Source organism: Trifolium pratense, linkage group LG6 (assembly GCF_020283565.1).
Source record: "Trifolium pratense cultivar HEN17-A07 linkage group LG6, ARS_RC_1.1, whole genome shotgun sequence".
Classification (NCBI taxonomy): Eukaryota; Viridiplantae; Streptophyta; class Magnoliopsida; order Fabales; family Fabaceae; genus Trifolium; species Trifolium pratense.
The window spans coordinates 42,121,395-42,193,483 of NC_060064.1; the positions used below are offsets into that span (position 1 = coordinate 42,121,395).

Genomic DNA, 72,089 nt, shown 5'->3' on the forward strand with positions numbered 1-72,089 from the left:
AACCTGAGGCTTGATGCTGCTTATAATGTTATTGTTTCAAAACACACTACACTGCAGAAAACAGCGTGTCATATTTCAATTCACATGTATGGCGGTCTAAGCCAGAACCAAAATCAAAAGACCAGAAAAGAATAAGAATACAAAACATGAAGATCAAACAAAAGAAAGATAGAACCAGAAGGAATCAGTGTTCACAAATTACCATGCTGATTCATAGATATCAAGAAAATATGCATTCGCAAGCGATGGAGTTATTGAAACCTGAAATATTTTAAAAGAGAGAAGCAAATCAAAACTTGAGGTCAACATTTTTTTGATTTTGACAAACCATGATGCAGAAAAACAGGTTCATAATTCAATTTGAGTGTATGTTGAAAGCCCAAAAATAAAAATAATAAAGAAAGAATGATTGAGGAAATTTGATTTACATCTATAGTAAATTTGATTATGCATCTGTAGTAGCTATTATCGTTCTTATTCATTATAATCCCAAATTGTTCGAGATATCCAGAAATCAGCTCGCTGCAATGGATAAACAAAAAGAATTTACTAGAGATCACCAAATTAAAACTTTATGCTCCATGTTCTTGTCTATTTTATCAAGGCATTCCATCGAAACTTCATAGCCCACTGCAAAACGGATAAACACATCTCTCGATTATCAAACAACGGATTATATCAAAAAATTATACAAAACAAAATCTTGTTGAGTAAAAGAAGAGTCAAGAGAAGTTTGATTGTGTGAAATTCTAAGAGCATATCCAGACGTAAATCAAAATCAAATCCTCTCCAGCAACACCTAAGAATAAATAATAAATCATGAAATTTATGCTCTCAGAATCGATAAAGATTGAAACAAAAAGAATTTACTAGAGATCACCAAATTAAAACTATTGGCTGTGTGCTCTTGTCCATTTTATGAATGCATTCTAGACATCGAAAGCTCTTGCCCGCTGCAAAATGGATAAACATATCTTTCGATTACCAAACAAAGAATTATATCAAAAAATTATACAAAACAAAATCTTGATGAGTAAAAGAAGAGTCAAGAGAAGTTTGATTTTGAGAAAAACATATCAAGACTTAAATAAAAATCATATCCTCTCCGGCAACACCTAAGAATAAATAACAAATCACGAACTATATGCTCTCAGAAATGCTAAAGATGGAAACAACAAGAATTTACTATCGATCAACATCATATCCTCACTATCAATTTAATATCATGGTGTGGTCAATATGAAACGTCACAATTTAAGCTTACTAAGCCTACTTCAATACCAGAGGAGTTTGTGGGCCAATGAAACAGGTCATGATAACAAACACCACCTAACCAAGTTGTTGAAAATCCTTACCTTGGGAAGGGAAGAGTTACACCAGAATTTTGTATGTTAACCACTGAGTTTAAACGTTACAGAAACTCGCAAAAACTTCAACACTGGAAGAATATGATAACCTCACCTTAAGCTTTCACAAAGGAATCAAGTGTGGATGCTGAAACAACTATAATGAAATGTGAAGAATTCAAATATGAGTACAGATCACCAAATTAAAGCCTAGAAAAAATATGCAACACAACCAACTGAACATTATAGTTCACGTGTAAGGTTGATTCCTCCACATAAGACACTTAAGACGGTGATTCAAAAGGTTCGGTGTTTGAAAAAGCAGAAAACTTTTGTGGTATACCAAACCCGTGTAAATCTTACTCTGTTAACACCACAAGAAAATTAATATTAGGCTGTAACAAACAGATTGTAGAAAAAGAACCAAGAAGAAAGAACAATACCATAGTTCTTCAAACCAAGTCAGAAATCAGCATAAGAAAGATAGGCCCACCAAGCTCTCCCAAAACACGAAAACAAAAACAAAATAAAAAATCTTAAATCATGCATAGTTTTCAACATTAATAAGAAAGAATAAGTCGTAATGGTAAATCACAGAGGAGCAAATCCAGAAGACTAGACAACAAGAATCGTCCAGATAAAAAAAGAAACGAAAATAATTCCCATTCAAAGGAGAGGTACCAAAATAAACTCGTGGCTTGATACTAATCAAATGTTATTGTTTCAAAACATAATGCACTACAGAAAACGTCGTTTTTCGATTAACATGTATCAAAGTCAGAACCAAATCAAACCTCAATCAAAAGACCTAAAAAAAAAAAAAAGAATCAGAATACAAAACGGGAAGATCAAACATGAGAAAGAAAAGTATTATCGTCCGTGCAACACCGGAGGAAATAAAATATCATTAAAATATATGCTTTAAAAATAAATATGCAAACCAAAACTTGAGGCTCCATGATATGATGAAAGAAGATCATTATTTTGACGAACCACACTGCAAAAAACAGGTTCACAATTCAATTTGTGTCTTACGATCAAAACTAAAAAACAAAAAGAATAATGAACGACTCATTGAAGAAATGTTATCTATGAATCTGTAGCCATTATCATTCATATCCATTATGATCAAGAATTGCAAATTGTTCCAGATATCCAGAAATCAGAAATCAACTGACTACAAAATGAATAAACGAATATCTTAATATTCTTTTTAATTTTAAAAGCAATAAGAACATTTATCAAATGACAAATTATATCAAAAAGTTCACATGATCAAACGAGAATTGGAAGAGCAATCAATTAAAACTCAAACGATTCATTCGTAGCTGCAGATCATTAAAATATGAACAGAAAGTTCCAAGATCGAAACCAACAAGAAGAACCAAATCTAACCTCAACATCAGGAGCCAAGGTTGCTTTTAGGACCGGATATGTTTTTATGTTAGTTCTGGTGCAGTATCGTGGTCTTCTAACCTCAACCGGTTCTAAAAATAGAATGTTAAACATTAAGATCAAAACACCATGACAAACAAAAAAATCATGTCAAAGGATGCATGCAGAAACTAATTACCTGTTGAAGAGTTGAACATTAATATATGAAAATGTTTGAGAGAAGATCTTTTGGACTAGGACAGGAGGAACCTTAAACCCAAAACAATATATTATGTATACGCAATTTTTATAAATAGCATAAACGGCTAGTGTAAAAAAAGTAATTACACGATACTCAAATTGTTAAAAAGCCATAATATTAGTTTCTTAAAAAGATCTCTTTCATAGTACAGAGAATAGTGTTGAGAGATTCAATAATACTCTGCCAAAAAATAATATTAGCTTCTTCAAAAAATAATACTCTGCCAAATGACCCATGGGAGAATCTTTACTAAAAGATCGGCCAGATCTTAAGACTCCCTTAGATGTCCTTGGTGCCTATATATCAGTAATACGAAATAAATAGTATTTTGAAAAAAAATATATGCTAAAAACTTTATTTGAAACACAATTTTAGAACAAGTGCCAAAACTTAGAAGACAATTACAAGAAGAGAATGTAAACCAGCCGGATACAATGAAAAACTGGAATAGCACACCTACCGAAACACACATATAGCAGTATTAGGGACCTAACAACTATATACAACATAATTCTACCTGTAATTGCTATACAAATAAATAAAAAAACCAAGCATCCTATGGGATTAGTAAACCACAAAGAAATCGGAAATCTGAAACCAGTCTACTTAGCACTTAACCAACTCCAGGATTTCAACTTTACGACCTCTAGAATCTTATGACCATCCGGAGAAAAGACATCGGAAGACCGGAGTCCTCTTAGAAATTTCTAGAAACAATAAAGTATCTCGAAAAGGCAGATATTATATATGGACAAGATATGAACTTAAAAAAATATATATGGAGAAGATATGAGAACTGAGGATTATAATAAGACATTCAACTTTATTTATCCCATTCAGATTCAGTTAAACAATTGTATTCAAAATACCTGGATACATAACGAAATAAATGATGCCAACTCTTTCTTCAAGTTGTCCCACAAGATACCATATATTTTCTCCGCGTAGGTTGTGAGCTGTTGCTTGAAAAGCAAAGCAGGATACTTAGCCTCTACTTTGCGTACAACCTCCGATGGGGTAGGAAGGTTGGCAGACGAAGGAGATGACCGAAAACCCTGCAATTCAGGTAAGGTAACAAATAAATATGAAATCTTTTAATTGTCAAAGGGAGAGTAGATTACACTGTAAGATTATTATTACCATAGTCGTTCTGCCAAATAGGGATGTTGGATTTGGTGGTTTTCTAACTGGGGTTGCGTCATTTGAACCACCGGATTTTACAATACAAAAAAAATTATATTGGATAAGGGATCCATTACGTAATTTTACAATACAAAAAAAAATATATTATAGACTTTCACTGAAAATTAGAATCATATAACAAGGATTAATTCTCCTAAAACCTCAAGTTATTAGGGGAAGGTTCAAAGTACTATACTTGTATATTTCTAAATAAAAAAAATTACCTCAATTGCAGAACCAATCATCTGGATAAAGCGATCAAATACACTTGTCCTTTCAGCTTCAAATGATTTCCAGTGGAGAAGGCATTTGTAAATGGTGAATGCAGCAATAGGCTTTCCATGATGGAATCCAATATTTTTCATAACACAATTGATAAGGGAATCAACATTTTCCTTCATTTGAAATAAGAGTTAAAAAGACGAACATAGTAGCATAAAGAACTGGAATATTAGATGTAAAATTTTAAGCACACACATGTTGACTTTTTCACAGGTGTGTCGGTCTGTGTTTCCTGCAAAGAGAACTCATTTGAGATGCCATTCAACATAACAGCTGGAATGCTATAGAAAGAGAATGTAGACAAAAGTAGATATATACAATAGCTTTCTGATCTTCTACCAAATGATGACCATTTTCCAACTTCTTCTGCAGATAAAAATCAATAGCCCAAAAGATTCACACTTAGATACAGAGAATGCATAAATACATACTTAAGAAAGCACAATTTACCTCATATACATGGGTAGAAAGGTGCTCTGACATCGTTTTCACAGAGACTGTTGCCGAAGAACTTGATTTTCAGATTCCATATCTCAGAATATATAACAGGAAGATCAAACATGAGATACTCCCTCCGGTCCTATATATAAGAAATATTTCATTTTTTAGATTCATTGTAGAATGGATGTTTTTAGACTATATTATTGTCTAGATACATGAATTCTACAATGAATCTAAAAAGACAACTTTTTCTTATATATAGAACCGGAGGGAGTAGAAAAGTATTATCAAACCAGAAGAAATAAAATATCATGAAAATATATGCTTTAAAAATAAATATGCAAACCAAAACTTGAGGCTCCATGCTATGATGAAAGAAGATCATTATTTTGACGAACCACACTGCAAAAAACAGGTTCACAATTCAATTTGTGTCTTACGATCAAAACTAAAACAAAAATAATAAAGAACGACTCAATGAAGAAATTTTATCTATGAATTTGTAGCCATTATCATTCTAATCCATTATGATTAAGAAATTTTATCTATGAATTTGTTCCAGATATCCAAAAATCAGAAATCAGCTGACTACAAAATGAATAAACGAATATCTTAATAATCTTTTTTTTTTATTTTAAAAGCAATAAGCACATTTATCAAATGACAAATTATATCAAAAAGTGCACATGAACAAACAAGAATTGGAAGAGCAGGTCATTAAAATATGAACAGAAAATTCCAGCAAAGAACCAAATCCAACCTCAACATCAGGAGCCAAGGTAATCTAACAAGAGGAAGATAGAACCAAAAGGAATTCTGTTTATCGATTACCTCACTTTTAGAACTAAAGAGAAAATAACTAATCAAGAACTATATGCTCTCAGAATCGATAAAGAAATAACAAAACAAAAATAATTTACAAGAGATAACCAAATCAAAACTCATAAAAACATTATTTTGGAAACCACGCCGCAGAGAAGTAGATTTACTATTAAATGCAATTATGAACAAAGCCCAAAACTAAAAAATAGTAAAGAACAACTCATTGAAGAAATTTGACTTATATCTTTATTATCCAAGAAATAAATGCAATGCTAATATTAGATAGATTCATAATTCTAAACAAAAATAAATACCAAACACTGCCACATTATACTATGACACCCTATTCCAGAACAAACAACACTCAAGCAAAGAAATAACCCGTAGAATCCAAAGGCTCAAAGCTTCCAAATCCCACAGTACAATCATAGCTCTCTCCCCTGTAACACCAAAGCAAAAACAGGTCCTTGTAATAAAAAAACATATCCTCAAAAAATACAAAGAAACGTGAAGAATTCATAATCAGAGTAGAGATAACCAAAATGAAAGTGCAGATTCTTGTGCCAAACTAAGTTGTAGGGAATTCCTCATCCTTGCTTCACTCGTACTTACATTCCTGATACATATACATTTATAGGCTCTAGCCCCTGTAAACTCTGACACTATCCAAAATCCCAAGCTAAGTATTTGAACCTCTGGCTGCCATGGGTTCCATAGTAAACCATACATTTATAGGCCCTCTCCCCTGTAACACACTAACACCCACAAAGAAAACTCAGTATATATTGAGTATAAAAAAAAAAGACCAATCATCATCACTAACTTACCAATGGATAACATAAACTAAATTAAATCAATTAATCAATGAAAGAGATTCAACAAATAATATAAGAGAACCTTGTTATTCTCATTAACTGCTGCTGCTTGAGCATTGGCAAGTAGTTGTGCACAAAAACTCCTAAAAGAATCATCAAAATCAATAGGGAATCAGAGAGGGAATCTCAAAATCAGAGAGAAAATCACAAAATTAGATAGAATGTGAGAGAGAGATAGGGAAAGAACCTTGTGACAAGGCGATTTGGCTTGACTTCAACACCTTTTAGAGTGACAACATTTCCAATATCAAGAAGTGCTCTTCGGTTCCTTTCTTAAGCTGCTGCACCGTTCTCTTTCACCGGTTTCCCTCCCCCAATTGCAAAATAATTAAACCCAAAATCTCAGATCCAAACAGAAAATCCAGAAAAAAAATCAAGACCCTTTTGTTGGATTTGGGACAAAACCCTTAAAACATGAAACTAAAGTTCCAATCTTGGAACGAAACATTGAACCACAGAAAAATTAATGAAACATCAAATAAAGTTCCAATCTTGGAACAAAACATTAAACCCCAGAAAAATGAATGAAACATCAAATAAAGTTCCAATCTTGGAACAAAACATTGAACCACAGAAAAATTAATGAAACATCAAAATTAGTATGATTGAAGAAAACACACACCTCTGGGTTGTTGTTGAGGAACAATTCTTGAAGCCATTGCAAAACTCTTGTTGTTGTTGTTGTTGTTGATTTTTTGTATGATTGATTCTTGGTGGTAGAATCAAAGACTGTTGTTCTCTTCTGTGATTGTAGAATGAATGAATAGGAATGAGAGAATAAGAATGAAAAACCCTATTTTTGAAGAACGGTACACAACATTCAATTTGTATCTTACATTCAAAGCTCAAAAATAAAATAACAAAGAACGACTCATCAAAGAAATGTTATCCATGTATCTGTAGCCATTATCATTCTTGTTCATTATCATCAAGAATTGCAAATTGTTCTAGATATCCAAAAATCAGAAATAAGCTCATTGCAAAAATGGATCAACGAATATCTCAATATTCTTTTTATTTTTAACAACGATAGCAAATTTATTGGACGACAAATTACATCAACAAATCAAAAAGATTACACATATAATCAAACGAGAATTGGAAGAGCAATCAATTAAAACCCAAACAATTCATAGTAGGCGCTGATCATTAAAATAGAAGACTAGACAACAAGAATGGGCCAGATAAAAAAGAAACAAATAAATCACATTCAAAGTAGAGGTACCAAAATAAACCTGAGGTACTAATCAAATGTTATTGTTTCAAAACATACTGCACTGCAGAAAACAACGTCGTTTTTCAATTAACATGTATCACATCAGAACCAAATCAAACCTCACAATCAAAAGACCAGGAAAAAAAAAAAAAAGAATCAGAATACAAAACCGGAAGATCAAACAAGAGATAGAAAATTATTATCGTCCCTGCAACACCAAAGGAAATAAAATATCAAGAAAATATATATATGCTTAAAAAGAAATATGCAAACCAAACACTAGTATAAAAAATGCTTTTTAAGTCAGTTCCGAACTTGACTTAATAAAAGGTGACATAACAAGTTTTGGTCTGTTAAGTCGGATTTTGAACTGACTTAAGAAAACAAGTTCTTAAGACGGGTAATGAAATAACCGAGTTAATAAGTTCTAATTTTTTTTTAAGAAAATAAGCAGCTCTATCATTGTTAGATCTGGTTGAAACCTACAAAAGAATGGTAGCAAGAATATTGGAATCTTTAAAACATAAAATTACAATTACTATCTTTAATAAAGCAACAACTAATGATTCATTAAACAATTATTTATAATGACAATCGACAACTCTAGACTAATATAAAAATAATTCTAATTATTCATAAGAATAAAAATAAAAATCAATGGTCTGCAATATTATATTATGACTAATAAGGGAATAATAAATAACAATAGTATATACTTACTTAGCCGGAGCAGAGCAGGGTACCATGAAGAAGGCACTGCAAACATGCTGCACTGCGACAAGAGGTAAAAAACCCAAAAAATCATCAGAAGCATGACCCTTAACATATTTGGTGCACAATCAAGAGACTTGTTGCAAGGCCCTTATGATGGTAACCTAAATATTTAAGTGAATAGATTCAAAGGATCTAGGAAGAGAAAAGAGCAGCACATCTTCCTCATATTTGATTTTATCTATTTCTCATTCCTAGTGATATAGTCAAAATAGAAACCCAAACAATCAACCACCATTTATATGTCAATAACTTTAATTACAAAACCAACATTTACAAAGAGACACTACAAACACAATCTTAGAGCTAGTTAAGCCTATGTCCATATAACTTAAACACAATATACACAAAAAATATGTAACATTATACAAGGACCACCAGCCCCAGTTTAGTAGAAGCAGACCATTTTTTTTTTAAACATCAAATTGAATTAAAAATCACTATCCTATATGCACAAGAAATACAAAAGGATAGCATATAATAAAACCACAAACTCTAGAGGCAAGGTAGCATATAATCATGTTATAAAACCAAACAAGAATAAAATAAAATAGTACCAACATTTGAAGCTTTTACATGTTCACCATTTGCAGCTTCCATAAGCTAATTACCTTACCCTTTGTTCGTCATGCACAACCAAGCCGCATTTTTGTGTTTCCAAACTAACAAAGAAATGAACAAGTTAACCCTTTGATTGAAAAGAAATTAGAACAAGTTAACCCTTTGATTGAAAAGAAATTAGAAGGAGAACAATTTGTTTTTCAAAAGGCAAAGGCAAGATAATATTATTAATGAAAAGAAAGTAGGCATAAACTATGCCTAATACAGAAAACAAGTCCTGCAAGGTAGCAGCAAACTGAAAAAATAAGACCCAGCCAAAGAGACTAGCAAATAGAACCCAAACCTGATACAGAGACATCACCCAACACACCAAAGACTCCACAAAACCAGCAACTCCTCACGCTAAATGATAAAAGGACTAGGTAGAAAATTCCAGCTCTGCTGCCCCCATGATGCCAAAGATCAAGACAAAAAATGCAGAGAGAGTGACAGTAAATCCTGCACAGCCCAGGCACTGATGCTTCTAGCTCAAAGTTCCAAGACAATCAGTTCATGATGCCTCTAAAACGACACAAAGATGACAACAACATATCTCAATCTGCAACCACAGGAAAATATTGATGCAGCACACGAACCCAGCGACACCTTACTCGCCAACACACCAACACATACGCCTTGACCAGAACTATGGACTGGTGCACAAAAAAGGATTTGAAAACCATTGAGATAAAAAAGTTTAATCCTTTCTTTAACACCCCAATGAAATTAAAGAAATGATGCTTCACTTCACTGTGAAACACCACAGCTAATCCTAACCATCTCACAATTCCATACCAAGTTTTCGAAAAGATTGAACATTTGAAGATATGTTGAGACGATTCCACAATTCTGCAACCGCCGATGCAAGTGTGCATCAAGAGAAATAATCCCTCATTTGTAAAGATGAAATCTAGAAGAGATACAAAAGTAACTGCCAAACAAAAACAGCAACCCTTGACGGAATTAATTCGTGCCAAATTCAATTCGCTATCCTGAAGTGGTTGTAAATAACACATCAATTAAGTTGTTTATCCATATATCCATACATAGCTAATATATTGGAATCAATTTTTGTTTGGTTAATTTGATATCAAGGACACCAGTTCGATACTCTCACACGACACATTAAAATTTAATTTGTTAAAAAGGAAATATAACTTCTTAGGCAGGTGGTCAACGTCTGACTTAACAAAAGGTTTCTTAAGTATGCTGGTCAACAAAATGACTTAAGAAATTACATTAGAACTTTTTGTAGGCCATGTTACGTCGGTGTAACGGGAACTCGCCTAACAAAGTTAGAAATAATTACAGATCTGCCACCGCATCACTTTTTAAGTCAGGTGGCAGGCGAACTGAAGCACCTCAGCAGAACAAGTAAAATGCGCCAAAACAGCTTAAATTCTCACGTTCGTCTTGCAGAACACAAAATCACCAAGACGCAGCAAATATTACGTAAAAACATGAAAGATCCCAACGCTAAATTGAATGGAAAGTATGTTAACCTTAACCTCAACCTGCCACATGCTCCTCAGCACACCACCCATTCATAAGCCAAGTACCAAACAAACCTTGAAATGGCACAATTTAGTCTTAGTAGAACTGACCAAATTTAAGCCTTTTAACAGTTGGAAGTATTCGGACACACCCGATGGATCATTGCAACAATCTCCATCCATTTGCGTCATCTTGTAATCCAATATGAAATGACACAATTTAGGCATCCTTGTAATGGGAATCCTTGGCCACTGCACAAAACTAAAACATCTTTTAATCCATATATTCTCAAAAATGATACAAACTGATTATAATATAGTATTAAGGGAAATATAGGACAAGCATCTGTAAGAAAATATAGTATTAAGGGATGTAAACCGCCAACTGATTATAATATTTGCCATAGCCACACATTCTATAATATTTATGCATCTGTAGCTATTATCGTTTTTATTATAATCTCAAATTGTTCCAGATATCCAGAAATCAATTCGCTGCAAAATGGATAAACGGATATCTTAAAATTAACATGTTGCAGTGCAATTGAAAAAGGACACTTATGAAATGCAATAAATCCATGTAACCCTGTGAACATCAGATATGTACAACAAAATTACACTATTACAAGTAGTTGTAAAAAAACCAAGAATAAAGAAATAATAGTAGCATAATTCTCCAAACCAAGTCGCTGATCAGAATATCATAGTTACAAAGAGAGAATAGAGGAATTGAGTCCCAATATAAGAAAACAGACCAAGGCTTGAGTCCAAAGAGAATAGAGGAATTGAAAAGTTTACCAAAATATATCTAATGATGTCAAAACACAATACCCTGCAGTAAGCTTCACAAAAACTTCAACCAGAGGGTGATAATCATGCATCAAGCTTCGTAAAAAGGAAAAATTCAAATCAGAACTCCAGCGTGTTGCCAACAGATTAAAAGCAAAACACCCATTTGTACTCGAAGAATAATATCTGAAAAATAAGAGGAATTGGAAGAACAAGTCTATTAAAACCAAAATGAACTTGATAATAATATTAATTAAATCAAACAATAAAACCAGCAACTCCAAGAATGAAACCAAGCACAACCAAAATACCAAATTATCAAGCAGAAAAGAATAAGAATACAGAACATGAAGAAATTTGATTTATCTATATTGAATCTTTCTTCATTGTTGTCCATTTTATCAAGTCATTCTAGACATCGAAACTTCTTAGCCCGCTGCAAAACAGATACACGCGTCTCTCGATTACCAAACAAAGAGTTATATAAAAAAATTATACAAAATCTTGATGAGTAAAAGAAGAGTCAAGAGAAGTTTGATTCTATGAAATTCATAAAAAAGCAAATCAAGACGTAAATCAAAATCATACACAGTACTCTCAAAATCAGGAAATATATGCTCTCAAAATCGATAAAGATTGAAACAAAAAGAATTTACCAGAGATCACCAAATTAAAACTCTTGGCTACATGTTCTTGTCCATTTTATCAACACATTCTAGATATCGAAACTTCTTAGCCCGCTGCAAAACGGATAAACGCTTCTCTGAATTACCAAACAAAGAAATAGAAATTATAAAGAATGACTCACTGAAGAAATTTTATTATAAAGACTGACTCATTGAAGAAATTGAAGAAATTTGATTTATCTGGATGTGTTCTCCGTTCTCAACCATTTAATTTAATCAAGAATCGTAATTTGTTCTACATATCCAAAGACTTCAACTCGCTGAAAAATAAATAAACACATCTCTCAATCATCCAATTTAGAATTATATCCAAAATTTAGGCAAACAATTCTTCATAAAACAAGAGTAAATAGAGCAAAAAAATGTACGCAAACAGCCATTTCCTAAATAATAGCAAGAAAATGGAAATAATAAATTATAACAAAAGAAGTGGCAAACCAAGCTTGTCAAGAATTCCTCATCCTTGGGGATGGCAAAGAGCATTACTCTGGAATCTTAAATGCTTCACACTCATGCCCCAACACTATCCCTAAAAAAAAGACCAATTATATGCCAATGATGAGTAATGATAATCTTGCCAAGCTTTCAGAGAAGAATTGAGAAGCATGAATGTAGAAATGTTCAAATCTAAGTTCAGATTGTCAAATAAGAAATAGTTGAAAGTATATAACACAGACCGAAAAATGTATCGCAGAGGTACTCATCTCCAATTTCTTCACTTCGGACATAAAAATTAACATTTTGCAGATTTGAGAAAGGACACTTGTGAAATAAACCAAATCAATGTAACCCTACACCAGACATGTACAGCAAAATTACGACGTGACAAATAACTGTAGAAAAAACCAAGAATAAAGAAATAATAGTAGCATAATTCTCCAAACCAATTCGGTGATCAGAATTGCAAGGAACTTGCATTCCTCTCAAGTTAAGCAATTGCCCATTCACCTAGCACATTTTGTTGCATTCATTAAAAGATAAATGAGATGTCTCTGAATAAATAAAAAAATAAAAAATGAGATGTCTCATCATATTTCAAATGTGTGGTGGAAAACTTCTTTAATTAACCTATTATCTCATCAAGGCAAACATCGGAATATAAAAGCGAAAATTGGAAAACATGATGATTTAGTGTATTAATATATCAATTTTACAATCAATCACTTTCTCTGTTTACCTTTCTACCAAATCCTTTGTAGTAGGATGTAAAATCATATTGGACAATAATGCACTGTTTGGAGTAAACAAGCAGATCATTGAGGGGCTTGCAAGGATTGCTAACTTTTTTAGTTTTATTTCTCTGTTTTGAAAATAACCTGGATATATAGATCATATGTAACCATCATTAACTTATTAAATTAAAAAAAACAATATGGAAACAACATTAAGCATGGTTGTTGAAAGTTGATATGCACTGATTTGAAACTATCAAATGTCTAGCAGTCAAAAAATTTTACTCACATAATATACCTTCTACATGTTACAAAGATCCGAAAATATTATCAAAAGAAAGAGATTTCTTTTGTAAATTACCCCCCAGTTTCTCCTTTAGCTTTCATGTTCCTATCACTTAAATTTCATCTGTCTACCAAGGTTATGAAGACATGATAAAAGAAGATTTAAGTAGACACGATGTTGAAAGATTTCAGTGTGAATCATGTGTAGGGGATGAGGTAAAATTTCTTTGATGTTGAAGAATTCATCACCTACACATGATTTCAGTGTGATGGGGTAACACCCATCTGTACACGAAGAATAATATCTGAAGCCTAAGTGGAATTAGAAGAACAATTCAATTAAAACCATACCGAACTCGATAATAATATCAAATCATTACAATAAAACCAGCAAACTCCAAGAACGAAACCAACCACAACCAAAATACCAAATTATCAACCAGAAAAGAATAAGAATACAAAACGCGAAGATCAAACAAGAGGAATATAATATAGATCACAAAATTCAATAGAGATCACAAAATCAAACTAGAGAAACATGTTCAAAATTCAATTTGCACGTCTTAAAATCAAAGCCAAAAAATAAATAAAAATAGTAAAGAACGAATCATATTAAAGAAATTTAATTTATCTATATTGAATCGTTATCCATCCTTGTCCATTTTATCAAGTCATTATGGACATCGAAACTTTTTAGCCCGCTGCATAACAGATAAATGCATCTCTCGATTACCAAACAAAGAGTTATATCAAAAAATTATACAAAACAAAATCTTGATGAGTAAAAGAAGAGAATTGTTCCAGATATCCAAAAATCAGAAATAAGCTCACTTTAAAAATGGATCAACGAATATCTCAATATTCTTTTTATTTTTAACAGCGATAACAAATTTATTGAATGACAAATTATATCATAAAGAGTACACATATAATCAAACGAGAATTGGAAGAGCTATTAATTAAAACCCAAACAATTCATAGTAGGCGCAAAACATTAAAAATGAACCAAATCAAACCTCAACATCAGGAGACCAAAGTAACAAGTAAAAAAAAGAAACAGTGAACCTCCGTCTGCCACGGGTTCCATAGTGAAGCACATATTTATAGGCTCTCTCCCCTGCAACACCCACAAAGAAAACTCAGGAACCGACAAAAGTATATGCTGAGTATCAAAAAAATATTGAAATGTAAAGATTCTTAGAAGAGTTGACCAAATTTCCATCCAATTTGCAAGATCATGTAGCCCTATTAAATAATACAATTTTGGCTTCCACCTAATACTGAGGAGTCCTATGGCCACTCTAATGAAGAGGGTATCTTATTAGGTGTCTTCGAAGAGATAACCAAATTAAAGCCTGCAGATTATGTGTGACTTTGGCTTCCTCCTAACACAGGAGTCCCGGACCACTGTAATGAAAAGGATATCTTTTTAGGAGTATCACCGTCAACATCATCCAAATCACAAATAACAAAAGAAACCAGTAAAGTAAAAGAAGATTATAGAAAACCTCTCCTAACGAGTAAACAACACCTCCGATGTAACCAAGTCGTCCAAAATTCTTCATCTTGGGAAGAGCAGGTTCCGAATTCTGAAACACACAAACTCCAACACCAGAAGAAACACAAACTTCAACACACCAACCTGTCCACAAGCTAAGAACAATTCTTCGAAAACAAATACATAAACATATCAAAAAAAGACCAATTATATCCCAATGGCAATGATGAATAATGATAATCATGCCCAATTAGGCTAAGCAACAGTTAAAAATATATAACATACTGCAGAAGCACTCATCTCCAATTTCTCCACTTCGGTCAGCGAAATTAACATGTTGCAGTACATTTGAGAAAGGACATACACCAAATCCATGTAACCCTGTTACCACCAAATCCATGTACCCCTGTTAACACCAGCATTTACAACAAAATTACGCTGTGAAAAATAGGTGTATGAAAAACCATGAAAAAAAATAATAGTTGCATAATTCTCCAAACCAAGTTGCTGATCAGAATTGCAGGGAACAAGAATTCCTCTCAAATTATGCAATTGCCCATATACCTAATGCTTTAAGGTTTTGATAGAGATGCGGCTCATTGTTGCTTTCGACGCTGTCCCGTTGTTACTCTCGTTGCTTTTGATGGAGATGTATCAGAGTCTGCTGCTCCCGACACTCCTCTGGTCTCACCAACAATAACAACAGTAAACATTCACTTAGTACATTTCGTTGCATTCATTAAAAAATAAATGAGATGTCTCATCATATGTCAAAAGTGTCGTTGAAAACTTCCTCAAGGAAAAAATCTGAAAATAAAAGCGAAAAATGGAAAACATAAAGATTTAGTGTTGTCTTGAGTATTTCAAAATGAAAAATGGAACACTATAACCCTTTTGTATAATATATCAATTTTACAATCAATCACTCTCTCTCTCTGTTTACCTATCTACCAAATCCTTTTGTATATAGTACGATATAAAATCATATTGGAAAATAATGCACTGGTTGGAGTAAACCAGCGGATCATTGAGGAGCTTGCAAGGATTGCTAACTTGATTGACTCCAATGAGGTAATTACAATACAAATTGAAAAAAGGAAGCAACATTATTCCAACCAGATAAAAAGGAAGCAACATTAAAAAAGGAAGCAACAGATAAAAAATAACTTATTTAACACTGGTTGATTCTTATTAATGTGCAATTGGTATTGTAATTACCTTGAGGTAATTACAATGAGGTAATTACAATACCAATTGCACTGGTTGGAACCATCATTAACTTATTTAACAAAAAAAGGAAGCAACATTAAGCATGGCAGTTGAAAGTTGATATGAACAATAAATTATAACAAAGGAAGTAGCAAATCAACAGGAAAGAAAAGTGCCAAACCAAGCTTGTCAAGAATTCCTCATCCTTGGGAATGGCAAAGAGATTTACTCTGGAATCTTAAATGCTTCACACTCATGCTCCAACACTATCCCAAGGCTGAGCAGAAAGTATGTGAACCTCTTCCTGCCACTGGATCCCAGAAGCCACACATTATTATAGGCTGAACAGGAAGTATGTGAACATTCAAAACAAAAAATAAGTATTAATGGTTAAATCATCAAGGAGAAAATCCAGAAGACTAGACAATAAGAATCAACAGATAAAAAATAAAATGAAAATATTTCACATTACAAGTAGAGGTTCCAACATAAACCTGAGGCTTGACACTACTCAAATATTATTGTTCCAAAACACGTTGCACTGCAGAAAACAATGTCATTTTTCAATTAACATGTATCAAACCCAGAACCAAATCAAACCTCAAAATCAAATGACCAGAAAAAAGAACCAGAATACAAAATCGGAAGATCAAACAAGAGAAAGAAAATGATAACACCAGATGAAATAAAATATCAACAAAATATGCTTTTGAATGAGATGTGCAAACAAAAACTTGAGGCTCCATTGCTATGATGAAAGAACATCATTATTTTGACAAAACCACACTGCATAAGAACAGGTACACAACATTCAATTTTTGTCTTACATTCAAAGCTCAAAAGTAAAAATAATAAAGAATTACTCATCGAAGAAATTTGATAATCGCCATTACATCCCAATGATGAATCGCCATTATCTGATAATCTCGCCCAAACTTGCAAAGAATAATCCCAGCAGAAATGTTCAAAACTAAATTTGCATTGCCAAATTAATCCCAGCAGAGAGGAAAAGTTAACAAAGTGTAAAGGCTAGGCTTAGCAGACTAAATATGAGTTAGTATTGGGTCTTGACAAATATACACAGATTCTCAAGAATGAAATAAACTTGAAAAAAAATAGTATTAAAGCAATTGTAAGAAAATATACACCATGAAAGATGCTTAATAAGTAGTATTAAACCAAACCCCCAACCAATTATAATCACCGCCATAGTTGCACATTCATTAATTTCTCACCTGTAGATCGAGAGAGTAAACAACAAGAATCAACAGAGAAACAATGAAGTAAAATTAACATAACCTAACCAAGTTGTCCAAAATTCCTAAATCCTTGGGAAGGGAAGAGTTATTCCAGAAGTTGTGTGCAAAACCACGGAGTAAATCTGAAGTTACAGAGAGAGGTACCAAAATCGCGAATCAACATTACAAAGAGAGGACCGCCAAGTTGTCCCAACTCCTAAAGAATCATGTAAACTTTTGCACTGTCAGAAATCAGATAAAAAAGCCAAACATAGACCAAGAAGTAAATCGACTAGACAATAAGAATAGAAATGAAAATAAAAATAGTTCACAACCCAAGTACATGGTAGCAAAATAAACCTGAGGCTTGATGCTGCTTATAATGTTATTGTTTCAAAACACACTACACTGCAGAAAACAGCGTGTCATATTTCAATTCACATGTATGGCGGTCTAAGCCAGAACCAAAATCAAAAGACCAGAAAAGAATAAGAATACAAAACATGAAGATCAAACAAAAGAAAGATAGAACCAGAAGGAATCAGTGTTCACAAATTACCATGCTGATTCATAGATATCAAGAAAATATGCATTCGCAAGCGATGGAGTTATTGAAACCTGAAATACTTTAAAAGAGAGAAGCAAATCAAAACTTGAGGTCAACATTTTTTTGATTTTGACAAACCATGATGCAGAAAAACAGGTTCATAATTCAATTTGAGTGTATGTTGAAAGCCCAAAAATAAAAATAATAAAGAAAGAATGATTGAGGAAATTTGATTTACATCTGTAGTAAATTTGATTATGCATCTGTAGTAGCTATTATCGTTCTTATTCATTATAATCCCAAATTGTTCGAGATATCCAGAAATCAGCTCGCTGCAATGGATAAACAAAAAGAATTTACTAGAGATCACCAAATTAAAACTTTATGCTCCATGTTCTTGTCTATTTTATCAAGGCATTCCATCGAAACTTCATAGCCCACTGCAAAACGGATAAACACATCTCTCGATTATCAAACAACGGATTATATCAAAAAATTATACAAAACAAAATCTTGATGAGTAAAAGAAGAGTCAAGAGAAGTTTGATTGTGTGAAATTCTAAGAGCATATCCAGACGTAAATCAAAATCAAATCCTCTCCAGCAACACCTAAGAATAAATAATAAATCATGAAATTTATGCTCTCAGAATCGATAAAGATTGAAACAAAAAGAATTTACTAGAGATCACCAAATTAAAACTATTGGCTGTGTGCTCTTGTCCATTTTATGAATGCATTCTAGACATCGAAAGCTCTTGCCCGCTGCAAAACGGATAAACATATCTTTCGATTACCAAACAAAGAATTATATCAAAAAATTATACAAAACAAAATCTTGATGAGTAAAAGAAGAGTCAAGAGAAGTTTGATTTTGAGAAAAACATATCAAGACTTAAATAAAAATCATATCCTCTCCGGCAACACCTAAGAATAAATAACAAATCATGAACTATATGCTCTCAGAAATGCTAAAGATGGAAACAACAAGAATTTACTATCGATCAACATCATATCCTCACTATCAATTTAATATCATGGTGTGGTCAATATGAAACGTCACAATTTAAGCTTACTAAGCCTACTTCAATACCAGAGGAGTTTGTGGGCCAATGAAACAGGTCATGATAACAAACACCACCTAACCAAGTTGTTGAAAATCCTTACCTTGGGAAGGGAAGAGTTACACCAGAATTTTGTATGTTAACCACTGAGTTTAAACGTTACAGAAACTCGCAAAAACTTCAACACTGGAAGAATATGATAACCTCACCTTAAGCTTTCACAAAGGAATCAAGTGTGGATGCTGAAACAACTATAATGAAATGTGAAGAATTCAAATATGAGTACAGATCACCAAATTAAAGCCTAGAAAAAATATGCAACACAACCAACTGAACATTATAGTTCACGTGTAAGGTTGATTCCTCCACATAAGACACTTAAGACGGTGATTCAAAAGGTTCGGTGTTTGAAAAAGCAGAAAACTTTTGTGGTATACAAAACCCGTGTAAATCTTACTCTGTTAACACCACAAGAAAATTAATATTAGGCTGTAACAAACAGATTGTAGAAAAAGAACCAAGAAGAAAGAACAGTACCATAGTTCTTCAAACCAAGTCAGAAATCAGTATAACAAAGATAGGCCCACCAAGCTCTCCCAAAACACGAAAACAAAAACAAAATAAAAAATCTTAAATCATGCATAGTTTTCAACATTAATAAGAAAGAATAAGTCGTAATGGTAAATCATAGAGGAGCAAATCCAGAAGACTAGACAACAAGAATCGTCCAGATAAAAAAAGTAACGAAAATAATTCCCATTCAAAGGAGAGGTACCAAAATAAACTCGTGGCTTGATACTAATCAAATGTTATTGTTTCAAAACATAATGCACTACAGAAAACGTCGTTTTTCGATTAACATGTATCAAAGTCAGAACCAAATCAAACCTCAATCAAAAGACCTAAAAAAAAAAAAAGAATCAGAATACAAAATGGGAAGATCAAACATGAGAAAGAAAAGTATTATCATCCGTGCAACACCGGAGGAAATAAAATATCATTAAAATATATGCTTTAAAAATAAATATGCAAACCAAAACTTGAGGCTCCATGATATGATGAAAGAAGATCATTATTTTGACGAACCACACTGCAAAAAACAGGTTCACAATTCAATTTGTGTCTTACGATCAAAACTAAAAAACAAAAGGAATAATGAACGACTCATTGATGTAGCCATTATCATTCATATCCATTATGATCAAGAATTGCAAATTGTTCCAGATATCCAGAAATCAGAAATCAACTGACTACAAAATGAATAAACGAATATCTTAATATTCTTTTTAATTTTAAAAGCAATAAGAACATTTATCAAATGACAAATTATATCAAAAAGTTCACATGATCAAACGAGAATTGGAAGAGCAATCAATTAAAACTCAAACGATTCATTCGTAGCTGCAGATCATTAAAATATGAACAGAAAGTTCCAAGATCGAAACCAACAAGAAGAACCAAATCTAACCTCAACATCAGGAGCCAAGGTTGCTTTTAGGACCGGATATGTTTTTATGTTAGTTCTGGTGCAGTATCGTGGTCTTCTAACCTCAACCGGTTCTAAAAATAGAATGTTAAACATTAAGATCAAAACACCATGACAAACAAAAAAATCATGTCAAAGGATGCATGCAGAAACTAATTACCTGTTGAAGAGTTGAACATTAATATATGAAAATGTTTGAGAGAAGATCTTTTGGACTAGGACAGGAGGAACCTTAAACCCAAAACAATATATTATGTATACGCAATTTTTATAAATAGCATAAACGGCTAGTGTAAAAAAAGTAATTACACGATACTCAAATTGTTAAAAAGCCATAATATTAGTTTCTTAAAAAGATCTCTTTCATAGTACAGAGAATAGTGTTGAGAGATTCAATAATACTCTGCCAAAAAATAATATTAGCTTCTTCAAAAAATAATACTCTGCCAAATGACCCATGGGAAAATCTTTACTAAAAGATCGGCCAGATCTTAAGACTCCCTTAGATGTCCTTGGTGCCTATATATCAGTAATACGAAATAAATAGTATTTTGAAAAAAAATATATGCTAAAAACTTTATTTGAAACACAATTTTAGAACAAGTGCCAAAACTTAGAAGACAATTACAAGAAGAGAATGTAAACCAGCCGGATACAATGAAAAACTGGAATAGCACACCTACCGAAACACACATATAGCAGTATTAGGGACCTAACAACTATATACAACATAATTCTACCTGTAATTGCTATACAAATAAAAAAAAAAGCCAAGCATCCTATGGGATTAGTAAACCACAAAGAAATCGGAAATCTGAAACCAGTCTACTTAGCACTTAACCAACTCCAGGATTTCAAATTTACGACCTCTAGAATCTTATGACCATCCGGAGAAAAGACATCGGAAGACCGGAGTCCTCTTAGAAATTTCTAGAAACAATAAAGTATCTCGAAAAGGCAGATATTATATATGGACAAGATATGAACTTAAAAAAATATATATGGAGAAGATATGAGAACTGAGGATTATAATAAGACATTCAACTTTATTTATCCCATTCAGATTCAGTTAAACAATTGTATTCAAAATACCTGGATACATAACGAAATAAATGATGCCAACTCTTTCTTCAAGTTGTCCCACAAGATACCATATATTTTCTCCGCGTAGGTTGTGAGCTGTTGCTTGAAAAGCAAAGCAGGATACTTAGCCTCTACTTTGCGTACAACCTCCGATGGGGTAGGAAGGTTGGCAGACGAAGGAGATGACCGAAAACCCTGCAATTCAGGTAAGGTAACAAATAAATATGAAATCTTTTAATTGTCAAAGGGAGAGTAGATTACACTGTAAGATTATTATTACCATAGTCGTTCTGCCAAATAGGGATGTTGGATTTGGTGGTTTTCTAACTGGGGTTGCGTCATTTGAACCACCGGATTTTACAATACAAAAAAAGTTATATTGGATAAGGGATCCATTACGTAATTTTACAATACAAAAAAAAATATATTATAGACTTTCACTGAAAATTAGAATCATATAACAAGGATTAATTCTCCTAAAACCTCAAGTTATTAGGGGAAGGTTCAAAGTACTATACTTGTATATTTCTAAATAAAAAAAAATTACCTCAATTGCAGAACCAATCATCTGGATAAAGCGATCAAATACACTTGTCCTTTCAGCTTCAAATGATTTCCAGTGGAGAAGGCATTTGTAAATGGTGAATGCAGCAATAGGCTTTCCATGATGGAATCCAATATTTTTCATAACACAATTGATAAGGGAATCAACATTTTCCTTCATTTGAAATAAGAGTTAAAAAGACGAACATAGTAGCATAAAGAACTGGAATATTAGATGTAAAATTTTAAGCACACACATGTTGACTTTTTCACAGGTGTGTCGGTCTGTGTTTCCTGCAAAGAGAACTCATTTGAGATGCCATTCAACATAACAGCTGGAATGCTATAGAAAGAGAATGTAGACAAAAGTAGATATATACAATAGCTTTCTGATCTTCTACCAAATGATGACCATTTTCCAACTTCTTCTGCAGATAAAAATCAATAGCCCAAAAGATTCACACTTAGATACAGAGAATGCATAAATACATACTTAAGAAAGCACAATTTACCTCATATACATGGGTAGAAAGGTGCTCTGACATCGTTTTCACAGAGACTGTTGCCGAAGAACTTGATTTTCAGATTCCATATCTCAGAATATATAACAGGAAGATCAAACATGAGATACTCCCTCCGGTCCTATATATAAGAAATATTTCATTTTTTAGATTCATTGTAGAATGGATGTATTTAGACTATATTATTGTCTAGATACATGAATTCTACAATGAATCTAAAAAGACAACTTTTTCTTATATATAGAACCGGAGGGAGTAGAAAAGTATTATCAAACCAGAAGAAATAAAATATCATGAAAATATATGCTTTAAAAATAAATATGCAAACCAAAACTTGAGGCTCCATGCTATGATGAAAGAAGATCATTATTTTGACGAACCACACTGCAAAAAACAGGTTCACAATTCAATTTGTGTCTTACGATCAAAACTAAAACAAAAATAATAAAGAACGACTCAATGAAGAAATTTTATCTATGAATTTGTAGCCATTATCATTCTAATCCATTATGATTAAGAAATTTTATCTATGAATTTGTTCCAGATATCCAAAAATCAAAAATCAGCTAACTACAAAATGAATAAACGAATATCTTAATAATCTTTTTTTTTATTTTAAAAGCAATAAGCACATTTATCAAATGACAAATTATATCAAAAAGTGCACATGAACAAACAAGAATTGGAAGAGCAGATCATTAAAATATGAACAGAAAATTCCAGCAAAGAACCAAATCCAACCTCAACATCAGGAGCCAAGGTAATCTAACAAGAGGAAGATAGAACCAAAAGGAATTCTGTTTATCGATTACCTCACTTTTAGAACTAAAGAGAAAATAACTAATCAAGAACTATATGCTCTCAGAATCGATAAAGAAATAACAAAACGAAAATAATTTACAAGAGATAACCAAATCAAAACTCATAAAAACATTATTTTGGAAACCACGCCGCAGAGAAGTAGATTTACTATTAAATTCAATTATGAACAAAGCCCAAAACTAAAAAATAGTAAAGAACAACTCATTGAAGAAATTTGACTTATATCTTTATTATCCAAGAAATAAATGCAATGCTAATATTAGATAGATTCATAATTCTAAACAAAAATAAATACCAACACTGCCACATTATACTATGACACCCTATTCCAGAACAAACAACACTCAAGCAAAGAAATAACCCGTAGAATCCAAAGGCTCAAAGCTTCCAAATCCCACAGTACAATCATAGCTCTCTCCCCTGTAACACCAAAGCAAAAACAGGTCCTTGTAATAAAAAAACAGATCCTCAAAAAATACAAACAAACGTGAAGAATTCATAATCAGAGTAGAGATAACCAAAATGAAAGTGCAGATTCTTGTGCCAAACTAAGTTGTAGGGAATTCCTCATCCTTGCTTCACTCGTACTTACATTCCCGATACATATACATTTATAGGCTCTCGCCCCTGTAAACTCTGACACTATCCAAAATCCCAAGCTAAGTATTTGAACCTCTGGCTGCCATGGGTTCCATAGTAAACCATACATTTATAGGCCCTCTCCCCTGTAACACACTAACACCCACAAAGAAAACTCAGTATATATTGAGTATAAAAAAAAAGACCAATCATCATCACTAACTTACCAATGGATAACATAAACTAAATTAAATCAATTAATCAATTAATCAATGAAAGAGATTCAACAAATAATATAAGAGAACCTTGTTATTCTCATTAACTGCTGCTGCTTGAGCATTGGCAAGTAGTTGTGCACAAAAACTCCTAAAAGAATCATCAAAATCAATAGGGAATCAGAGAGGGAATCTCAAAATCAGAGAGAAAATCACAAAATTAGATAGAATGTGAGAGAGAGAGAGATAGGGAAAGAACCTTGTGACAAGGCGATTTGGCTTGACTTCAACACCTTTTAGAGTGACAACATTTCCAATATCAAGAAGTGCTCTTCGGTTCCTTTCTTAAGCTGCTGCACCGTTCTCTTTCACCGGTTTCCCTCCCCCAATGGCAAAATAATTAAACCCAAAATCTCAGATCCAAACAAAAAATCCAGAAAAAAAATCAAGACCCTTTTGTTGGATTTTGGACAAAACCCTTAAAACATGAAACTAAAGTTCCAATCTTGGAACGAAACATTGAACCACAGAAAAATTAATGAAACATCAAATAAAGTTCCAATCTTGGAACAAAACATTAAACCCCAGAAAAATGAATGAAACATCAAATAAAGTTCCAATCTTGGAACAAAACATTGAACCACAGAAAAATTAATGAAACATCAAAATTAGTATGATTGAAGAAAACACACACCTCTGGGTTGTTGTTGAGGAACAATTCTTGAAGCCATTGCAAAACTCTTGTTGTTGTTGTTGTTGATTTTTTGTATGATTGATTCTTGGTGGTAGAATCAAAGACTGTTGTTCTCTTCTGTGATTGTAGAATGAATGAATAGGAATGAGAGAATAAGAATGAAAAACCCTATTTTTGAAGCAACGGTCGAATCAAAAAGTTGTTGTTGTTGATTTTTTGTATGATTGATTCTTGGTGGTAGAATCTAAGAGTGTTGTTATCTTCTATGATTGTAGAATGAATGAATGAATAGGAATGAGAGAATGAGAGTGAAAAAAAACCCAATTTTTGAAGCAACGGTCGAAGTTTCGGATGATTTATAGCGATTTGGATCCACAGCTGCAAAATTGTCTACCGCTATGTCTGCTGCATAAACCTTTACCGTTGGATTAATCCAGTTGCCTAGATTAAAGATGATAATGTGTACTAAACCGCTCCTAAAAACAAAAGAGATGATCCGTCAATCGGTGCACACGAAGACGCCAATCAGTGCACGACGGCAAAGACGAAGACGCCAATTGAATACCATCACACTGGGCAATTATCTCCACTATATTTCTTGTGAGAGAACCCAATTGCATAAATCCCTAAATTGTGTCTTGGTGTTGTTATGTGATTGAATTGTAAATTCTAATTTTAGTTTCAACTGAATGCTTTATTCACTGGTTTTGATTTGTGTGAATGGGGAAATTGGATTTTTTAATACTTTTTTATTTTGACGCAAAGTGATTAATACATGATGATATATATAGAGAGAGGAAATTATTTCTACCCTACGTTTATACCATTACCCTCTACTAACAAAACTAATTTCCAATTTTATCCTTTTTAATCATTTAACTTCACCCTAAAAAAAATTGTATAAAAAAATAGACAAATTCTAATATAGACCCTTGTATCAAGTGGTCTATGATGGACAATGATGCACAACAAAACATATACCTTTAGATTATTTTTAACCCATAGTATTATTTTGTACGTTCCATACAAGATTTTTTTCTCTCTCCTCCCTATATGTGATTGGCGCTGACATGAACAAGACCATTTCTTTTTCTTTTCTTTTTTTTTTATATAATAATAGGACCATTTTTTTTCTTTTAGGTACAGTAAACTAAAATATATTAATTAATTAATTTTATAAAAAAAATAGGTTTGGTGTGATAAATAATTTAATTGTCTTCGATCACCCAAACTGACTGACTTGTGGCAACCTTCCGGCCGCCCAACAACCTATAACGCTAGTCACTACTCCCACTGGGCTAGGAAGTAAGCCCCACAACCCGGGGATCGAACCCAACCCAGGACCAAATGGTTAAAGGACCCGACAATCTATCACTTGTGTCACACTATGTTGGTAATATTGGAGTATTTTTTTATTTAATTAAAATTTATTTTTCTAACCCTAGTATAATATATATATATATATATATATATATATATATATATATATATATATATATATATATATATATATATATATATATATATAGTGCATATATACCAATCATTTAAGCACTGCAATGTATCAAAACTATACCCAAACTTATTAAATGGCTCATGTTTAGTTCATACTACCTTTTAAGAAAACATTCCATCTCAATATGAACACTACGTCACTACTCTAACACTTATTTGACATTGCCAAATTAATATCCAATACAATTCTGTAGCAAATGAAAAGGTACACCAACGAATATGAACGAAGTCAACGAACTAGTTTAATGTACAAATACCCGGTTAGCCATATGAACAAATGAGTAAATAATTTAAGCCAAAGAATCACATTGAGTTTAAATTGCTAGAAGCCTATTAAACAATGTTTGAAGATTGCGAGTGTGAGGTCGAGCATCAACCAAACTCGGAAGTGGTAAATAGCCTTGAGAATCGAGCAACTACTCAAATCCATATCGTAGTCTGGCATTTATAGGAATTGCCAATCATCCTCATTGGTTCCTGCATCATTGACAAGGTTCATACCAAGCGAATCATCCTCTTCGAATCTAGTGTTGTCACTTGACACAGAATTACTTGTGACTTGCATTGGGAGACTCCTAGATTGAGCTACAGTGAATAATGGTGCACCATTTGATTCTTCTGCAAGCTTAGAAGCCCGAGAGCAGAAATCATCAAAATCATCTGGCAGACAACATTGACAAAGTGATGTCAGTTATCAGAAAGCTTAGATATTAGCAAAACTACAATTCAACTTGCGAAATTATGCCAAAGTAAACAGCAAACCTTTGTCTCGGCAGTAAAATCCAATAGCCAAAGATGGGTCAATTGAATCTAGGGGCATGTGCCTGCTAATGCTGTTAGGAGTTTTTAAAAGTTAGATATAAAGACGAATTAACAAATTGCAGTTGACAATATAAGAAAATCAATGTTCCTAGAAAGCTTACTTGCAGTGATATGATGCCGTATTAGGCTCTTGAGTATCCCCAGTAATATTAACAACCTGAAAACCATTTAAGACGTATTAGGCTCTTGTAAACCAACAATCATCAACTTAAATCACTTACTTTCTAAATTTACATATATAAAGATGATTCTACAACAAAAATCATAAACAAAAAAAATTAAAAACACTGCCGAAGAAAAGGATTATAGTGCATACCGGCTTAACATCGTGTGGATCAAGGTAAAATGCCTTATCATTCTGAACACCGATAATGTATGTTGAAGCACCTGGTTTTCCACCCAAGATTCCAAGGCTCTGGGGAAATTTAAAAGTTGACTGTAATAATGGAATATACCTGATAACATTGTATACATGCAAGTGATTAGTGATTGAAGTATCATGAAAGTTGAACAACTTTCAAATTATATCTTAAAAACTACATAAGCCAATATTCAAAATAAACAACTACAAGAATATAATATTAAGTGCATCTATCACACATGATTATTATCTTTACTATGTATTAACTCATCAGACAAAGATAGAGAAATCAATCATGTTGCACCACAAAGGTATAATAGATTATGTAAGGAAGATGGTGTATAATTACAACATATGGTTCTCAAACTCTTAAGTTTACTCTTAAACTCTTAGGAGATTACATTCTAGGTCATAAAAACGAGTTAACTCAATATTTATGCTTTATTACGGAGATGAAATATTGAATTGTTGTTGTTTTAGTGGTATTATATTATCAATTATCTATATATGTTATATATAGGTTATTTTAATATTAGATAAAATATTAGAAGTTCAAGAGTTGAGTCTACGTGTCGGGCTTACATAGACCCTATGTGTCGGGCTTACATAGACTCTCGAGTTTGATACCCATTTGTAAGTCTCTATCAGTGTGATTCAATGTCCATATCAGGTATAATTGAGAATATAAGTGGAAGGAAATATTGTATCTTTGGATATTATTTTTATGGGCTACCACTTCTATTATGTAAAAGAATTCAAATAGGCAGGGAACGCATATTAAAACAAACATAATAATAGCAATATAAAAAGGTTCAAATGTTAATCAATTATTTGCTACCACGGAACGTTCAAAAAGTCACACACCTTAGATTTACTTTATCAAGTCCAAGAACCAAAGGAACCAATAAAAGTAGAGGTGTCCAAGAAACTAGGCCCCTCGAAAACTCAGAACAGCGTTTGGAGGCATCTTCAATGCAGACAACTGGAGCTCCACCTCGCTCCCCATCTTCATCTCCAGAAACAACGTAAATAGCCATTGGAAGCGGCGGTTCTCCTTGATCGTTCTTCTCTCTTGGGTTTCGAGCTAGAACTTCCCATGTGCGACACATGGCATATGGTCCCACCCATGATCCAACCGCTAGACCATAACCTTTACCAGCTTGAAGAAGATTGTGGATAGAAAAAGCAGCAGTCTCTGAATCACCAAATAGTTGCAAGATCTCAATATAATCTTTATCCACTGGCTGTAAATTATAAATACAATAATGAGTGAACCTAATGGCATTATACCTCAACTCAAAGCAGAACATACAAAGATTCTAAAACAAAAAGAAAGGTATAAAAAGAACAATCTAATTACTGACGCATTGCATATCAATCACCTGACCTTGTCAATAGTTTTTCTCCACGATCTACCTAATTTATGAAAAAGTAATGCCTGTATATGATGAAGCAGTATTAGTAGCGTTGTTTTGAAAGGGAGAATTTAAGAAAGTACAATGTGACAAAAATTTAGTCAGCATATACCTGGGCAACGAGCATCTGACTGCTTCGAAGCATACAACCCCAATTAACGTCGCTTGTATACTTTGAATCTTCAATTGCGTCAAAGCCTATAAGGTATGTATATTAAGATTTGTTAGTCTACTATCTATCATTTGAACATCGCATATGAAGTAGTATACATTTAACAGACCTTTCCGGTAAGTTATTAATATTTTAGAGGAAAAATCTTGCTCAAATGCTGCAAACACATTACGAGTATCTACATCTCCAGTTGCTTCATGAGGTGAAATTTTATGACACACACCTAGAAGCCATATATCGCCATCAGAGCTCGAAACGTCGGTCCTGACTGACCCTAGTACACGCTCCTGAAATCTTCTCATTGAGCCGCCACTAACGACTTTCCTCACAGCAGCTGCCCACCCACTATTTCGAGAATGAACTGTTTTCTTTTCAGAAGATGATGATTCACTATATGTTTCACCAACTGAAAAACCAGATGTAAAGAAGGTTGACCATAAGGAAGCCTTGGGAAACTTACTATCACTAGATCCTGCCTTTGCAGAGGCAGCTGGCACCTGAGTATTATCAGCAATCTCGGTTGAGCTTTTAGAAGTACACTTTGCAGCAACAATCCTATCACATAAATCCTTCAATACCATTATGAAAGCACGTAAAACATAAGATTTGGCTCATAGAAGCAAACCAAGTTTGTGCCACTATCTGCAAGTAAAGAGGCGAATAATAAACAAAGACCCAAAGATATAAGGTCATCCGTATTCATTGACAATCCAATAGTGTAAATATAACATCTAAAAAAAGAAAAAAGCTTTTCTTAAGCTAAGCTAACATATACTTCAGCTACCCTAAAATGCCATCATAATAGTCCAACTTGGTGGTCATCCCTCCCCCTACAAGATTCCCTAAAAGCCCAAGACAAGTTAAAGCCAAGGAACTTTTCTCACACCCAAAACACTTCAAATGAGAAAAAACATGTTTTTGTGTCGCCCGGATGTACTTCCAGACAAAAACACAATTCGGATGTGTATTTCTGAAATCATGTGTGTTTTTAGAAATGTGGGATTGGCAAAGTTGCTCCCTAAAAGCATCCTAAAATCTAACCATGTAGGTTGACTTTTACCAGCCCCTTTTGCATCCCATGTATGCCAATAGTACTCTAACTGGAGCAAAGTCTCCTTAATATCATTGTTTTTTTTGCAAAAGAAACAAAATTTGGGGAACCTATAGAAAATCAAAACTCTCTTCATATCATGAAAATAATAACTTCTATTCTTATCAATGAATGATCAATCAATTAATTAAGTATTAACATTTAACATATAGCATCCTTAATCAAAAACCCAAATCAATTTTTTTTTTTTAAGTACTCCAAATCTACACAATTATCTTAATCAATTCTAAAATAACATAGAAACGCATTACACATAAACAAAATCGATGCCCAGAATAAATAAAATCATTACACATGTTGAAATTTGATAAGAGCTTCAAAGAGAACAAATAATCATGAAACTATGCATCATCCACGAAAAAATTGAAAAATAAACAAAACCAAAAAAAAGGAATTTTTCAGAAAGACCCAAATTGAATTTGTTTTGAAGGCGAATAAACCAACGTTGATGGAAAAAGCTAAATATCTTTACGAGGAAAACGACGAAAATTGGGAGAAAAAAGAAAAAATTTTAAATAAATAAAAAAAGAGAGAGAGATAGAGAAGAAAATTAACATTGAAATTGGAAGAGAAAAAGGGGAAGTGGTAGCGTACGAAGATAAGGTTTTGTAGCTGAAGGGAGAATCGTGAAAAGTTGAAGAATTTAGGGATCGTGAATTCTGAGCTATGAGACTTTGTTGGGACTCAATTTCAATTTTTCAATTTCTTCTATCAATCAACTTTCTAGGTATGTCTGTTCTGTGAATCTGTAAAACTCAGAGTAAAGGAGTAAAACAAGGAATATTTTAAAAGGAAATTAATTTAAAGTTAGTTGTTTTTCTTCCCAAAAGAATAAAAACAAATAAACAGAGCACAAAAAATAGGGTTTTTTGTTTTCTTAAACGGATCAAATCAAATAACCAATTCTTTTTTTCTTAAAAACTTCTTTTTCTTTACTAACAAATCTTAAATTTTTTTTGTTTTTTTCACCATCTGGATCGTCTAATCTATTTTGGAAGTCAGTTTGACATCATGTGATTTCAGTTTATCGCAGTGACGGGGATCAAACATTGGTCCTTCTTACCAAGTACAACGTCAATCATCGCTAGACCAACTAACGATTGGTAACATTATTTCATATTTTGTAACAAAAAAACATTATTTCTTATTTATACAAAAATTTAGCAATACTGCGGTTGGGATATTAATATTAAGATTTTATCCGTTGGACACCTCATTTTACAAATAAAATAAAATAAAAAATCAACACTTATTATTGATGAAAGAGGTAAACTCAAGCGCTTTGGCTAAAATGAAAGAGTTACACAAGTGATGTACGGTGCACCAGTTGTCGATAAATCTATAACGAATATGAATTTTATAAAATTCACCGTTGGTTATAAAGTTTATATCGTATAGATCATCCATATATATTTTTAACAAAATTAAAAATTATTTAATATGTTATTAAGACTCGTCAAAATTAACGGTTTATGAATTTTTATTTAATACCGTTAATTTTGTTATGTCTCAATAACACATCAAATGATTTTCAATTTTTTAATATGGATGACCTATATGATATAAACTTTCTATCCAACTGTGGATTTTGTAAAATTCGTATTCGTTATAGGGTTATTGATAAGTGGTGCATCGTGCACCACTTGATCAACTTGTCTATACTATAATAATTAGAGATTAATTTACTAAAAAAAAATTGGTTGATAGACGAAAATAACAAAATCATTGAAAAGTCACATACAAAGTGGAGTGAACGGAGTTCGAACCTCGGAATTTTACTTTTTATATTTACCAAAAATGAAATTAGAATTTAGAAAAATAAATAGACTTAAATGAAGTTTTAACCCCTCAAATTTCATAGTTGAGCAATTTTGACCTTATAAATTTAACAATTGTTCAACTTTAGCCCTTTCAATTGTGCTTCGTCAAAAAAAGAGTTTCAATTGTGCGATTTTAACCTCCAAATTTACTCGATTTTGCATTTGCCAACTCTTTATTGACTAAAAATTGCTTATGTGTCATTTTAATTTTTTTTAAAAAAAATAAATGATTCTTTTTTTAGAAAAAAATTAACTAAATAAGTTTTTTTTTCTTCTTATATGTAGTTTATAAAATAAATTTGCATTAGTCCACATGAGTTTAGCTCAATTTGTAAATGACATCGAATATTAGCTCAATTTGTAAAGGACATCGAATATTATATGCAGGGTCGGGGTTCGAACCCCGGACACCCCACTCATCCATTTTAAGAGTGAAATTTCTAGCCATTAAGCTACTTGACAAAATAAAATAAATAAATTTGCATTATAAAATAAGTTGTTTTCTTATATGAACTATTTTTTAAAATTTTATAAACTATTTTTCTAAAACAATAATTATTGTTTGTAAAAAAAACAATAATTATTAAAAAAAATAATACATTTACAAAATTTTGTATTATATATATATTTTATAAATTTTAAAATAGCACGTAATTAAGTTTTAGTCAAAAAATTCAACGGAGAGATTAAAAAATCCAAAATGAGGAAAACTTGAGTGGCCAAAATTACAAAGTCGTGGAGGCTAAAATCATAAAAATAAAAAAACTTAAAGGTTAAAATTGCAAAATTTAAATTTGAGGCCAAAATTGACGATTATAAAATTCAAGAGATGTGAATTAAATTGAATATTGTACCAAAAGAAAAAAATTGAATATTTAGTCAAAAATTATCAAATTAAATCTTTACTGCTATAAAAACTTGACCAAAAAAAAATCTTTATTGTAAAAAAATAAGTAGAACGAGTGGATCTTCTTCGTGACAGCGTCGGCGGCTACCAAATCTCTCTCTCTCTCTCTCTCTCTCTCTCTCTTTCTCTCTCTCTCTCTCTATCTATATCTATAATTCATAAATAGTTCTCCTAACCCTAATCCACTTAGACCAATCAAATTGTTTCATTTAGCCACATCATCCGTTTAAATCCAAATAAACCACTCTACAATGCCACATCATTTCTACTTATATTATTATTATTATTATTATTATTATTATTATTATTATTATTATTATTGTCATCTCTATACTTTTCATATTCTACATTTATATACTTATGGCTTTTAAATCTATATATATAATTCCTAAATAGTTCTCCTAACCCTAATCCACTTAGACCAATCAAATTGTTTCATTTAGCCACATCATCCATTTAAATCCAAATAAACCACTCTACAATGCCACATCATTTCTACTTATATTATTATTATTATTATTATTATTATTTTATTATTTCATCTCTATACTTTTCATATTCTACTCTATATTATTTATTATTATTTTATTATTTTGGGTTATTATTCATTTACATTTTTTTGTTCATTTTATTATTTTTTGTATTTTTATTGTTTTTTTTCAAAAAGGTTAATGTTTTTGCTAATAATCTTTTGTCCAATCTTTGTAAATATAAGGAGTTGGTCGATTGTCAGGACTACTTTCTAATGTTAGTAAAAAAAAAATAGATAAAATAAAGTTTACTAATGGTTGTTATGTCCTGTATGATTTTTATCATATTCGATATTTGAGTATGAGTTAAGTTGATTTATTTTTGCTCCAATAAGTTTCAAATTAATATAAATGTCAAATTCGATAATACAGTAGTTTTTTTGTAAGAGATAATAAATTAGTTTATCCAACTCAGAATCCTCCAATGAGATTTATAATATAAATAAAAACTTATGTTTCAACATCGATTGTTTTCCATGGTCAATTATATGTTGTCATTTCCATAGTTATTTTGAAGAATGAGTTAAAGATATTGCTAATCAATGTTAATGAAGAAGATACCAAAGTAACTTCAAATCTGATGTATAAATAAGTTTTTTAAATGTATAAGCATCGATATATATAATTCCTAGATAGTTGTGCAACCACTAATCTAACCATAGTGTATGAGTATGACCATAAACCGTTTTCATAGTGACATGACAATTTATGGATTACCAACTTATTTTGGTAGATGCAATAGGATCCATTGTAATCTTTTCGAAATGTATAAACACATCTTGAATATCTATCTTATATTTACATCACTTTATTATATTTTTTTTTAAGGAACATCACTTTATTATTATTATTATTATTTTTTTTTATTGATGTTATTATTATAATTTTCATAATACTTATTGTTTCAATTTATACGAATAATTTTTCAACATTATAATATAAAATACCGCATAACACCCGTGCATCGCACGGGTGTGGGACTAGTATATATATATATATCTAAAATACGGTTTTTTCTTTCGAGAATCAATTGGTGGCTCCTGAAAGAGACACACCCTTTGGGAAGAACAAGGAGAAAGAAAAACCCAAAATATTTTCTTCTTCTCTTCCTCAATCTTCATACACCAAATTTATGGATAACAGATGCAAATCTGGTTCACAGCAACTTCGTTTCGTCGCAAAACAACTTCCATCGCTTTTTCAACCCTTCGATAGATCAATTCCTGGCCTTCTGTTTCTACGTTTTGGTCTTCCCAAGTAGCATTCAATCTACCTTCTTTCTCTCACCTGTTATATTTTCTTAACAAAAAGGTTAGTTTTTTTCATCTGGGTTATCTTCATTCAGCTCAATTTTTCAATTTTGTTTCTGGGTTTTGCTTAGAATCATATGTATGTTCTTGTACCTTTGTGTTGTGCTTGCTTTGAATTCTCTATTTATCTTCAATTGCTTATCTTTTACAGGGTTTAATTTTAAAATTATCATTATTATCATTTATCACCCTGTTTGGATAAATTGGTTAATTAAGAGAATAATCACTTATGTACAAACCATGGGCTTGTTTGTATTGACTTATTTTTGAGCTTTTTTTTGAAAAAGCGACTTATTTTTGAGCTTATGGGAAACAACTTATACAAATAAGTAAACTTTTATGTATTATTTATAAGTTTGTTAAGGTATTTTATGAAATAATAGCTTATGAAGATACAATTTTTGCTAGTGAGAATTTATGAATTAACATAAAAGCTTATTTATTTTCATAAACTATTTTTCATAAGCTCAAAAATAAGCTAATGGGCCCTATTTCAATAACAAAAAATAAAATAAAGTCAAAATATTTTCATATAAGCTAAGCTATAATCTGTAAGTTGTCCTGGTGAGCTTATGGAAATAAAATATGCTAAAAACAACTTATGGACACGTCATAAGTTGTTTTCATAAGTTCTCCTCAACAGTCTTGCAACAAGCATAACTCAAATTAGTCAATCCAAACAGCCCCTATGTCTTCAAGTGATTGTCTAATTTACCGATATGTGGCATGATGCTAAGTGCTTATTACAATTGTTGACTTGGACTTTTTGTTGTCTTGGTCTCCAGATTGTGGCTTCCTTAATTCTTGTTCTGTATATGCTGCACAAGTCTTCAGACAGAGATATAAAGTGATTTCTGCTTAAATTATGGTGTGTGGACCACGATGACCGTTTCAGCTGGATCATCCCTTAAGAAGATGTCGTGGTCCAAGGGCAACCAACCTTCTGGTTGGACAGCTTTTGATCTCAAGCAGAAAAATAAGAACAGTTTTGAATCTGTAGTTGACAAGGACCCTTTTCCACCTATAGGCTCATCTGGTTCTATGCGACAAGGTGATAAGTTTATCAAGAAGAAACATGTTCCTTCGAAGCCTTTCTCTTCAGTTCTTCTACCTAATAAAAATTTCCCTCCTTTGAAAGAGGTTGGGAATGGTCAAAAGGCAGCCTCAGGTTATGATTCTGATGGAAAATCTTTTGGGACTACAGCTCAGGAAGATGCTAATTTAGATACCAAAAAGCTCAAAGAGAAACATCCCTGGGCTGAAAATAGCTTGATTGAGGATATCTTGGCTGCCGTTAATAATAATGTTGATAAGGCCGTGGCTTTATTGGAAACAATGGCATCTGCAGTCAATTTCGAAGAACACAAAATATCAAGCGATCCAAGATCAACTATTTCAGAGACTGGTGAAAGTCTTACGTCAGAAGAAATGGTCAAAGATGACATTCTCTTCCATTCTAATTTTGTTGGTCACCTCCAAGATAACGATAAAGACTTGGAGAATAGAAATGCTTCATTAGGTCCGAAGTTTTCTAATGTCAGTAACCTGAAATACAAAAGAGACCTCTTGAATTCTATTCCGGATGAGCCTGAATGGGAGGAAGATGATATTTACATCAGCCATCGAAAGGATGCATTGAAGACAATGAGGTGTGAATGCTAACTCATGTAATCTTTCTTGAGATGGTTTTGGTTAGTTCTGTCTTGCTTGTATGTGTTTGTCTTAGTATGATTATTTATTTATCAGATTTTTTTTTCCTCATGTTACATATATATCTTTTTAAGTCTCTGCTATCAACTTTTTTATACAAGATATATGAGGAAATACGAGCACATCTTAATCCTTGCTACCGTTTATGACTTCTCTTGCCAATTGTTATTTTCTGATTTGCTTGCTAGTGCATTATATTATTGTCGCCTGTTAATTTTCTCTTGCATTTGTTCTGTATTCTAGTTTTCTTCAGTTTAAGATAATAGTCTTAACATGGTTGACTTAGTTTGGGTTTATTATAAATTCTCCAAATCAAACTTGTAATTTAATTGATAATATGTTATAACCTACAATTTCTTGGTTCTCTGTCTCTGAAATCCTTGTAGTATGGATAGGTAAATGTTCGCCTAAAGCTTAATCAATCAAAATAGGAAAACATAAGTTCAAGAATTCATTTCCTAGCATTGTTTTTACTTTTTTTACTTAATTTTATGTCAATGATTTGGTTTGGATTTACAATTCCTTCAAAAAAGGATCTTTAGCCCATTCTGACTTTATTTAATATGACTATTCCAGTTTAGAATAGTCTGGAAGACTCAAATGGTCTAATTAATTCACCCTACATAATATGTCTCTTTAAGACACTCCATTCGTATCAGATGTTCTAATCTAAGCTTATATTTTACCGAAGAATAATGTGCTTCAATCATACGGTTTTAGTCCTTGCTCATAATTAGAGCTGAAGCATTTTGAATTTGACAGTGTGTCTGATTGAAGACCATTTATAAATGTATATGTGAGAAGGAAGAGTGCGAATAAGGTGGAAACTAACCAATTGTAACTAATGACAGCTGTAACTGAATGTAGTAAATAGGGAGAACAAAGAATTACGTGTATAGAAAGTCAGTTTGAAATGAAACTATGGGAGAGTTAAGGGAACTCTCGAATGAGCCGTATATATTGTGTACTAGATTCATAACTGAAAATCATACTCATCCAGAGGGTTCTCTAATAAAATTTCAATGATTTTCTTCAATGTTTCTTCGCAATACTAGTTGAAAGGATTACATCATGGTGTTACACTTTTCAGATTGTCACTAATCATCAAGATTTTATGTCCTATTAATTAAAACAGGTCAGCATCACGACATTCTAAAGCAGCCGCTAACGCTTTTCTAAAAGGTGAACACTTTTCTGCTCAACAACATTCAATGAGAGCTAGGGATGAATGGAATAATGCCGACAAACTTAATTCTGAGGCAGCCACAAAAATTTTAAGTATCAGGAATAGTGATAATGATATATGGAGACTGGATTTGCACGGTCTTCATGCAGCCGAAGCTGTTCAAGCATTGCAAGAACATCTCCATAGAATTGAAAGTCAAGGTTTTTCAAAGAGCTCAGCCCCTTCAAATGGTGTGAAGAAGAATGGGTCTGTTAGCTTCATGGACTCGGAAAATTTGGATAAGCACGCACCAATGAAGCTTAGATCATTAGGTCTACATGTCATAACAGGTATTTTGGCTTCTTTTTAGATAATGCATAACACATAAATTCTTCATTTATCATATGAAGAAACATTTATCAGAAGGCTTTTTATTTTTAATCTGTCTGGGAGATCTACTATCCTATTTCCTTTCTTTCAACAGTTTTCTTGTCATGTCTGTTAGTTTGTTGTTATTCTATCGAAGCAAATATTCTTCAAATTTAACTTTGGAATGATTCTTCAAAAAATGTTGTGATTCATTGCAAAACTGCGGCGGTTTCCTTTATTATAAATATTTTATTTCAAAAACTAAAAAACACCATCTTTGATATTTGTTTCTCCGCAGGTGTTGGCAATCACAGCCGAGGACAAGCTGCTCTTCCTACAGCTGTAAGAAGTTTCCTCAGTGAAAACAGGTGGAACATACTGATACTTTGCTAAAATTCATATCAATCTAACTGTTATAACATATAGTGTAATGCCATCCTTACTTTTTTTGTGTAAGTTTAGAAAGATAGAAGGTTTACATTGGCACTTATTATTTGTTCATTTGTATTGTTCTGCAGATACCGTATTGAGGAGACGAGACCAGGAGTGATCACAGTGTGGCCCAAGTTTCGCCAGAGTTAATGACAAGCATGTATTCTTATACTATTGAGTTATGAGTATTCTTGTGAAGATCTGAAAGTTTGTATACATTGTGTAATTTTACCATGTATTTCTCCTTACTGGAGTTACATATTATAATATGCAGTGGGGAGATTTAATTATACATGTAATAGTCTTTACCTGTCCATTTGTAATAAGATGTTTCTCTTAGCTTTGGAAACTATATGTCTTTTAATTATATATTTATGGGAATTACTTGTTATAAGAGAATAAATCGATTACACTCCATTGTATATGAACTCAATTGACAGGCAAAACATGAATTCAATTGACATGTGTATGTGAACTCAATTTACATAAAAATCCAAGAATCTTGATCTTGGTAATGATAATCTAATAGCTAGCTTGGATTTCAAATTGTATTCTAAAATTGAAGTTAATATGAATTGTTCAATCTCTTAACTAATCTATCCATCAACTGATGCGGCGATTGCACGGTTTTGCAACCTTCTTTAAGAATACTTTGCAATCTTTTGAGTTTATTTTAAAATAGCTTTTGATGAGAAATATATTGGGAATTACTATTGCAAAGAAAAGATCAAGATATTGTAAATGCTATGACATTCGTTAAAGTGTCAAAGGCAAGATAGCAAAACATGAGAGAAGATGGTTGGTGTAATGTTGAAACAGTTTCAAACTTGCATCACTTTCAAGTTGAAGTATTTTATCAAGTGATTGACAAAAAACTTCAAGAGCTTAATAACAGATTTACAGAGGTGAATAGTCAATTGCTTATTTCTGTAGCAAGCTTAAATCCACAAGATTCATTTTTTGCATTTGACAAGGAAAAATTGATTAATATGGCTCAATTTTATTCGTCGGAATTTTCTTCTGTGGAGCTTTTTGGACTTGAACTTGACAATCAACTTGAAAATTATATCATGGATGTTCGTTCTGGTGAATAATTTTCTAATTTACATGGAATTAGTGATCTTTCAGGAATGATGGTCAAAACTAAAAAACACATTGCTTATCCAATGGTGTATTTACGTCTGAAGTTAGCATTACTTTTGCATGTGACAACTGCAACAGTTGAAAGGAGTTTCTCTGCAATGAATTTTGTGAAGAATCAAATGCACAACCGTATGAGGGATGACTTTTTGAATAATTATTTGGTCACATACATAGAGAGTGAGATAGTTGATAGTGTTGAAAATGATAAAATATGCATTCCCGTTGAGAGCAATTGTAATTCTTGAATTCATATCGGTACATTTTTTGTTATCTTTGTGTTGTAGTACTTTGGTGCCCTACTAGTTTCTCCGGTTGTTTTTTAAGAATTTGGTGTTTACTAGTACTTTAATTGGTGTAATTTTTTGTTATCTTTATGCTATAGTACATCAGTGCCATGTTAGTACTCTGGTTGTTTTTTTAACAGTTTGATTAAATTGGTTTTGTGAAGTTTTATTCCTTTTTACCCATTAGTATAAGATTTATAATCTTTTCCTCTCATCTTTACCTCAATAAAATTAACAAAAACTTAAAATGACCAAATCATGTCATTATCAAGTATCAACCAATTCAAAATCGACAACTGTAAAATCAAATTCAACATAAAATTATCCAAACCAGTTCTCAGATTTCAAATCAAACCCTAAAAGTCAATCGATCTAGCATCTAACAATAAAGCAGATATAAATCGGAATCCATATTACAACAACACAATGAAAACGCAATAAAAAATCACGAAATTAACGAGATCTGTTTAGAAATCTATCTACCTGACTGAATTTTGTTTGGAGCTGAGTGTTAACATCATCGAAAGCGCGACGAAGATTGAAGAATTCACGGCGAGCTTCATCGGAGACGAGAAGCTCTTAAATGTTAATATCTCTACAAATAGTAAAGGGATGTTTATCATGTCACTTCTAATCTAACTTGTATATTTCCACACATCGGATGCAGATTTCCTGCAGTAGATTTTCACAAAGTTTTCACACAGTTTTAAATCTGGACCGTTGATCATAGATCAGACGGTTCAGATTGAACTGCAGGATATCTATTTCCACACACATCCACCCTTCCTCCTACCATGATTTATGAAACCCTATAATATTAAACTTCTTTGTTGCTGTGGTTTTTTGCCGCAGATATCGTAAATGTGTGATGCACATTTAAATAGACACTCAAAAAGATTGCATTGAAAACAAACTCAATAAAATTGAGGTCATCTCCTATGGAGAATCTCCATTTAATGGACACAAATAGAAGGGGTGTAATGTAAGGTATTCTCAACTATGCTACTTCAATTTTAATCAAAAGTAATGACGTAGAAATTACATGCACCAAGAGAATGTTAGTAATGAAAAGCCTAATTATCAATATTTTATAATAGTAATAATCATCAAGGTTATGTAATTACATCTATCATTGTACAAAATTCTAAGTTGCCACTTTTCTAGATAATTGAGTGATGATGGTTAACCTTTGCTACTTTTTTTCATTAACATTGTCACTCCACTAGTGCATTCAATTTTGACTACATGCAATCACAGTCTATGTTTAATATCATACCGGATATGTCAAATATCATACCGGATATGTCAGAAACATGATGATCCTCCGCGCCGTAATTTTTCAAAAACTACACTCTAAAGTTTAACAAAATTACTATAAATCACCGTAATTCTGACATAGTGATATCAAACGTAGCTTAGTTGACTTCACTTCCACTTTGCATAGAATTTTTCATCACCCCACATCAACATTCTATTCAAAGGAATCCTAACACCTCTTTCCTTCAAATGCAAATGCCTTGGAACAATTCTCTTCTCCAAACTAAACCCAAAATACTGAGGAAACTTCTTCAACTCTTCCAAATCCCTCTCCATCTCTTTCACCAAATACACAAACTTCGGCCACAAGTTATTCTCCAAATCATATCCCAATATGGCCGGCAACCTTGCACACGATCTCTTTGCTTCCTCCTCCGTAAACCCCACCACCTCCTCCATAAACCTCACCCTCACGCGGAGCTTCTCCACGCGCGTGTTCAACAAATGTGCATTCCGGTTCGTTGGTTTGTTCAGGTTATTAACTCCGATTTCCTTGAGGAATTGGAGAGTCGGTTTTAGGAAGTGGTTAGGGTCGCTGAAGAGGAGGTTAGGACAACGGAGGATGAGGCCGCGAGAGTCTTCAACAGTGGCTAGGAGGTCGGTGGTGAGGAAAGTGAAGACAGGGGAGATGTCGGTAGGAGAGACTGCGGTGGTGAAGAGATGCGGAGAGTAGTGGACGAGACGGGGGATGTCGGCGTCGGAGAAGGAGTGAGATTTGAGGAATGTGACGATGGTGAGGATGTGGTTGACGGCGTCAGGGAGTGGGAGTTTGCTGGGTTTGGTGTTGGGGTTGATTATGGTTAACGATTTTAGGTAACGGAGATTTTCACGGTAGTTAGTTCGGAACTTGATGTAACCGTTTCTGTTAGGGTAATGGTTTGGGGTGATAATGTTTGGTGATTGGGGGTGTGAATATGAAGAAATAGTTTGGGGATGGTGAAGAGAATGAATGAAGAACATTTTGTTTATGTTTGAGTTTGTGTAAGTTAAGAGAGAAAATAAATGTGAAAGAAATAATTTGGAGTTTGATCACACTGGATAGATAATTTTGGAGCAAATTTTTTATATTTATATTTATTCAATTCTATTCTATCCACACAATCATTATCATGATAACCTCATCCTCTCAAACATGTCTTATTTCTCAAATTTCATTGTCAAACTCAAACATTCAAACAAGAGTATGTTGAACAAAATGGTTAAACCCATGTGGTTAATGAGTGAGCTTCAGTTAATGATCAATTGATTGAGAATGTCTTAGTTCAAATATTGAGTGAGCTTCAGTTAATGATCAATTGATTGGGAGTGTTTAGTTCGAATATTAGTTGAAACATGTTTTTTTCTCTAAAATTTGAGTTAAAAAAAAAGTACTATATTTTGAAAATATTGTTTTGTTTTGTTTCTGTAAATACTATGCAGTATAAAAAAAGTAAGAGCGTGCTTTTCTTCATTCTTGGATAAAGTCCAATTTGAATGGTTGACTGCATTCATCAGAATCAGACGCAGGGAGAAGGCTCTGGTGTACATTTCATTACTGTAGATATAGTTGAATTTGAATGACATCGATCATTTTGAATTTGAATTTGACCTCTTGTAGTATTATCGATCATTTTCATTATGTTCCAAAACACTACTGCTAGAGCTTTGCAAGTAAGATACAGACACAGAAGCACTATATACTTTGATTCAAGTATGTTATCTTCTCGAAGGAGGGAGTATTTTCACCAAATGTTACATGCCAAGTATTCTTCCAGTCTCTAGAGAAACATCGATATTCACCTCTACTACCACCTTCTGCCAAAAAAAATCATATTCTGGTGGCCAGTGACCACTTCAAATGGAGACATCTTGTTTGTATTTCCAGTATTTCCATCACGAAACGAACCCGAGTAGCTCAGTATAGCTCTTAAAGATATTAAATTAGAACTTCTAAAGTAAGCAATGATGATTTTAATGGAAAATTAATAAAATGATCAACTGAATTTAAATGACCTGTTGAATAAAACAGGACTAGATCGTAAAATGGGTGACAATACCTAAGGATACCATGTATTTAAATAAACAAATATACTTTTAGGAAAACAGAGTAGTCAAAATACTAGTATTCATCAACTCAAACGTTCTGTCTTTTACTCAAAACAACGATGCAGTATACTGTATACGAATACCTTCACAAACAAGGTCAGCAGTTGCTACCAACTTTAGTAAACCTGCTTGAATTATAACACTGCAATCTGTATTTGTCCATTAACCGACATCAACAAAATACATACACAAACCACAATCATTACAATCTAATCTTTTCGATAACAAGAAAAGCAAACCTACACATTTCAGAATCCCCTGGCAGTATGTCCGCCGACAAATACATCTTCCAACTGGATTAAACCTTAACTTTACCTCCAGAACCTTGATGATATCATACTCGGGTCTCCTTGGTCTTACTCAAATGTTAGAAGGTTAAATGTTGTAATGGGAAGAATGGAAATACAAGTGGAATCACATCAAGTACAGCAACCTTCAAGCTAAAACTAGTAGACTGACAGATTATGCGTTGATATTTATTGTGTGAGAAGTTTGTATGAGGGTAAATCTTCTAGCTGTGTAAGGTCATCAAGCAGAAGTTCTTTCTCCAGCTGACGCCGTGTAGATTTCATCACTGTCTGTAATAACATTAAGTGATACATATAAGCAAATATAATCACCAGCAATCTTAAGAAACTTCTACACTAAAATTAAAATTGCTAATGCATATATTTCTCTTTGGCTACAAAATAAACTCATGACAAAGAATACATACATTAAAATCCATGTATGACGCGCGCATGGAAAGCCATTGATTATCCATCAGCTTGAATGTTATGCAATAGAGAAGATCAAAAGCTGACTCATTTTCTGTCAGACACACATAAATGAATTTAGTTACTTGATACAAAGTTTAACTATAGTGAATACTACCACTATATATAGTAAAAGTTATAATGTTGTAAACACAAGTATAAGGGATTTTTCATGAATCTATTACAAATGATGCAGCACCAATCAAGTGAGGTCAGAATACAGTTGGCAAAAAAATATGAAAGAGGTGGAAGAAACTTTTTGTAACATTTCCCATTTTGTTAAGTTACAACCTCCTTGTTTCCCTTCGCAATTGTAGAAAAATACAAGAAAAATCAATAATTACAAATACAATATACAAAGGATACCTGCAAGAAATTTTAGGAAAGTTGCTCCCACCAGTGTCCTTGGCTTAACTGTCAAAGCAAACAAATTAGTAACAGATAACATCATAATCAAATTCAATAAATTCATGATATTGAAACAATTACTATAAATTCATGATATATATCACATTAGAAAATATCCTAGGGTTGGCGACAAGACAAATTTTGGATGGATCCATGTTTACATGAACCAAAAGAGAAAACAAAATTTATTTAAACACACAGGGACCTGGCAATATTTTTGAGGAAAAAACTAATAACAAGTTCTCTAATATGGAAATTTATTACATAAATGCCTAAAGGTGAGCCTTTTGTCATTTGATTGGAACCAACTTCTATTCTTTTCAAATCAGTAAACAAATGTTCCCGAACACGTATACATCTCCCATTATCCTTTTAGTTTTAGACATGATATATGCTGAGAGGACAATTATAATAAAGGAAGAAACTGATCAACCTGCTTCAAGATCTAGCATTTGAATAAGCATGAACGTTATGTTAACACCAGCAACAGCAAATGGGTACTCCCACACTGAACGATCTCCTTCCTGCTTCCGTAAAAGATCTTGAAAAGATTTCTACAAAATCAAAAGTTTAAGTTTTATAATAAAAAGACATGAATAGAACATTCAAAATAGACTTAAGGTTTGAACAGAAAGTTCTAGAGGGATTCAACCAAAATTATACTAATAAAGGCAACCCAATAAAACAGGGGTCCAACAAAAATGCAAATATGTGTCCAGAACAAACTGAAAGATCATAGCCATGTATCTTAAATATAATTATCCACATTAAATAGACAACAATTCATAACATGCATTGCATTCTATGTTTCAACACCAAAAAACTGAAAATATGCAAGGAAACTACGGATAAGAGTCAAAACAAAAAGGATGTGCCTTATTTGGGAATTATCTGCTGAGGAATCTCAGCATTAAGTCATGTTATCATAATTCACAATATGTACCCAGTCTACAATGCTTAGGCAGGCTTGGATTTTCAACATCGAACCAATGGAAGGAATTATGGAGAGGATTTTATTACAAACTTGCGTACTTTATATTTTACACGATGCTTGTGAAGCTGGTGTAATTTCAGAGAGGCCATTGAGAAAGAAAAAAAAAAACAAGACCAATCAATTTCAAAATCATTCTTATTTCTCATTTATAATTCAGCCTAAGATACTAGACTGTTTCTTAAAAATAAAGCAACAGAACAAATCAATCTGGCCAAATTTCTTCTATCATGGAGGAAGTCTAAAATCCAAAAGCAATAATTTTTTATTCAGATCAGCAAGGAATTCAGGCATTCAGCAAATTTGTTGTTCCTACATCAACTATCAAATTAAGCACGCATGAAACAACAAGACGCTTTTTAAAGAAGTAGATGACACTCCATTGATTCCGAACCAATAACACTAAACAAGAGGACACTTCATTCTTCAAACAAATACAGGTCTAACAACAAAATGTTTACCTAACTAGGTTCTTTAAATATTAGAAACAAAGTCTCCCTTTATTTTGGATGAAATATACTAATATGGATGCTTTGTTAACCTCTCTAGGCACTCAGATGAGGTTTATTCATTACTTCTAAATCTAAAATTTGATTTCGGCCATCTGAAGTAAAAAAACAAGGCTCCAAAATATCAATTACAACATCCAAAAGAGGGAACAACAATAAAATATGACATACTGGGAAATTCTTGGCAAAAAACAGCAAATTCTCCAATGATATGTAACCACCACCCCTGTCAATGATATGTAGAAATATAAATCATTAGTGACAAGAAATTAGAATGACGACAAAAAGTGAATTCAACAAGAATAATATGTACCTAAAATCTGTTGATGGATCCTTCCCTTGCCATCCCATGTCTTTCCACTGCTCTGAAATCAAGCCACGGAGTTCTTCTTCAGGAAATGCAGCATTCCATAAAGCCCTTAGGGATTCCTAAGATAATGCATAAAAAATGAATGTAATCAGTAAACTACATTCTGAAGGCTCCAAGAGATATAAGTCTGCACATGTGATAATAAGCCATAAGTCGCACCTAAAGCTATAGACACATGGCTTTAAGTATTTGATGGACTTCATAATTATTGTCACATTGCAGCTCACATCACTTAGACTTGAATTTTTTTAATAGAAAGGATACCTGGTGCTCGAGGATAGAACTATCATATGGAACATCTATACGACTCTGAAGCCTCTGCAAGCATTCTTCCTGAAAATGGAAAATTCAGCATTGCGAATTTATTGTGCTATATACATCAATATTAAAAAACAGTAGAGAGCTGCATATTATTTTGATCTCAGACAGCCCCAAAGACGAGCAAGGATCAAAATTCAAAATACATAAATACAATCCAACCACGTGAAACATTGTCATGATGAAACTATTGAACATTCGGAGCACACTATAAACAGTGTAAAATACAATTGAAAAACATTTGTTGTTATTTGGTGAGAAGATAGATTTTTTTTCCAATATAAATGTATACTCAATATGCATATAGTTAAAAAGATGCTAAGTAAAAAAAAAAAAACCATATATAACATACTAATTTCAGTTTCTTAGTCTGTATGAAGATCGAAGAGTCACAAAATATATTACCTGTGTTGGAGTTAAATCAAAAGAGGGTCGAGCATCACTCTCTCTTCTTTGTGCACATACACAAGACAAACCTCGACCAAGCCATGCCGTTGATCCTGTCACAAACTCAGCTGTAACAAAATAAAACCTCCCATAAATGAAGATCTGAGTTTCAAAATTTTCTGATACAATTTTTTAGCAAGTTGATCGACTGAAATCATCTATTAGTCATTATCCTCAGCACACATAAGTCATTAATCATATTATTTTGTTCACTTCACAGTACAGTTTTATTTCCTTCTAACTTATGTGTACAAATAAGTCATTAATCATATTATTTCCAATCATTAAGACATCCACTGGTTTTATTTCAATCATAATGCTAGCCACTGACTTCATCACTAGCTTGCTTTATTTACAATTTTCCCACTATTTTTGTACTAAATTAGTTGACCTCTGTTTCACACGAAAAGTAAAAGATTCACAATAGTATCTGCATTTTCCAACACAAATGAATATTGCTAGATCTACGCTATAACCTCATCACATAAAGTACTTATATAGTATTAAGCTTTTAGACTAAGATTAACATCATCTTCGATAGTTAAATTGAGCTCAATATAGATCTCAATTAAGCTCAACACTATTGAATCAAAACTATATAATAAATATTAAATATAATAATACAATAAGGAATAAACATTCAAGTGAAGGAAAAGCAAAAGGAATAAGCATTGACGGAGAGAGAAAATCACGAGAAAATTTAAACAGGAAAATTCGAAAAAACGAAATACCAGAAGTTGAATGGCACGTGTTGCCTCGATCAAGACCTTGTGAAATTCTCCTAACAGCGACGAATGAACCACCTCTATCATCCATTTTTTGTTCACCAATTCTTCTCTATATTATTATTATTATTACTAAAACAATAGCAACGAAAACTGCACCGTCATCATCATCACCAACATCATCACCGCCGCCGAGAACTGAACTGAGAATCCACCAGTATGACGGAAAATCGCAGTGTCATCCAATCGAAGCGGAAGAAAGCGAATATGTCGGGATAGAGAATCGAATGACCGAAATTAGTTAGAGCAAGAAACGGTTAGAAAGAGATAGAAAGATCTGGATAGAGATTTTCCCGGGAAAGAAACGGAAAAGGAAAAGATTAGGTGGAAAAAGAAGAGAAAAAGAATCTTGAAGAAAATCTAATATCTAATATATATGGTTAAAATGATGAGTGTGAGTATATAGGGTTTATGCAAGATCTGTTCAGTTACGATTTATTTACGAATTTGATTGTTTAAAAGAATAAAACGCTTAACGCATCATTCGGCTTTTCTTTGCCGTTAAGGCGTTTTGTTTTTTCATGACAGACAGACAGACAGACTTTAACTATACACTCTCTCTCGCTCGCCTGCGCTCTTTCACGCATACCACATTCCATTAATTAATTTCATCAAATTATACTACCAAACAATATAAAAAGGCCTTGCAAACAAATTAAAATTAAAATCTTTATCATAAATATTTCATTTCATTTTTATTAGAGCATCTCCAACGTGGTTTCTACAATGCCATGTAATATTTATGTAACGCATACATATTTTACTTCAATGGTGATACCACTTTTTGAGTATCATACATTAACGACAAACGGTAATGTTTTGACATATATGGATAGAAGCTATTAAATTGGATTTATATACCAAAAATAAAAATAATAATAACCTTAAATTGATGATACAGTACCTTATTTAAGGTATCAGTATCATCAATTTTGATACCTTCTGTGTCACGTCATTGAACTCCAATGATAAAATAGTTAAGGTATCGTATCATTAGTCTATGAAACTCTCTTAGATATCCTTATTGAAGATGCTCTTAAGTTATTAGGTTTCAGTCTCCATGAATCTATCTCAGTTGATAGAAAAATTACATTATATATACGGAGACGGCCTCAAATGAGTTGATAGGAAAAAAAATTAATATAAGGGGTAAGTGTTTTGAATCTCTTAACCAAATTAAAGATTCATTTTCGACCATTGCTTATGAAAAAATTCAGTTGGGGGAAGAATAAATTTTGTGTGACCCACATTTTTTCTAATGGAGATTAGTTATTGTTAATGACAATAAAAACTTCGCATCTAGCTACCATTATCATATATAGAACACAATATCAAAACGCTCCTTTTCCACAAACGCTCTGCTAGGGTTTGTGGCATGGATTTCACTTTTACGGCAACAATACCATCTCCGACGAAACAACAACTACCGCCTGAACCGCCAGACAAAGGTGGAAAGGGTGTTCAACATAAATTAAAAGAAGGCAGCAGCACTGTATCTTTTAGAGATAAGGTGTTGGGATCTCAAACTGTGATGATAAGGGAAAAAGTTGATCTCTTAGCAACAAATCAAGCCCAGGTTGAATTGATACATGGGAATAGGTTGATGCCAATGTTACATGTGGAAAGAACTGTTATAGAAGAACTTAGCATACCTTGGAAAGATGCCCTTGTGGTAAAACTCCTTGGAAAGAATCTGGGATATGGAACAATGAAACAAAAACTAGAGAGTGTTTGGAGGCTTGCTGGTGCATTCGAGTTAATGCATGTAGGCAATGCTTTCTATATGGTTAAATTTGATAGCGCAGAAGACAAAAATAAAGTCATTAGTGGGGGTCCTTGGATGATTTACGATCATTATTTAGCTGTTCGTCATTGGTCACCAACATTCAACGCAAACACGGCAAAGATTGATAAAACTATGGTGTGGATAAGGATCCCGAGTTTGAATTTGTTATACTATGACGAAAGCGTGTTGTGGGCATTGGCATCTATGGTCGGTGCACCAGTCAAAGTGGATTTACATACTCTGAGAGTGGATCGGGGAAGATTCGCTAGGATGTGTGTAGAGATTGATTTAACGCAGCCAGTGGTTGGTCATGTGGGAATAAACGGCGAATGGTACAAAGTCCAGTACGAGGGTCTACACATCATATGCACTCAATGTGGATGTTACGGGCATATTCTAAAGGACTGTACCCAGAAAAAAATTATTCCTTCCATGGAAGCAACGCAGATTGAAGGTGAAAAGGTCCACAACACAGCTGCAGCAGGCCAGAATCACAAGCCAGATTCAGCGGAGAAGATGCATACAGTGGTGCAGCCCAATTTGGAAGTTAACCCAGAATTACTGCATGGAGATTGGATTAAAGTTGAAAGAAGAAAAAAAGGAAACAAAATAAACTCTCGCGGATCTTCAGGAAACCAAAAAGGAACGGTGCCGGTTTCTAAGTCTGGAACAACATCTATGGAAAATGTTAAAAGCATGAACGGCCAAGTTGGAGAAACAATTAATGTTGGGATTGGTCAAAAACAAAAAGCAAGGTTTAAAAAAAAGAGGCCAAGACATGATAATATTGGTATAAGTAATAATGGGTCCATTACTAGTCAAAAGAATAATAACCCATTTAATGTTGGAGTTTATGATGACGGGTACACTGCAAATAAACAAGTGGTCCAACAACCACCGGCTCGAAACGAATCTGCGGTGTGTCCTAACAGCTGCGTGCATGCAAGCAAAGAAACACAAGTCTCTCAACAAGAAAATAATATAAGCAACTTGTTAAGTTCTACTAGCAAGCCAGTGCACGTGACATCACCTCAAATAAGAATGAAAGGGCCTGACACCAATATGCACATGGAAATGGCCCATGATACCAATATGACTTTAAATTAATGAGTCTCTTGGCTTTAATTTTTATGTTTTATTTTATATTATTTATTTTAATGATTGTGATTACTTGGAATTGTAGAGGTGCTCAAGGGAAGAATTTTCAACGAGCACTTACTAATTTTTGCAGGAATAACAAAGTTGATATGGTGGCTCTGCAAGAAACCCGATGTAGTGGCAATATTGCCATTAATACTATAAAAAAGATGGGATTTAAATTTCACTTACTAGTCGAAGCTCAAGGATTCTCCGGAGGAATTTGGCTTATGTGGAATAGGTTAGACATCAAAGTTAATTTAATCACGACTAATTTTCATTTTCTCCATGTGCAGGTTCAGGAAAAAAATGTGGACCCCTGGTTGCTTACTGTGGTTTATGCTAGTCCGCGGGAGCAGGAGAGAGGTGAAACATGGAATAAGCTTCGTCAACTCGCGGCTAATATCAATGAACCATGGCTTATGGTTGGTGACTTTAATGAGATAGCCAGTCCAGAAGAAAAAAAAGGTGGTGCTCAGGTTGATATCAAGAAATGTCAACAATTTAATAGTTGGATTAATGAGTGCAATTTATTAGAAGTCACAACTGCAGGGACCAAGTTCACTTGGAGGGGACCTAAGTGGAATGGGAGAAATAGAATTTTCAAAAAACTTGATCGAGTTCTTTGCAATATAAGTTGGAGACTGAAATATGATGAGGGTTTTGCCAAGGTCCTACCTCGTGTTTAGTCAGATCACCATCCTATTATTGTCCTTACTGAAGGTGAGCCTAATAATGACAGAGATCGCCCTTTCCGGTTTGAGGCAGCTTGGTTTTGTCATGCGGAATTTCATTCGTTTCTCAAAGACAAGTGGGGGGGAGGAAGTGAGTTGATTGACCAACTCTACAATCTCACACCTCGTCTCAAAGAATGGAATAAAGATACTTTTGGCAACATCTTCAAAAGAAAAAAGGAATTACTAGCGAGACTAAATGGAATTCAAAGTAGTCCTAATTATGGTTATAGTAATTTCCTTGATTCTCTTGAGAAGGAACTTCAGGAACAACTAGCGGTTACTCTATACCAAGAGGAGTGTCTTTGGTTTCAGAAATCTAGAGGTCGTTGGATTACAGATGATGATCGTAACACCAAGTACTATCATTCTAAAACTATTGTTAGACGAAGAAGGAACAAAATCATTTCCCTCAGAAACGAGGAGGGAGAGTGGGTTGACGAGCAAGATAGCCTCAAAAACATGGTAAGAACTTTCTATACTAATCTTTACAAAGAGGATCAACCTATTCGTGATTCAATCATATCTTGGTCTACTTACCCGGTGAATTTGGAAGCTGAGCATCTTCGTTTGAGTGCTCCTATTAGCTTTGTTGATTGTAAAAAAGCTCTTTTCGACACGGGGCCTCACAAAGCTCCAAGAGAGGATGGTTACCCTGCTATTTTTTTCCAATATTGTTGGGACATCGTTGGGGAATCTCTTTACAAGTATGTTAATCAGGTTTGGTCTAACCCTTCGCTTATTTCTTATATAAATAACACTATGCTTGTTTTGATTCCTAAAGTAGATAGACCAGAGTTTGTTTCTCAATTTCGTCCGATTGCTTTATGCAATGTGACTTATAAAATCATCACAAAGGTGATTGTCAACAGAATCAAGCCTTTATTGGATGGTATCATTTCTCCCTACCAATCGAGCTTCATTCCTGGTCGCACAATTCACCATAATATTATTGTGGCCCAAGAAATGGTGCATTCGATGGCCAAGATGAAAGGTAAAAAAATGTTCATGTCAATTAAAATTGATCTAGAGAAAGCCTATGACAGACTAAATTGGAATTTTGTTGAGCAATGTTTGGCGGAAAGCAAGTTTCCTCCTAAACTCATTAATATTATTCACCATTGTATCACCACTCCTTCTTTTAAAATTTTGTGGAATGGGGAAAAGACTGACATGTTCTCTCCTACGAGAGGAATACATCAGGGTGACCCCTTATCCCCTTATTTATTTGTCATATGTATGGATCGCCTTTCTCATATTATTGCAGATCAGGTGGAAGCTAGTTATTGGAAACCTATGCGTGCAGGTAGGTCTGGTCCTCATATTTCTCATCTTCTTTTTGCAGAGGCTTCCATTGAGCAAGCTCATTGTGTCATGCATTGTCTGGATCAGTTTTGCCAAGCCTCGGGCCAAAAGATCAACAACGAGAAAACTTAAGTTTATTTTTCTAAAAATGTGGATCAACACACAAAGGATGATATACTTCAGCATACTGGATTCACTCATGTGAATAGTTTGGGGAAGTATTTGGGGGCGAACATTGCTCCTGGCAGAACAAGAGGGAAATTTCAACATATTATTGGGAAACTGCAAAACAAGCTTAGTGGGTGGAAACATCAATGTTTGAGTTTGGCTGGAAGACTTACACTGACAAAATCAGTTCTTAGCTCTATCCCTTACTATCATATGCAATACGCTAAGATTCCAAAGACTATGTGTGATGAAATGGAAAAAATTCAGCGTGGTTTTTTATGGGGTGACACTGAACAAAAGCGTAAACCTCACTTGATCAATTGGGATGTGTGTTGTTTGGCTAAGAAGGATGGGGGATTGGGAATAAGGAATCCTCACCAAATGAACATAGCTTTCCTCATGAAGATACTCTGGAATATCATTAATAGGCCAGAGGATTTATGGTGTAAGGTCCTATATAGCAAGTATGGCCGTAATAAGGACCTTCGGGTTTCTATAAATTCTCAACCTTGTGACTCGCCCCTATGGAAAGCCTTAACAGGTATTTGGGATCAATTCCAACAGTTTACGGTTTTACAGTTAGGGGATGGTAATCACACTAACTTTTGGATGGATAGATGGGTGCCTGATGGATCTTCTCTCATGACGAGGGCTACCAACCAACTGATTGATTCGACTCTTGTTGTAAAAGATGTTTTAACAGATGAAGGAAACTGGGATCTTAATTTCTTGAATGATAATTTGCCAACCAACATCGTGAACCAATTGGTTGCCCTTCCTGCACCTAGAGACACATATGGGCCAGACTCTATAGGATGGAAAGGCACAAATACTCGACATTTTACTGTTCAGAGTGCTTATGATTTGCAACGGGAGAATGTTCACCATATAGAAGGGGACTGGACAGGGATTTGGAATTGGAAAGGACCACACAGAATTCAAACTTTTATGTGGTTGGCCGCTCATGATCGCCTTCTGACTAACTACCGCAGGAGCAGATGGGGAGTGGGAATTTCGCCCATTTGTCATATATGCAACTCAAATATGGATCAAATTAGTTGCATCTAACCATATTACTAATTTCTTCTCTTTTAATTGTAGGGACTGGTGCTTCAAGAATCTTAGCAACGAGTATGGAGCGCAAAAAGAAGGGTGGACATCCATTTTCATGGTGGCATGCTGGTATATGTGGAAGTGGCGAAACAAATCAATTTTCGATGAAAACTTTCGACGACCATCAAATCATATTCATGTGATCCTCAAGATGGCTAGAGATATTGACAGTTGCAAGCATAATCATATTAGTAGAGGGCAACGAAAAAAGGACACCATTTTCATTGGTTGGAAGCACCCACCTGAAGGTTGGATAAAGCTTAATTGTGACGGGGCTTATAAAGAGTCAGTAGATCTTGCAGGGTGTGGCGGTTTACTTCGAGACTCAAATGGTCAATGGATTCAGGGATACACACAAAAGATTGGTTCATGTGATGCTCTACATGCTGAAATGTGGGGTATGTATACGGGACTGAATTTGGCTCGAAGACAAGGAGTTACTCATCTCATTGTGGAAAGTGACTCCAAAGTATTAATTGACATGGTTACAAGGAGATGCAATTTTAATGGGGCCACCCCCATATTGATCCGTAGAATCCAGGAGCTCATAAACTTAGATTGGCACATCCAGTTTAAGCATACGTGGCGAGAAGGCAACAGAAGCGCTGATTGGCTAGCTAATCATAGTTTATCACATAGTTCTTTTGATGTAATATCTTTGGAGAGTCCTCCTAGAGAGCTCCAGAGTATCCTCTTTGATGATTTTTCCGGGGCTTGCATGCCTAGGAATGTGTGTTTAGTTCCTTAATTTCTTTTTCTTTTGGGCTTTTGCCCTCTTCATGTACCAAAAAAAAAAAAAAACTTCGCATCTATATTATGATAGCAAAAAAATTAATTGATAATATTTTCATGAGTATAACTTAGTTGGTATAAATACTAAATATAATATCTAGAAATTGAAGTTCAAACCTTAATACTTCCACTTATTCAAATTAATTACAACAACAAAAAATAGTTGATAATATGATAAGTTAAACCTATTGCAGTTAAATTTAAGGTAGATATTTGACAAATTAGCTCAAAATAGAAAAATTAATAGGTTAAATTGTATTGTTTGATAAAATTAGTAGTTGAATTTTAGTATTTAAATTGTTTTGTAATTTTTATTTGAAGAAGGGGTTAAAGTAAACATTTCATTATCAAATAAGGTTAAGTCTATTAAAAGATGCTAGCTTGTGACAATGAATGTTTAATTTTTTTTTCTTTTCATAAATTGGATATTCTCTATGCATAATTATAGAGATTAATCTTTCGAATTTTGTGAGACTTGGATGATAAATTCTTCTAAAAGGTTTAACACTATGTGTGCCTATACTAGAAATTAAACTCAAAATCTTAATAATTAAGGTAAAAAAGACTCGTGCCATTTCTTATCTAAAGTGCACTTGGATAATGAAAGTTTAATCTTAATGGAGGTAACCTACTATACAAATTTGGATTCATTAATTTTTTTAATATCCATCTTTTAAAATATTCGAATACACCTCACTCTCTTTCAATTTAGCACCAAAATACTCAACCTTTCCATACTCACAAAATCCACATCTCAATAATTTATTTTTATTTTTATAATGAGCTGACCCAGGACCTATATACTACCCAAACCCCTTACCACTAGACCAAATCTAGTAGCTTCGCATCTCAATAATTTTGTAAAAAAAAATGTTGAATAATTCATTTCATTAAAGTGGTACTTTGGTACGTTGAATAATTCATTTCATTCAATTGAGCACCAAAATACTCAACCTTTACATACTCACAAAAATCACATCTCAAAATTGTTGAATAATTTTTGTAGAAAAAAAATGTTGAATAATTCATTTCATTAAAGTGATGCATTTTGGTACGTTGAATAATTCATCAAAGGGAGAAATAATTGTTTCTTTACTTTTTTTAATGCGGTATTAATTTTTTTTCCTTCCAAATGCATTCCAGATAATACTGGCTAACGTAATGTTCAGGGCCCGTTTAGTGCGCATGATAGGATAATGATAGGATATAAAACATGATAAGAATAGGATATGATATCAGCAGGATAACAATTATCATCAATTATCCTATTTTGTGTTTGATACACACAGGATAACCAACATGATAACTATTATATCATGTTTTTAATACATACTTGCTCATAATAATATGATAAGATATATAAAATATTTAAATGACAAAATTACCCTTGTAAAACAATAGTTATTTTTTTAAAATTATTTTGTAATACTTTGAATTTTATAAATAAAAAAAATATAAATAAGTAATCAAATAACTTTATATAGTTTTAAATAAAAAACATGAGAAAATAATAAAGTTTAATTTTTTATATGAATCATGATCAAATAAATAACCCAATGATATATAATATACATGTTAGATAAGCTAAATAAATATATGATATATCTCATACGTAAATAATAAAAATACCATTGCAAAATAATTATATTTAATTTCTTATAAAATTTAAATTAATATTCATATTTTACGATTTTTTAATAATTATTTTACTTTAAAATATTGTAATTTTAGTATAATTTTGATTTTTTTAGATTATGTAAATTACAAAATTACCCTTGTGAGAAAATCACGTGTATATTTAAAAATTAATTATTTTATTATTAATCTACTATCAAATTATTTTATTATTTATATTTTATTAATTTTCATTTTTTTATTTTAAAATATATTTTATAGAATAAATCAGTAAAAAAATATTTTTTATCCTATCTTGTTGGAGCTCAAATTCAGGATAAGAATTTTAACTACAGAGACAGAATATGATAAACTACATGATTAACTTATCATATCCTGCTGTGTCACAAAACATTGGACTGAAACAGGATATGATACAGTTATCCTATCATGTCTCTTATCCTGTGCATCAAACGAGCCCTTAAGTGATTATAGGGTCTGTTTGTTTCAGATTTTTCACCAAAAAATCTATTTTTTCCAAAAAAAAAAAAAATTTATCTTACTTGTGTTTGTTTCAGATTTTTTCAAAAATGATTTTATTAAAACAAATCATTTTTTCATCAAAATAAGAATCTATTTTCAATAGCTTTTTTATCACTCATCATCCCTCACCATCTTAAAAAAAAAAAGATTTTTATGATTGTAAATAAACGGAAAATAGCTTTAGATTTTCTTCAAGAAAATCTATTTTCTTGAAAATCATTTTTTTAAATCTCAAACAAACAGACCCATAATCAGATCATCTATTTATGACAATACTACCTCCGTCCCTAATTATAAGATCCCGTCTGACAAAAATATACTATTCATTTACTTTGTTTTGACCGTATTTTTTTAATAATATATAAATATAAATATTAGCATATAAGATCTTGTTCAATTTGTTTTGATAAGTATTTTCAAAATATTAAATTTTTATAAATTTTACTAATAGACAATTAAAGATATTAGTGATTAAAATTATGCATTGGCGTACGTGCAGTGGTCAAACCAGATCTTATAATTAGGGCGGAGGTGGTATTTTTTTAAGCAACTAAGGGGCGAATATATTAATTAACAATAAAGAGACAATAAATTGGCACAAGTTATGCACAATTTATATGTCAAAAGACTCAAAACAAGGGTCAATACAACGCAAAATAACTTAGTTTTTTTTTTTGCTTTCACCACTGGTTTAATCTGTTTCAGAGTCAGTTCTGGCATCATTTGATTTCAGCCCCCTCTCGATCGCAGTTGCAGGAGATCGAACGGTGGTCCTCCCTACCAAGTTCAGCGTCATCACCACTGAACCAACTAACGATTACCTTTGAATACATGATCGCCAACTAAATAGTTTTGAAGCTATCTTTAATCTTGAGAGAACGAACCTAAAGACCACTAAATTGAAGAGCATGAGAAATAATATTATTAGAAAAAGCACATTGCACTCCAAGCCCACTGCCTAACACCACACCACACCTGTTGAGAAGTATCGCAAACAAAGAAAAGGTGTGATAGTTATTCAACAATACCGCAACTAAGACTACAAATTTGATATTCAGCATTCAAAATTCCCCTCCTCACAAGATTGTCTTTAGTTGTTAGTCAATTTGCCTATAAACACCACACGAAAACCGAAACCAAATCAAAATGCCGCTCCTCAACGACAATCTCATCCTATCTATATGTCAAGGTTAGATAGGCTACCTTGTCGAAAAAAAACTCAGAATGAGTTGTCATGTATAACCACCTATTAAAAACATTATTCTACAAACAATATTATGTAATAGAGCACAAACATCAACCAACATCACCTCCTTCCACGCAAACAACGCTCGTCTCCAAGTCTAGCCCTACCGCTTACTCCCCACCCCTACAATATAACTCCCATACCAAAATATCTGACTCTAAAAAAATTAGTGAATAGGGTATTGAAACACGACATTACTATTTTAGAGTTAATTCGTCGTGATAATAAGAATAAATCGTGATGTACGATCCTAGGTTACAAAATAGTGATGGGAAAGAATTTGAAACAACCTAATCATTTTCTCATCTTATTTTCTCTCTCTATTTCTTTTATGCTCTTTATTACTCAAAATAATTTGCAAACCCTTAAAATTTACTATCTTAATTGTATATTGAAATTCACAGTTTATTATAAATATTATTACTTGATGACCAATTTAGTACACTTGCTAGATATATAATCCATCAGAAAAATAATATTACCCGATGAATCATTTATCAAGTGTACTAGATTGGTTATCAAATAATAATATTTATAATAAATTGTGAATTTCAATAAATAAAAAAAATTTAAAAAAAATTTGATAATAAAATAATACATATGGGAGCATTGACAAAGGAAAGAAAATAACCCATAAGCGAGGAAAGACAACTTTGAAAAAAATCAGACGACCCCCCCTAGAAAGATTGCGACATTTCCAAAATAACAAACCTTATTTAATACATCCGATCACCAATTTTCAAAAAGAGAGTTTTCTAGGATTTTCCCCAAAAGGCATCCCTAAATAGTTGAACGAAGTCCCAATTTTACAATTTAAAACCCACGAAGCTTCTTCGAGCCACCCACATTCACCCCAACCAACAAACTTTTGTGAAAATTAACCTTTAAACCCGACATCAATTTGAATAACAGCAAAATAGCTTTAATAACTTGAATGTTCGCTTAACTCTTCTCAGCAAAAACAATAGTATCATCTCCAACTGAAAACGGGTCACCCTAAATGCCAAATGATTCCCAACAGGAAATTCTGAAAAAATATTAGCCTAGCCTACACTGACGCGTCCATCATAACATTCAACCCTTATGCGTTCATATCATAACATTCAACCCATTCAACCTCTCTCAAAATAAAACTCATATGTAGGGCTGTCATTAACTAGCACCGACGTTGAAGCTGAACAAACACACTCTAAAATCCATCTTCTCCATTTTAACAGGAAATTCATCTTATTCATAATAGAAAGTAAGTAGCTCAATTCCACCAAATCATAGGCTTTCTCAAGTTCACTTTGAATATGATCATACTATTTTTCTTCTTTCTCGTTTCATCCGCAACCTCATTAGCAATAAAAATTCCATCTAGAATTTAGAGCCTATCACAAATGCAGATTGATTAGCAGAGATCATACTGCCAATCAACTTGCTGAGTCTGTTCGCTTGAAACTCTCACAATCCCACATTGCTTTCTTAATTTCTTCTTCGCTAAATGTTGCAACCAAGTTTGCTTCAAAAGCACGGAGAGATTTATACTCAAGATTCCCAACATCACGACGACTAATTCTTGATGATTTAAAATGATTGGAAAAATGATAAAAAAATAGTCGTGCAAATGTCATGAACCCTTTCAAGAATAATAATCATCTTCTTTCTCTTTCTATTATTAGCCAAAGCATGAAAAAACTTTGTATTGGGCATATTCATTCTTTCGTAAGCCATCTTGTTTTAGAATTTTGCCATAAAATGCTGCATTCAGCACGAGACAAAGAGAATAATTGTGATGTTAAGTCCCACCTCTCAGTAATATTTTCAACACTCAACAAAGACTCTTCCTCTTTCAAATCAAGCATATTCAAATGTTCCTTGTCTACCAAATTCTTTTCAACAATGTTTTTTGCATGACAAAGAATGCCACTTCCTAAGAGAACCTTTCACCAATTTCAAATTTTCTTCAACACAAAACCACCCCATCCATCAATCGCACATGAGAGCAATTGCTCTTTAACAACATTATAATAACCAGAAAAATGAGACCAACATTTCATCATCCGAAAGGGGCCTAAAATCTCAATCTTCCTCATACTCATGCGAAAGGGCCAATTTTAAATTTTTTTTTTAACAAAGATATTAACACTCCTACGTACTGTTATTAGTGGCAGATCCACTCCACATGGGAACCCCACCATACTGTAAATGCAGACACAAAAATATTACAGACACAAAAATTAACCCGTACCAAAGGACAATACATGTGTTATCAGTGGCAGATCCACTTCACATGGGGACCCCACCATACTGTAAACCCTAATATTCTCCCATATATATACTCATACATCGATCCCTAGGTATGACATTTTGCGCCTCCATTTACACTATTTAAAACCTTTTTCATATACTGACTTGAGTGTCAGAGTGCTAACATGACTGCAAGTACCCTTCACCTCAACACATAGAGGCCCGAACTGTCAAACTCACCCTATCATCAACACTCTACCGCTAGCTGAGACGTCGCAGTTCAGAAGTCGATGTTGCCAACCCAAATTATTTCTGAACGACCAGTTCAATTTTATCAAATGATATTTTAGTCTTAAGCCATTATTTTTTTTACCAAATATTGGAAATCGATATTTTACTCTTAATCTATTATTTTATTTTAGAAATAAACACCACAAATATTTTTTTTTTTAAATATGTGTATAGTGAAACCTAGGGAGTATTTTCAAGAAAAAAAAAGTAAAGAAGATTAAAGTGCAATGTCGACATGAACTTAAGTCAATTGGTTGAATATTACTCCCTAAGTTTGAATTCTAAATACTCCACTTATTCACCTATAAGTATGTATCAATTTAAGATTTGTGTTTATTAAGATTTTGAGTTTAAACTCGAATCCGGACAAAAATAAGAGTTTAAATATAGTTTTGGACTTTTTGTCCCCCTATTTTAAAAGTCAAATGTTTTGATCCCCCCTATTTCACTTATTCTTAAGTTTTGGTCCCCAATCAATTTTAAAGTCAATTTTAATGACGTGTCAAATACATTAAGAGTTTAATTGGAATACTCTGATAGTGTAACAACCAATTAAAATCATTCTTTGATACACATTGGCATAAGAGTTGAAAATAAAAAATTAAATCAAATCTTTCCTAATATATTTGTTTCCTTCTAACATCTCTTTTTTGTTTATTCTGTGAGAAGAAGAGTTTATTAAAAACACCTGCATTTCTATGTTGATGCATTTCTATGTTGATATATTCAAAGACATGCAATTTCAATATTCTTTGGGCTAGAATTTATCCTTATGTTTCATAAGACACATTTCTTTTACAAGAAGGAACGATACAAGTTAAAATCAAATCAAAGTTACTACTTTCTATACTACCATTTTCTATTAATCTCTATAGTTACATTTACCAATTACTCAATGTTTACCAATGATGAGAAAGTCATCCCGCTCTCCAAAATATTTAATTAAATGTGAGAAGTAATAAATTAATTAAAAAAACAAATGGTATTGAAAATAAAAATTGGATAAAACTTGAACGAGAACGGCCAAGAAGTTTGCAGACTGAAAATTTGGTACGAGAGGGAGGAGACATGAAGGGAGTGACAGAAAAAGTAAAATGATGCAAATCAAAATCGTAAATAAGAGATATGAAAAAAAAAAAATTATTAAAAAGATTTTATTTGAAATTTTCTATTTTTAATTCTTAGGCTGACGTGTCTAATAGAATAGTTTTAATTGGTTGACAGTGTAAAGTTACATTACACTGTCAGAGTATTCTAATTAAACTCATACATTAATGACTTGACACTACACACTTGACTAAAATATTATCCATGTTATTAAAGTTTTCTTCTACTATTCCAATAATACTTTTTTTAAATAATATTTTACTTATTAAAATAATAGTATATTAAATTAAAATAAATATTATTGAAATATTATTTTCTTTTAAAATAAATATTATTGAAATAGAAGAAAAATTTAATGAATTGAATCATATTTTGGCCAAGCATGTAGTGCCACATATCATTAAAAACATTGACACGTCATTAAAATTAACTCTAAAATTGAGCGGAGAAACAAAACTAAAGCAAAACTAAAATAGGGGGCAAAATATTGGTTTTTAAAAAAGGGATAAAAAATTCAAAAAATTGAAAATAGAGGAATCAAAATTGCATTTAAGCTTAAATTTTACTCCTCCGTCCCAAAATATAAGAATTATTTTGACCACTGCACGTATGCCAACACACAATTTTGATCACTAATATCTTTAATTCTCTATTAGTAAAAATTATAAAAACTTGATATTTTAAAAATACTCATCAAAACAAATCAAACAAGAACTCATATGCTAATATTTATATCTATATATTATTAAAAAAATACGGTCAAAGTAAGATAAGTGAATAATATCATTTAGCAAAGTAGCTCTTATAAAATGAGATTGAGGGAGAATAATTTTAGATGATATTACCGTCTATTTAAATGTCACAAAATTTAAGAGATTAGTCACCGCATAAAATATCATCACACTTTAAAATAAACAAACTTAAAACACAATCAAATTTTCATTACCCAGAATCAGTTTGCATTAGACAATTTATTAGTAGTGAACATTAGGCAGCATCATGTGTGTGTGTGTAAGCTGGGGCCGACCACAATGCTCTCAAATTTTTTGAAAACAGAAATTACGGTCACATGGGGTGCTACCAAACATGGCCCAGCCATGATTTATGTGGTGCGTGCGTTGCTTTGAAAAAGTGTGTGTGCGTGTAGAAAGCTTTCAGCTTCACTAACAATTGTCACCCAGAATTTATGTATCTCTACTTTTCGCTTTCTATCTTTAAAAAGTTTTCTTTTTGTTAGATGATAATTAAAAAGTTAAGAAGCTTTAGTTCCTAAAATGAATTTTCTTTACTGATAATTAGTTGATTTAGTGGTAATTGACACTGAATTTAGTAAAGATGATCACAGTTTGATTTTTAACAACTGTGATTAGAAGAGAGTTGAAACCACTTGATGTCAGAACTGATTCTCAAACCAGATTAAACTAGTGGTGATAAGAAAAATTCTTTTTTGAATTTTTTACGAGTAATTTAATCATATATAAGAAAAATTTATTCTGTGAAAAAGATAAATAAGTTGCTAACTATATATATATATATATATATATATATATATATATAACTGATAAGCGACTGTTTAGGATCGTCTTGAAAACAGGTAAAAGAGGAACTTGACCCTAACCGCGACCTGCCGGTAGAACCAAAGTTATCAAGGAAAAGAGGAACTTGACCCTAACCGCGACCTGCCGGTAGAACCAAAGTTATCAAAGAAAGTGCGACCCTAACCGCGACCTGCCGGTAGAACCAACACTATAAAGTTCTTATCTCAAGAACAATGTTCTTATCACAAGAACAAAGAAAAAGTTCTCACAAGAGAAACTCTCAAATTAGATTATATTCCAAGTTGTTTGAAAAGTACATGATAGTCCTATTTATAGCATATCCTTACATAGTAGGATTTATTGTCCACTACCATACATTCACCATAGGACTTAGAAAATTCCCACTAACATGCTTATAAATTCCCACTAGCCACTATAATGACTTAGTGCACCACTAGGAAGCATCTAGAGAGCCTAGGGAGCAACTAAAGGTCATCTAAAAACTCTCCTAATACCAAAAACGAAAATTACAATAAAAATAAAGAAAATTGGACTTAATTGTTTTTTTTTTATTTAGTCCAATATTATTAGACCACAATTCAGCCCAAGGATGCTTCTTATCATATGAATTGGGTTTCAAGTTGGGCTCAAGCATCTTCATCCCAATATTTTTTATGCATTTTTTATAGGTTTCCTTCCACATGTTTAGGGAACTCATGATCGTATCATTCTCTCCCTCTTCAAGAGGATTTGTCCTCAAATCCAAACCTGCATAAATAACTAAAAGATTAGTAACAAAAATTCTCTCTTTTGAATATTTCCTTTCTTTTTGCAAGTTGAATTTTTCTTCTTCAATCTTCTCAAAGTTGACATCTTTTTCAACCTCCTCATTTATTTTTCTCTCATAAATTTCCTTCGCTTCGCATTCATTTTTCTTTTCTTCTTTTCTCTCAATATTTTCTTTCTCCTCCACTTCTATAACATCATTATATTTTCTCTCACAATTTTCCATCTTCTCTACTTCCTTTTCTTTACTTCTCTCAAAAGTAAGATTTCTATCTTCTTCACTAACTTCTCCTTGAGATAAAGACTCTAGAGTACAAGAAGTAAAATAAACATTATTAAAAGGAATGATGACATTTTCGGTAGCCACAAAAACGCTATCAATTTCTTTTTCGATAATCTCTTCTTTTTCTTTCTCACTCTTAGGAATGGTGACATTTTCGATAGCCACAAAAATGTTCTCAATTTCTTTTTCAATAATTTCTTCTCCCTTCACTTCACTTTCAAGTTTCTCCTTGCTCTCTTGTTTTCTTTTCTCTCTACCAATCTCTTTATTTTGGAAGTTACCCCAAAATACATCAAAATTTGCAATATGTTTTTTTCGTTTGTCCCTCACTTTTCATTCTTCTATTTTCTATCTCCTTTTCTCCGTTTCTTTTTTTATAATTTTTTCTATAATTCCTCTCTATGCGATCAAACTTTTCATGAAGCTTTTGAAATTCTTGAAATAATAACTTCTCCAAATGTTTCATGGAGACATGCTTTTCTTCCTCCATATTTTTTTTTCAACTCTTTTTTTTTTTAACAAGATAAAAAAAATGATAGATCAAACCTGATTTCAAGAGCCGAAGCTCTGATACCAACTGATAAGCGACTGTTTAGGATCGTCTTGAAAACAGGTAAAAGAGGAACTTGACCCTAACCGCGACCTGCCGGTAGAACCAAAGTTATCAAGGAAAAGAGGAACTTGACCCTAACCGCGACCTGCCGGTAGAACCAAAGTTATCAAAGAAAGTGCGACCCTAACCGCGACCTGCCGGTAGAACCAACACTATAAAGTTCTTATCTCAAGAACAATGTTCTTATCACAAGAACAAAGAAAAAGTTCTCACAAGAGAAACTCTCAAATTAGATTATATTCCAAGTTGTTTGAAAAGTACATGATAGTCCTATTTATAGCATATCCTTACATAGTAGGATTTATTGTCCACTACCATACATTCACCATAGGACTTAGAAAATTCCCACTAACATGCTTATAAATTCCCACTAGCCACTATAATGACTTAGTGCACCACTAGGAAGCATCTAGAGAGCCTAGGGAGCAACTAAAGGTCATCTAAAAACTCTCCTAATACCAAAAACGAAAATTACAATAAAAATAAAGAAAATTGGACTTAATTGTTTTTTTTATTTAGTCCAATATTATTAGACCACAATTCAGCCCAAGGATGCTTCTTATCATATGAATTGGGTTTCAAGTTGGGCTCAAGCATCTTCATCCAAATATTTTTTATGCATTTTTTATAGGTTTCCTTCCACATGTTTAGGGAACTCATGATCGTATCATTCTCTCCCTCTTCAAGAGGATTTGTCCTCAAATCCAAACCTGCATAAATAACTAAAAGATTAGTAACAAAAATTCTCTCTTTTGAATATTTCCTTTCTTTTTGCAAGTTGAATTTTTCTTCTTCAATCTTCTCAAAGTTGACATCTTTTTCAACCTCCTCATTTATTTTTCTCTCATAAATTTCCTTCGCTTCACATTCATTTTTCTTTTCTTCTTTTCTCTCAATATTTTCTTTCTCCTCCACTTCTATAACATCATTATATTTTCTCTCACAATTTTCCATCTTCTCTACTTCCTTTTCTTTACTTCTCTCAAAAGTAAGATTTCTATCTTCTTCACTAACTTCTCCTTGAGATAAAGACTCTAGAGTACAAGAAGTAAAATAAACATTATTAAAAGGAATGATGACATTTTCGGTAGCCACAAAAACGCTATCAATTTCTTTTTCGATAATCTCTTCTTTTTCTTTCTCACTCTTAGGAATGGTGACATTTTCGATAGCCACAAAAATGTTCTCAATTTCTTTTTCAATAATTTCTTCTCCCTTCACTTCACTTTCAAGTTTCTCCTTGCTCTCTTGTTTTCTTTTCTCTCTACCAATCTCTTTATTTTGGAAGTTACCCCAAAATACATCAAAATTTGCAATATGTTTTTTTCGTTTGTCCCTCACTTTTCATTCTTCTATTTTCTATCTCCTTTTCTCCGTTTCTTTTTTTATAATTTTTTCTATAATTCCTCTCTATGCGATCAAACTTTTCATGAAGCTTTTGAAATTCTTGAAATAATAACTTCTCCAAATGTTTCATGGAGACATGCTTTTCTTCCTCCATATTTTTTTTTCAACTCTTTTTTTTTTTAACAAGATAAAAAAAATGATAGATCAAACCTGATTTCAAGAGCCGAAGCTCTGATACCAACTGATAAGCGACTGTTTAGGATCGTCTTGAAAACAGGTAAAAGAGGAACTTGACCCTAACCGCGACCTGCCGGTAGAACCAAAGTTATCAAGGAAAAGAGGAACTTGACCCTAACCGCGACCTGCCGGTAGAACCAAAGTTATCAAAGAAAGTGCGACCCTAACCGCGACCTGCCGGTAGAACCAACACTATAAAGTTCTTATCTCAAGAACAATGTTCTTATCACAAGAACAAAGAAAAAGTTCTCACAAGAGAAACTCTCAAATTAGATTATATTCCAAGTTGTTTGAAAAGTACATGATAGTCCTATTTATAGCATATCCTTACATAGTAGGATTTATTGTCCACTACCATACATTCACCATAGGACTTAGAAAATTCCCACTAACATGCTTATAAATTCCCACTAGCCACTATAATGACTTAGTGCACCACTAGGAAGCATCTAGAGAGCCTAGGGAGCAACTAAAGGTCATCTAAAAACTCTCCTAATACCAAAAACGAAAATTACAATAAAAATAAAGAAAATTGGACTTAATTGTTTTTTTTATTTAGTCCAATATTATTAGACCACAATTCAGCCCAAGGATGCTTCTTAAGCGACTGCTTAGGATCGTCTTGAAAACAGGTAAAAGAGGAACTTGACCCTAACCGCGACCTGCCGGTAGAACCAAAGTTATCAAGGAAAAGAGAAACTTGACCCTAACCGCGACCTGCCGGTAGAACCAAAGTTATAAGAAAGTGCGACCCTAACCGCGACCTGCCGGTAGAACCAACACTATAAAGTTCTTATCTCAAGAACAATGTTCTTATCACAAGAACAAAGAAAAAGTTCTCACAAGAGAAACTCTCAAATTAGATTATATTCCAAGTTTCTTGAAAAGTACATGATAGTCCTATTTATAGCATATCCTTACATAGTAGGATTTATTGTCCACTACCATTCACTCACCATAGGACTTTGAAAATTCCCACTAACATGCTTATAAATTCCCACTAGCCTCTATAATGACTTAGTGCACCACTAGGAAGCATCTAGAGAGCCTAGGGAGCAACTAAAGGTCGTCTAAAAACCCTCCTAATACCAAAAACGAAAATTACAATAAAAATAAAGAAAATTGGACTTAATTGTTTTCTATTTAGTCCAATATTATTAGACCATAAATCAGCCCAAAAATGCTTCTTATCATGTGAAATGGGCTTCAAGTTGGGCTCAAGCATCTCCATCCAAATATTTTTTTGTGCATTTTTTTATAAGTTTCCTTCCACATGTTTAGGGAACTCATGATCGTATCATTCTCTCCCTCTTCAAGAGGATTTGTCCTCAAATCCAAACCTGCATAAATAACTAAAGGATTAGTAACAAAAATTCTCTCTTTTGGATATTCCCTTTCTTTTTGCAAGTTGAATTTTTTTCCTTCAATCTTCTCAAAGTTGTCATCCTTTTCAACCTTCTCGTTTATTTTCCTCTCATAAATTTCCTTGACTTTACATTCATTTTTCTTTTCTTTTTTCCTCTCAATGTTTTCTTTCTCCTCCACTTCTATAACATCATTATATTCTCTATCACAATTTTCTATGTTCTCTACTTCCTTTTCTTTACTTCTCTCAAAATTGGAATTTCTATTTTCTTCAATAATTTCTCCTTGAGATAAAGACTCTAGAGTACAAGAAGTAAAATAAACATTATTAAAAGGAATGATGACATTTTCAGTAGCCACAAAAACGCTATCAATTTCTTTTTCAATAACCTCTTCTTTTTCTTGCTCACTCTTAGGAAAGGTGACATTTTCGATAGTCACAAAAATGTTCTCAATTTCTTTTTCAATAATCTCTTCTCCCTTCACTTCACTTTCAAGTTTCTCCTTGCTCTCTTGTTTTCTTTTCTCTCTACCAATCCCTTTATTTTGGAAGTTACCCCAAAATACATCAAAATTTGCAATATGTTTTTTTGTTTGTCCCTCACTTTTCATTCTTCTATCTTCTATCTCCTTTTCTCCATCTCTTTTCTTATAATTTTTTCTATATTTCATCTCTATGCGATCAAACTTTTCATGAAGCTTTTGAAATTCTTGAAATAATAACTTCTCCAAATGTTTCATGGAGACATGCTTTTCTTCCTCCATATTTTTTTTTCAACTCTTTTTTTTAACAAAATAAAAAAAATGATAGATCAAACCTGATTTCAAGAGCCGAAGCTCTGATACCAACTGATAAGCGACTGTTTAGGATCGTCTTGAAAACAGGTAAAAGAGGAACTTGACCCTAACCGCGACCTGCCGGTAGAACCAAAGTTATCAAGGAAAAGAGGAACTTGACCCTAACCGCGACCTGCCGGTATCATTGCTTATCGCAATTCATTGTATCACATCACTCAATGAATAAATTTACGCAATCTCTCATTTCATATACATTATAGAACACAAGTTGACTCAAATAGATTTGAGTTTAAGATATTTTACTTAAAATACTATGAGACATGTTTTATTTATTTTTTTTTAAATGAGAAAGGTACAATAATGAAATTTAAGGAACAAGACATAGAAATGAATCCCCCTTATTTCAGCAAGGAAAAGCAACAAAGAGGCGAACCAGAAAATGTAGCAAACCAAGTTCCTAATACTATGATCAAACTTTGCAAGAAGATCGATTAACACAATAATTTTCTTCACGATAAATTTATTTAATCTCAAAATTTTAATATGTCATGATCTAGGAGAGCTGTTGTCTGTGTTTGTCTCACAATAAATATTATTTCGTGGACAATATTATTGGAAATCTCAGGTTCGAACCCTGATCCTGCATATAAAATGCAATATCCCATTTTTTTTTCCCCACCATATCCATATAGGTATTTGAAGAACATGGTCATGACTCTTGCGCATGCATTTCCAAGAGTCCAACAAAATGGCAACTACAATGTTCAACCACTTTACTTTTACGTGCGGGTGAATTTAACATCCAGGTACTCACTTTTTTGGACAATGTATTCAATCTTACTAGTATTATTTTGGTTTCTTTCATATACTTTTTCTAAGCAAAAGTGTAATTATATATGCCATCGATCAGTTCACATAATGTTTTGACAAGGCTTCAATTCCATCTTGTTGAGAAGTATTTTATCATAACACTTAAATATATTTCACATCAATTTAGAATACGTTTGAATTTATTTATTTTTGAGCTTATGCATGTGAAACAACTTATACAAATAAATAAGTTCATCTATAATAAAATATAAGGAAAAAGATAATTTTAGAGTTAATGTTACTCGTCTAAAATAGAAATATATACACATTTACAATTCCATATAAAAATGATACTTTTTATTTTTTGAGTAAATAGTCAATTTTTGTCTGTAAACTATCACTCTCTCATCAATTTAGTCCTTAAACTATTTTATTTTTTTGAACAACGTCCTTAAACTATTAAAAGCAAGTAAAATGTCCCTAAACTATACTCATTTCATCAATTTAGTCCCTAAAAAGAAAAGGCATAAAACCACTTAAACTAGTACATTCAACTTTTAAAAAAAACCAACTTAACCACAATTTAAACCATAATGCATTCATTCATTAGCGGCGACGAGAGATTTTAGTTGCAAGCAAAACGGCTGTTGTCGAAAAGTAGAGCGGTTGGCAGCGGGCAGGGTGGTTGGCGATGAGTTCTTGGAAGTTTTCGTCGAAGGTTGAATGAGGAGAAAGAGTAGTTTTATTTTAGGGTTTTAGAGAATGGGTGATTTAACCGAAAAGTTAATTGATGGAATTGAATATAATTTAGAGACTTTTTTAATTGTTTTTAATAGTTTAAGAACTAGATTAAACTAGATTAACGAGACAGTGATAGTTTAAGGCATTGACTGTTTATTATTATTATTATTATTTTTAAACGGAAAATGGACCTTCTTTCCTTTCTTTGATTTTCAGCAAGCATTTTTTGAAAGTAACAATTCTATTTGTTAAGTTTGGTTTAGGAAAACTTGTCCAAAGGAGACCGAGGGCGAGTCAAAAAAGAAAATCGTTAATTTTTTTTTTCCCTTTCGGTCGAGCACTTCATTCCTTCTTGTTCACCAATCGGAAATCAAGACAAACCGGGCACTACGGGAAACTGATTCAAAGGTGGTAGAACAAACCACCCGTATTTTAGTCCTGATGGAAAAAGAATTGTGTTTACATCAGAGTTAGCTTTTGGGGATGAGATCCAAGCATAGTTAACAGTGAAAACACCCGATTCCATTCCGACCTCGATATGTGGAATCATCTTGCGTCATATGTACTGAAATTGTTCTGGAGACATGGTAAAAGCCCAATGAATAAATTTAAAATATTCTGTGCAAACGGGGAATACGCAGTCGAACAACCGCAGGGGCTTTCCGGCCGTGATAGCTGAACTAGTTGTATTAGGTCAAATTTGGAATAATAAGTTTTTCATTAAAAAAATGATTTTATAGACAACTTTAGTATAAGTTTTTTTTTTTTTGACGCAACTTTAGTATAAGATTTAAAAATGATAAAATAACGAAATTTGGAAAGATACAGATTTGGTAACCAAATATAGAATATGGTACTGATTTTTTCATGCTTGTACTCTACGTGAGCATATTTTTCTTATTCCATAATGGTATGTCTTGGCAATGTATAATGTAAAATAAAACTAGCATATCAACAAATTTAAAAAGAATATAAGACTAGGCCCGCACAGCTATAATTGCAGAACATCAAAGATGGAGACACGAACGACATATGAAGTATATATAACTAGTATCCGGACCCGTGCCAAGCACGGGTAAAATGAGACTACAAAAATAATATTTTAATATTAAAATTTTCAAAATTCTCAAATAAAAAGAATGGAAATTTATAAACATAAAAAAAAAAAATCCCGTATTAGTAAAAAAATAAAACATAGAATATCGTATTAATATATAAATATAAATCCCGTATAAATCTCAATGTAAAAATATAGACTCGTGTGTAAACTTAAAAAAAAAAAACAAACAAAAAAAGTTAAATTCGATAGTAAAATAAATATGAAACAAAAATACCCTAAAGAAATTATCATAATATATC

At 32.7% G+C, this 72,089-nt stretch overlaps 5 protein-coding genes and 2 long non-coding RNA genes across 21 annotated transcripts in view; 2 read left to right on the top strand and 5 right to left on the bottom strand.

Annotated features, from left to right (window-relative positions):
• The window catches only part of LOC123888922, a 24,070-nt gene extending 16,715 nt beyond the window's left edge, over positions 1-7,355 (bottom strand). The window contains exons 1-15 of the long non-coding RNA XR_006802374.1: positions 6,772-7,355; positions 6,607-6,667; positions 6,091-6,464; positions 5,234-5,289; positions 4,897-5,026; positions 4,765-4,812; positions 4,642-4,678; positions 4,389-4,559; positions 4,123-4,169; positions 3,852-4,037; positions 2,920-2,990; positions 2,742-2,833; positions 429-2,343; positions 203-261; positions 1-51 (exon numbers count right to left, since the gene is read on the bottom strand). The exon at positions 1-51 is cut by the window's left edge and continues 2,240 nt beyond it. This is a non-coding gene — a long non-coding RNA (uncharacterized LOC123888922). The remainder of the gene's footprint in view (positions 52-202; positions 262-428; positions 2,344-2,741; positions 2,834-2,919; positions 2,991-3,851; positions 4,038-4,122; positions 4,170-4,388; positions 4,560-4,641; positions 4,679-4,764; positions 4,813-4,896; positions 5,027-5,233; positions 5,290-6,090; positions 6,465-6,606; positions 6,668-6,771) is intronic.
• A 3,870-nt stretch (positions 7,356-11,225) lies between these two features.
• LOC123888923 lies at positions 11,226-25,827 on the bottom strand. Its single transcript, XR_006802375.1, has 25 exons — positions 24,659-25,827; positions 24,490-24,550; positions 23,967-24,340; positions 23,112-23,167; positions 22,775-22,904; positions 22,643-22,690; positions 22,520-22,556; positions 22,267-22,437; positions 22,000-22,046; positions 21,729-21,914; positions 20,797-20,867; positions 20,619-20,710; positions 18,327-20,240; positions 18,101-18,159; positions 15,659-17,949; positions 15,105-15,500; positions 14,808-15,003; positions 14,613-14,713; positions 13,317-13,455; positions 13,024-13,087; positions 12,817-12,930; positions 12,578-12,668; positions 12,289-12,399; positions 12,110-12,193; positions 11,226-11,889 (listed from the first exon to the last, which is right to left on the bottom strand). It is a non-coding gene; the product is annotated as an uncharacterized LOC123888923 (long non-coding RNA).
• Positions 25,828-26,655: 828 nt separating this feature from the next.
• LOC123888485 (cysteine protease ATG4) lies at positions 26,656-40,737 on the bottom strand. 14 transcript variants are annotated; one of them, XM_045937549.1, is made up of 10 exons: positions 40,643-40,737; positions 29,839-29,933; positions 29,488-29,739; positions 29,319-29,404; positions 29,179-29,229; positions 28,656-29,035; positions 27,747-27,885; positions 27,532-27,587; positions 27,371-27,441; positions 26,656-27,268 (listed from the first exon to the last, which is right to left on the bottom strand). In XM_045937549.1, the coding sequence occupies exons 1-10, from the start codon at positions 40,720-40,722 to the stop codon at positions 27,054-27,056; spliced, it is 1,425 nt and encodes a 474-aa protein (XP_045793505.1). In that variant the 5' UTR covers positions 40,723-40,737; the 3' UTR covers positions 26,656-27,053. The 14 variants fall into 14 exon arrangements, with proteins under 14 accessions (XP_045793505.1, XP_045793509.1, XP_045793507.1 ...); XM_045937553.1 differs by lacking the exon at positions 40,643-40,737 and adding an exon at positions 31,045-31,262; XM_045937551.1 differs by lacking the exon at positions 40,643-40,737 and adding an exon at positions 31,084-31,261 and having other exon boundaries at positions 29,839-30,020.
• Positions 34,749-39,081, top strand: LOC123888487. Its single transcript, XM_045937563.1, has 5 exons — positions 34,749-35,057; positions 35,842-36,705; positions 37,902-38,281; positions 38,599-38,668; positions 38,819-39,081. The coding sequence occupies exons 2-5, from the start codon at positions 35,939-35,941 to the stop codon at positions 38,880-38,882; spliced, it is 1,281 nt and encodes a 426-aa protein (XP_045793519.1). The 5' UTR covers positions 34,749-35,057; positions 35,842-35,938; the 3' UTR covers positions 38,883-39,081.
• Positions 40,738-41,217: 480 nt separating the features above from the next.
• Positions 41,218-42,525, bottom strand: LOC123888488 (transcription termination factor MTEF1, chloroplastic). Its single transcript, XM_045937564.1, has one exon. It carries the CDS (start codon positions 42,434-42,436, stop codon positions 41,585-41,587), a length of 852 nt encoding a protein of 283 aa, XP_045793520.1. The 5' UTR covers positions 42,437-42,525; the 3' UTR covers positions 41,218-41,584.
• A 1,038-nt stretch (positions 42,526-43,563) lies between these two features.
• On the bottom strand, positions 43,564-48,774 carry LOC123889676 (ELMO domain-containing protein B-like). Of its 2 annotated transcripts, none has more exons than XM_045939114.1 (9): positions 48,091-48,774; positions 47,318-47,427; positions 46,859-46,927; positions 46,538-46,653; positions 46,396-46,450; positions 45,158-45,278; positions 44,683-44,730; positions 44,277-44,371; positions 43,564-44,139 (listed from the first exon to the last, which is right to left on the bottom strand). In XM_045939114.1, exons 1-9 carry the CDS (start codon positions 48,173-48,175, stop codon positions 44,038-44,040), a joined length of 801 nt encoding a protein of 266 aa, XP_045795070.1. In that variant the 5' UTR covers positions 48,176-48,774; the 3' UTR covers positions 43,564-44,037. The 2 variants fall into 2 exon arrangements, with proteins under 2 accessions (XP_045795070.1, XP_045795071.1); XM_045939115.1 differs by having other exon boundaries at positions 47,318-47,412; positions 48,091-48,748.
• A 745-nt stretch (positions 48,775-49,519) lies between these two features.
• Positions 49,520-55,135, top strand: LOC123892297. Its single transcript, XM_045942094.1, has 6 exons — positions 49,520-50,793; positions 51,114-51,180; positions 51,364-51,546; positions 51,757-53,172; positions 53,275-54,227; positions 54,376-55,135. The coding sequence occupies exons 1-6, from the start codon at positions 49,520-49,522 to the stop codon at positions 55,133-55,135; spliced, it is 4,653 nt and encodes a 1,550-aa protein (XP_045798050.1).
• Positions 55,136-72,089: the final 16,954 nt, after the last annotated feature.

What these genes read in the sequence shown, in the direction of transcription:
- LOC123888487 (XM_045937563.1), top strand. Translation starts at nt 35,939, where the DNA reads ATGACCGTTTCAGCTGGATCATCCCTTAAGAAGATGTCGTGGTCCAAG. An exon ending in AGGTCTACATGTCATAACAG is followed by an intron (nt 38,282 to 38,598) that starts GTATTTTGGCTT and finishes GTTTCTCCGCAG; the next exon opens with GTGTTGGCAATCACAGCCGA. An exon ending in AGTTTCCTCAGTGAAAACAG is followed by an intron (nt 38,669 to 38,818) that starts GTGGAACATACT and finishes ATTGTTCTGCAG; the next exon opens with ATACCGTATTGAGGAGACGA.
- LOC123888485 (XM_045937548.1), bottom strand. Translation starts at nt 40,722, where the DNA reads ATGAAGCTCGCCGTGAATTCTTCAATCTTCGTCGCGCTTTCGATGATG. An exon ending in ACGGCATCATATCACTGCAA is followed by an intron (nt 27,442 to 27,531) that starts GTAAGCTTTCTA and finishes AACTCCTAACAG; the next exon opens with CATTAGCAGGCACATGCCCC. An exon ending in ATTTTACTGCCGAGACAAAG is followed by an intron (nt 27,269 to 27,370) that starts GTTTGCTGTTTA and finishes GTTGTCTGCCAG; the next exon opens with ATGATTTTGATGATTTCTGC.
- LOC123888488 (XM_045937564.1), bottom strand. Translation starts at nt 42,436, where the DNA reads ATGTTCTTCATTCATTCTCTTCACCATCCCCAAACTATTTCTTCATAT.
- LOC123889676 (XM_045939114.1), bottom strand. Translation starts at nt 48,175, where the DNA reads ATGGATGATAGAGGTGGTTCATTCGTCGCTGTTAGGAGAATTTCACAA. An exon ending in CACGTGCCATTCAACTTCTG is followed by an intron (nt 47,428 to 48,090) that starts GTATTTCGTTTT and finishes ATTTTGTTACAG; the next exon opens with CTGAGTTTGTGACAGGATCA. An exon ending in GATCCATCAACAGATTTTAG is followed by an intron (nt 46,451 to 46,537) that starts GTACATATTATT and finishes TATCATTGACAG; the next exon opens with GGGTGGTGGTTACATATCAT.
- LOC123892297 (XM_045942094.1), top strand. Translation starts at nt 49,520, where the DNA reads ATGGATTTCACTTTTACGGCAACAATACCATCTCCGACGAAACAACAA. An exon ending in CCATTGAGCAAGCTCATTGT is followed by an intron (nt 53,173 to 53,274) that starts GTCATGCATTGT and finishes CAACACACAAAG; the next exon opens with GATGATATACTTCAGCATAC. An exon ending in AGAATTCAAACTTTTATGTG is followed by an intron (nt 54,228 to 54,375) that starts GTTGGCCGCTCA and finishes TTTTAATTGTAG; the next exon opens with GGACTGGTGCTTCAAGAATC.